Source organism: Dama dama, chromosome 24 (assembly GCF_033118175.1).
Source record: "Dama dama isolate Ldn47 chromosome 24, ASM3311817v1, whole genome shotgun sequence".
Classification (NCBI taxonomy): Eukaryota; Metazoa; Chordata; class Mammalia; order Artiodactyla; family Cervidae; genus Dama; species Dama dama.
This window is the reverse complement of record NC_083704.1, coordinates 55,774,764-55,835,141: the sequence shown is the minus strand read 5'-3', so window position 1 is coordinate 55,835,141 and position 60,378 is coordinate 55,774,764. Positions and strand designations below refer to the sequence as shown.

At 50.8% G+C, this 60,378-nt stretch overlaps 7 protein-coding genes across 7 annotated transcripts; 6 read left to right on the top strand and 1 right to left on the bottom strand.

Moving 5' to 3' along the window:
• The first annotated feature begins 6,985 nt into the window (after positions 1-6,985).
• Positions 6,986-18,596, top strand: LOC133045599 (cathelicidin-4-like). The gene is made up of 5 exons (XM_061127781.1): positions 6,986-7,088; positions 8,267-8,523; positions 9,138-9,245; positions 9,410-9,481; positions 18,494-18,596. The coding sequence occupies exons 1-5, from the start codon at positions 6,986-6,988 to the stop codon at positions 18,563-18,565; spliced, it is 612 nt and encodes a 203-aa protein (XP_060983764.1). The 3' UTR covers positions 18,566-18,596.
• Positions 18,597-19,899: 1,303 nt separating this feature from the next.
• LOC133046291 (cathelicidin-3-like) lies at positions 19,900-22,045 on the top strand. The gene is made up of 4 exons (XM_061129213.1): positions 19,900-20,097; positions 20,720-20,827; positions 20,989-21,060; positions 21,642-22,045. Exons 1-4 carry the CDS (start codon positions 19,900-19,902, stop codon positions 21,801-21,803), a joined length of 540 nt encoding a protein of 179 aa, XP_060985196.1. The 3' UTR covers positions 21,804-22,045.
• Positions 22,046-28,282: 6,237 nt separating this feature from the next.
• Positions 28,283-30,159, top strand: LOC133046292 (cathelicidin-3-like). Its single transcript, XM_061129214.1, has 4 exons — positions 28,283-28,480; positions 29,095-29,202; positions 29,358-29,422; positions 30,045-30,159. The coding sequence occupies exons 1-4, from the start codon at positions 28,283-28,285 to the stop codon at positions 30,157-30,159; spliced, it is 486 nt and encodes a 161-aa protein (XP_060985197.1).
• Positions 30,160-36,245: 6,086 nt separating this feature from the next.
• On the top strand, positions 36,246-37,633 carry LOC133046290 (cathelicidin-4-like). Its single transcript, XM_061129212.1, has 4 exons — positions 36,246-36,443; positions 36,549-36,656; positions 36,793-36,864; positions 37,464-37,633. The coding sequence occupies exons 1-4, from the start codon at positions 36,246-36,248 to the stop codon at positions 37,539-37,541; spliced, it is 456 nt and encodes a 151-aa protein (XP_060985195.1). The 3' UTR covers positions 37,542-37,633.
• A 4,959-nt stretch (positions 37,634-42,592) lies between these two features.
• On the top strand, positions 42,593-44,045 carry LOC133046289 (cathelicidin-1). The gene is made up of 4 exons (XM_061129210.1): positions 42,593-42,826; positions 42,940-43,047; positions 43,196-43,267; positions 43,853-44,045. Exons 1-4 carry the CDS (start codon positions 42,629-42,631, stop codon positions 43,940-43,942), a joined length of 468 nt encoding a protein of 155 aa, XP_060985193.1. The 5' UTR covers positions 42,593-42,628; the 3' UTR covers positions 43,943-44,045.
• A 2,904-nt stretch (positions 44,046-46,949) lies between these two features.
• Positions 46,950-49,937, top strand: LOC133045598 (cathelicidin-6-like). The gene is made up of 5 exons (XM_061127780.1): positions 46,950-47,150; positions 47,770-47,877; positions 48,029-48,100; positions 49,029-49,032; positions 49,786-49,937. The coding sequence occupies exons 1-5, from the start codon at positions 46,950-46,952 to the stop codon at positions 49,935-49,937; spliced, it is 537 nt and encodes a 178-aa protein (XP_060983763.1).
• A 3,306-nt stretch (positions 49,938-53,243) lies between these two features.
• LOC133045988 (myosin regulatory light polypeptide 9-like) lies at positions 53,244-54,126 on the bottom strand. The gene has a single exon (XM_061128702.1). The coding sequence runs from the start codon at positions 54,109-54,111 to the stop codon at positions 53,593-53,595; it is 519 nt and encodes a 172-aa protein (XP_060984685.1). The 5' UTR covers positions 54,112-54,126; the 3' UTR covers positions 53,244-53,592.
• Between the last annotated feature and the right edge of the window lie 6,252 nt (positions 54,127-60,378).

Genomic DNA, 60,378 nt, shown 5'->3' with positions numbered 1-60,378 from the left:
CCTCCCGGGCCCTTCACCCGCCCCGCCCTCCTCCTCCAGCACCCAGTAGGACGTAAGGAGACCTGCTGTGTGCGCAGTGCTGGTGGAACTCCTTCTCCTGCTCAGGTGGGGCTCACAGTCCACGAGGGGTCAGGCTGTTCACCTTGCTAAATACTCACAGAGATGCAGTTCAGTCTCAGGGTGAAGCCTGCATGTACCGTGCCCAGAACATTCCTCTTCCCCATGACAGTCTTAACTCTGGAAAGTCCACGCCTCCTGACTTTCCTGTGGCATCAGACACATCACTGTCTTTCTAGTTTTCTCCCACATTTTATGGTGGGTCTATATGATGGAATCCAATGATATAAAGCTCTCATTAAAAAGAAGCATTCTGCTCATCGGGGCGATGAGCTGAACACTGTGGGAGACGCGGAAAGTGACACACAGGTCACATCTCTCTTTCCCCGGGTGTTCAGACACTCTCCATGTCCTGCCCACTCCCCATGCTCTAGCTGACTTTTGCTCTGGGGCAGACTGGAAGCACTAGGAAGTTTGTATTCTGGTAGCAGCTTCAACCAACCATTGGAGGGACTTGGGGGAAAAACACCTCCTCTTCCTCCCTCTTGGGGTGGCCCACTCCCAGATATGTATATTCCCGTGTGAGGTCCCCACCAGGATTTAGCCCCAACCACCCCCATCAGTGACCTCTTCATTGACCCCTCCTCTTCTGACTCATGTCCTGCCCTGTCTCCCCTGAACACAATTTTGCTGGCTTTTTCTGGAATCTCCTTGCAGACAAACTCCTTCCACCAAAGGCTTGTCTTAGGTTCCCTGCTGGGTCCACCTGAACAAGACACAGATTGCCTTCTCTGAGAGGGACAGAGGGCACGATCTCCCAGAGCCTTTACTCTGCTACCTGTCAGGCCCGGCTCGTCTTGGTGAGCAGGTGGGGCTGATTTCAGGCAGGTTAGAGGAACCTCACGCTTCTCACTCTAGGGAACCTGGCCTGTGGTGGCAGTGGAACCGTGCAGTCTGTCCACTTGTTCCATATGGGTCAGGTGCGGGGCCTGATGTGGAGACAAGAGAGAAGGGCCCGAGGGGTCCAGGGTGGTGGTGCGGGAGGGGGCGTCCTGGGGACAGTGCTGAAAGCCAAGGGGCACTGAAGGTTTCACAACGTGGTGAGAGTGGACAGGAGGTCAAGAGGCCCAGGGAGATGCCTCCTCCCTGGAGTGTTTCTCAGTGTTTGTGTACGTGTGAAGGTCACTCCCTTCAGGGCAGGGGGCAGCTTCCTTGGTTGGGGGCACTGAAATCAAAGACAGAGTGGAGGAGATCAAGAGATCAGGAAGAGGGGAGCCAATCAGCGTGGACCAGCAGGGGCTTCTCCATCCCCCTACCCATGCTGTGTCAAGGAGGCACGCTGCGCCGTTACTAGGCGAGGACCTTGTGGATCTTGATTTTATCCATCCTTGCATGAATGAAGTTGTAAGATAAAACATGCAGCCCCTGTTCTCCCATGTGCCACTCTGGCTCTGTGTCATCCCCAGCTGGAGCAGGGTAGGATGCTGTCAGGGGAGGCAGGGAGCTACATTGCCTCTTTCATGGTCCCTAGGCACCTTCAACTGTGTGGACTCATTCATCCTCGAAAATGTATCTAATGGTATATTTTTCAACTCAGTTCAGTTCAATTCATTTGCTCAGTCGTGTGTGACTCTGTCTGATGTTCAGAGCCTCAAGGAGCAACACCCCTATCACAGGAAGTGTGAAAAATGAAAATCTCAACAAAATGATTCTTCCCTGGAAAAGAGGAAAACAGGCCACTTGGAGGGAAACACCTGGAGGCAAAGGTGGCTGATAACATTCCAGATGCAGCTCTCTCAGACATGGGGTCTGTGTCAGAGCTCCCTGGGGGCTTTGGTCCACCAGGGTCCTGAAGATGCCTGGTCCTTCATGGGTGGATGCGCTAGGTTAAGGAGGATGCGTGGGCTGTGCCGCTGATGCTGCTGAGCCTCAAAGACATTTTTTGACACCTGTGCCTGAACAAGGCCCCTCGTTCATGAAACCTTCCCAAATTTACCTGGTTGTGTTTCTCACTGTCTCATGGGCAGTACACCAGAGACTGGCAGTGTGATCCGGTGTCTGCCTATGAAATTGGATGGTCAAGCCTCAGTCTTTGAGGGTATCAAACCTTGTTGCTATAGAATGCTCTGTGCTCACTACCTCTTTTATGACTCACACTGATATGCAAGAAAAATGACCATTCACGGGCCATGTTATCAGAATCAACAAATGAATTAAACCTGCGCTGGCTAGGTAGGGTCTCTAGGAATGTGGATACACCATCACATGGGACATGGTGATCCATTTAAATCCACCATTAGACCTCAAAATATTGACAAAGCCTAGTGATGCCAGCACATGAGGCCAAGGAAGCCTGGCCAAAGTGGCTGACTGCCACCCTCATGACTGAGTGACAAAAGGAATTCCAGGGTGATAACAGGGGTGCCATCCCTGTTCACACAGCATACATGGGATATGATATTCAAAGACTCTCAGATGGTCTGTGTTTCATATCTGGATTCACAGAACACATCTGATCTGCAACAGCATTGCCTTATAGTAAGAAGCTGGGTATGAACAGCTACCCAGATGACTCTCAGGACCTTCAATGCCCCCAATCTCATCTCCAAGTCAGTACCATTGGAAGATGAAATGGACTCTGAGAGGAAACATTGAAAGGATAAGTATACACCCAAGGCTCACCTCCCAGTGGAGCACACACTTAGGGAAGGCAACTTGAATTCTAAATGAGCTGATTCCCTGGGAGGCTATCTTCTAGTTAAGTAGAATGTTTAATTTTGAGGCTTGGAAATGAGGGAAGAGGCCCATACTGATGGAAGACTCTCAAACCACATGAGTAATCTTTCTCACCCCACTTGTCTTTTTCCCAGGCACCTCTGGCAGCTCCTAGTATTGGAATTTGCAAGCTGCAAAGAAGACGCATGTGGTGGGTGACTCTCCCCTAGTGCTCGTTGCACTGCCAGCTCTGCTGCTGGAAGGATATTGATGACAACGATCATGAATATGAGGTGGAAACTCCTAAGGCGATCCTACTGGTGTTTCAGGACCTAGGGAGCTGTTCTATGATGGGTCATGGCATAAAAGGATGAAGCTGCTGAGCACGTAGGGAGGAGTCTGGGCACATGGTCTAAGACAAGGGGAGGACTGGGGACAGGAGCAGTGATTGCTGAGGGACTGGGTGTTTAGATCACTTGGTTGTGAAGAAAGTAACTACACTGATGATGGGAATAGCAGGCCTCCGACTCACAGAGTCTAGGGTGGGAAGACGCACCATTCATTGCTCTCTCAGCGTTTGTTTACAGGGCATCTGGTCACTTTCACCCAGACTCTACCTGATCAACAGCCAATGAAGAGTCTTTTTCTAAAATTTGTTTATTTATGACCGTGCTGAGTCTTCACTGCTGTGCTTGGGCATTCTCTAGCTGCGGCGAGGGGGGTTACTCTTCATTGCAGTGCACGGGCTTCTCATCTCGGTGGCTTCGCTTGTTGCAGAGTATGAGCTCTGGAAGTTGGGCTCAGTAGCATACAGGCTTACGGTGGGCTGGCGTGGCGGCTTAGTTGCCCCACAGCATGTGGAATCTTCCCAGACCAGGGATCGGACCCGTGTCCCGTGTATTGGCAGGCAGATTCTTAACCTCTAGACCACCAGGGAAAGTCCTGAAGAGTCTTAATCTAAGGGCTCTTGTTACCTTTCCAACAACTGCCACCTCCAGGAGTAGACAGCCTCCGCTAAACATGACATAACAAGGTTGACCTTCTAGATACTGATAAAATTTTCATAAGTCTCATCACGAAATTTTGAACTCTTTTACATGTGTTGCCCAGAATATGGTAGCTCTTCTAAGCTTAAAGACTTGGCAGATTCTGACATAACAAGAGCAACACCTCTTGCTGATCTTGCTGCTACTAAGTATGGAAAGTCTGGCCTGGACTTACCTACAACACCCAGATAGTCTAAACTCTCTCTTGTGGTGATAAAGAGTGTTTTGTGGGCAGGGGGCAAGGCTGGTATCAAGAGTGTCACCAGTACAGTCACACAGGCCCCCAAGCTTAGGTACTTGCTAATGACTTATCCTTGAGCGCTTGAAATTCTCATAATTTTGAACAAGGGGCCCCACATTTTCATTTTGCAAGTGATGGAGCCAGTGCTGGCCAGTGGTGACTCCATACTTGAAATAATACAGGAAGGAGGCCCCGTAAACCATTCTGAGAGCAACTTACTTCCCTCCACTCTTGCCCCAGATCTCCCTAGGGTCTTCCCCCCTACCCCAGCAACTTTAGCAGCCAGAGGGCAAGGGATAGCCCTGGAAGCAATGGAAGAGAGTGGGAGGTGGACCAGGGCAGAACAGGCTCCCAGTTCAGCCCTTCAGTGTCTAGAGTGCTGCGGGTTAAAAAGAAGAGTCTCCAGAACTTCTTTAAGTTCTGAGATTCATGAGAGATACAGGGCTCGCCAGAGTGGTCGGTAGTAGGGTGAGAGAGAGGGGTAAGGAGCTAGTCTAAGAAAGATGGAAGCCCTAGATTGGACCAGGGGGACTCCACACTGGACAAGAACTCTGGGTCCTTCTATCAACCCTGATTTGGCCAAGACCTCTCTCCCAAGGCCACATCTCACCCCACCCTGGGCCTCAGTTTCCTTCTTGGCTTAAAGAGACTGGTGGTGAGCCCTGCCCTGCCCTCCTGACAAGTGTGCTGTGAACTCAGAGGAGGTGGGTGCAGAGAAACCTGTTGTACCCTGAAGGACCACACACAGGTCACATTGTTGGACTCAGGTCTCCAGACTCCATAGGCAACGTGGTCATGCAAAGGCTATGAGTGGGGGAGGCAGGACAAAAGGGGCCTCAGGCTCCCCTCGCAGTGTTGTTACCATGACCCTCCCAGGGATTAGCGTCAGAGTTGTGTTGGTGACAGGATGGACCCCAGGGATCTCACTCAGCATCTCAGTGTTTTTGTTATTGGCAAATTACTTGGAAGAAAGCTCTTTCAATGAGATTGCCCAAGGGCACACTAGTGACCATCATGGCAGGAACTCTCAGCAAAATGGAGAGAGTTCCCAACGTAAGGAATGGCAGGGGTATCAGTCTTGTTTCCTATTCACAGCCAGAGTGTCACACCTACACAGAATAGTCTCCAGCAGCCCCAGCCCTCCCTTCCCTGGTCTCTGCCACCCATCAGCCTTCCCACTCTCCACCCTGCTGTAACCTGCAATTCCAGCTCCCCAAGCTCTTTCCTTTTCTGTTGATTTAAATCCTTATGGAGGGAGGTTGTTGCTGGAGACAGAATCGGTGGTTTTCCACATGTGGTGATTAGGTAGGAAGGTGTCTTACAATCTCCTGAATATCTTTACAAAAGAAATAAAGTCAGGTGCTTACCTGTAACTGTTGAGTTGGACCGGGGACCTGTGTTAGATTCCAAGCTGGAAAAAATGGAATCAGTGAGATGGTGTTTTGATCCCCAGTTGGCCTGTCTCTCTTACTAGGAGTTGGTCCCTTCTCTCTTTAATTCCCAAAGGGCATACTAGCTAGCTGGCCAGGGCTGGGTGAAGTCTCCAGATGGTTGGCTGTCTCTCCCTTCCCAGGGCACCCGTGAGCAGACATAAGACTCCACTAGGACAAGACAGCTGTGAGGACTAAATCAGAAAAGGCAGATGCTGGAGATATGGAAGGCTCGCTCCTCATTACAGGAGGTGCAGACTGAGGGCCTGGCAGAGGCCCCCTAACAGGATCCAGGGAGGATGGGGAAGGAAACTTTAGTCTGAAGTGTGAACAAATGCAATAGTGCAGAGGCGGGAAAGCACAGGGGAGGGCTTCCGTGGTGACTCAGCGGTAGAGAATCTGCCTGCAATGCAGGAGACCCAGGAGACGCAGGTTCGATCCCTGGGTTGAGATGATCCCCTAGAGGAGGACATGGCAACCCACTCCAGTATTCTTGCCTGAGAAATCCCATGGACAGAGGAGCCTGGTGGGCTATAGTCCATGGGGTCGCAAAGAGTTGAACATGACTTAGCGAATAGACCACCACGACCAGGAAAGCACAGGGAGATTTCCAGGTTACCAAACACCTGGTAAGCATGTGTTGCTAATTCTTTGACTTGGGGAAAAGATACAGCTTGACCAAAAGGCCTCTGGGGCAATATCTGGGTGGTGTAACGAGGTTGCACAAAACTCACTTTTCTTTCCTTCTCCAAGGCTGAGTGGTCACCCGGCATCTCCCATCCAGGCTGCCGCCTTCCAAGGTGCCCTGGCCCAGCCCTCAAGGGTCCCACAGGGCAACTGAGTCCACAAACCTCCCCAGGCCTCACAGGCACATGGTGCTTCCCTGGTGTTGATGGATTAGAATGTCCTTCTTGGCTTCAGCACTCCTCTGTCCCTTGGGCATAGTATTTCCCCCAGCTGTGCTCTCTTTTCCTCCCAGCGTCTTCCTCCCCAACCAGAGCACTGGGCAGGGAGTCCTGGAGGTCAAATCAGAAGGGATGTCTTAGACTTCCCTGGTGGTCCTGTGGGTAAGAATCTGCCTGCCAATGCAGGGGATGCGGGTTGGACCCCTCGTCCAGGAAGATCCCACATCAGGCAAGTAAGCCCTTGGGCCACAGCTACTGAGATCTCACACTCTAGAGCCTGTGCTCCACGACAAGAGAAGCCACTGCAAAGAGAAGCCTGAACACCGCAACTAGAGAATAGCTGTTGCTCTATGCAACCAGACTAGCTGGTGGGCATCAACGAAGACACAGTACAGCCAGAACTAACTAAATAAATAAAAAGCACATTTTGCTAAAAAAGCAAAAAAGAAGAAGGGATGTCCTGAAGGCTTTGGGAGTCAAGAGGAAGAGGTACAACTTTTGGTTAAGGTCAGGGAAAGCTTTGCAAGGTAGCATGTCAGGGCAAGCAGAGGCACCAGCTGCAGAGATGGGGGACAAGCAGGAGGCTCCGAGATGGCTTGTGGTTGGGATGGTCAAGGCAGCTTGAGACCTGACCTGCAGGGCTGGGGTGTGGACAGTGAGGAGTGTCAAGACCAGACCCTGCTGTCAGGCGCAGGTCTGTGTGCTCTGAAGGTGGAGGGTGAAATGGTCAAGTCAGCATTCTGCCTCTGCACTTAGAAATAGTGTGAAGTGTGGACATTGGCCTGGGGAGAGCCTGAAAATCAGGAAACATGGAGTCTGGAGGTTCTGGCTTCACTGAGAGGAGAGAAGATGGGGGTAGGACCAGGGCAGGGGTAGTGGGAGGTCAGGCGAGTGTCCTCAGGAGGAAGAAGGAGCAGGTGGGGCTCCCAGGCGTCCAGCTCAGAGCTCCTGCGGCAGCACCCCGCCAACAGCCCAGTGCAGACAACCAGGGCGTTCATGGGAGTCCTGAACCCAGAGGCACAGCCCAGTATGTGTGTGATGGGCACTGGTGTCTTGAGAAGGGCCGTCCCCAGGAACATGTGAGGACTGGGAGGAGAAGCAGCCTGGATGCACCTGAGCCAGCCTGCCTCCTAAGAGGAGAGTCCTTGGAGGAGAGTCAGCAGGAACCCCCAGGGAATTGGAGGGGACCCAGGAGAGCAGGGACAGGGGAGAATTGGTCAGGGGCAATTTTAGAAGGACAGAGTGTTTCCCTCAAGATAAATAGGTTGAGTGTAGCAACAGGCCACAACTGCTGGGGTCTTTGGATGTGACATCTTAGTCTGAGGAAGGCAGAGGAGAAGACTAGGAAAGGGGACAGGTGAAGCTGAGCCCCTGACTGTCTGAGGGTCATGAAGAGAGAAGAGGATGGTTTGGCCCAAACGGCTGCCTAGGGACAGGGTGGGTGGGTGAGGGGCTAGAAGGGGTCGGTCCTGTCATCCACTCATCAAACTTTAACTAAGTGCCTATCGGGTGCCAGGCAGTGCCTAAAGGAGAAGATCGAATAGCAAATACCCTCCTTTACTCTGAATCCTGAGGAGCCCATGGTGTGGAGGTAGAGGGGATGTAGACAGTGCCTGGCCCCTCCATCTCCTGGAGGACTCAATCCTCTTGAGCAAGCCCGCTGGTGACACTCCCCATGGGGTCCAGGAGAGGCCAAGGAGTTGTCAGGGAGATGGAGAAGCCCTTTCTTCATCTTGCTCAGGGGCCTCCCTGCCCACTGCCCAGAAATCCCATGAAGCAACAGCAGGGGCTGAGGCAAGTCAATCTCACACACTGGGAGGAGGGCAGGGATGGGGTGGGTCTGGAAGACTCCTGTTTGAGTCTTTGCATCAGGACCCAGGCTGAGCATAAAAGGAGGGTCCCTTGGGCTGGGAGGAGGCAGGCTGGGGACGGTGAAGACCCAGAGGGCCAGCCTCTCCCTGGGACGGTGGTCACTGTGGCTACTGCAGCTGAGACTAGTGCTGCCCTTCGCCTCTGCCCAGGCCCTCAGCTACAGGGAGGCCGTGCTTCACACTGGGGATTGCATCAATGATGGGTCCACAGAAGCTAATCTCTACTGCCTCCTGGAGCTAGACTCACCTCCCAAGGATGTGAGTTGGAGAGGGGGCTGAGCCATCTCCCCCCAGCCTTGGTCACATTATCCCTCCCTTCGCTCAGGCTGTACCTCCTGTCAGGAAGGCACTTTGCCCTCTAGGTGGGCTCCCACCTCTTCCAGGAAACCTTCCCAGACCTGGGTCCCCTGCCAGCCCCAGGCTTCCTGCCTTAGCATCTCTGCTGTGGGATCAGGCGCCCTGCACACCTGGCTCCCAGGACTTCCGGGAGCTCCAGGGATGGAGGGGGTCACAGGCTCTGTGAGGTGACGTCCCTGCTGAAGCCCCTCTGCACTGCGGTGTCTCCCTCCCAGGGAGGCCTCTGTCAGCCTGGAGGTTCCAGGTACAAGGGCTCTCCCTGCAGGCGGCCCTGACCTCCCTCACCCCTCTGTGGGGAGGCGCTGCCCTCAGCGCTGCTGTGCGGTCCGCTCCTGCTCTCTGTGAGCCCGTGAGGCCGGGGATGGGCTCTGCCCCTCCCCTGGGCTCCCAGCACCAAGCCCAGGGCCGGACACACAGGGGGCTGGAGAGGCTGCCATCTGGGTGGGGGCGGGGAGACAGATCAGAGAAGGAAACATGAGCCCGAGTCCAGTCCCCCCACTTTGATCTTTGACCAGGTGGAGGACCACAGTGCTCGAAAGCCTGTGAGCTTCAGGGTGAAGGAGACCGTGTGCCCCAGGACGAGCCAGCAGCCCCTGGAGCAGTGTGACTTCAAGGAGAATGGGGTGAGCCTGGGGGCTGGAGGCTGAGGGCTGGGATAAATGCTTCTCAGCACAAGCTGAGCAGGGGACTTCAGGGAAGATTTCCAGCCCCTGAAGGGTGAGGTTGGCTGAGCCTGGAAGGTTATGGCCCCAGGGGTTCCAGTTTGACCTGAAAACTCCCCTTCCAGCTGGTGAAACAGTGTGTGGGGACAGCCAGCCTGGACCAGTCTGATGACCAGTTTGACCTAAACTGTAATGAGGTGAGTGGCCCCTTCTGTGTTGTGCAGATGCTAACAGGGTAGGTTGTGGAACATCCTTTGGACCAATGACCCGATGCCCCATCCAGGGCAGAGAAAAGGCCCTCCTACCCAGGCCCACCCTCCCCAATCCCCAGGTCTCCAGCCCTGGCTCTGTATCCTTTAAGAAGTGGCTGTCTAAAGGGGTCCTCACCCAGGAACTGACAGTAAGGGAGATTCTCAGCCCTACTGAGATCTCCTGAATCAGACTTTGGGGTGGGGCCCAGGCATTTGTATTTTCACAAGGCCTCCAGGGGATCCTGACAGTGCTGAAGTTGTGACACCCTGACTCGAGTCATGGTCTTGAGGACATGCTCCAGTCCATCTTTGCCCGGATGGACTTCTGACACTTGGAAGCTCCTTGTCATCTCTGGGATCAGTTTCCCCATATGTTTTGGGTTTAAGGATTCAACCACATGCTCCAAAGATCACCGCCAGAGGATGAGCTGGGGCCAAAGTTCCTTTGGTGGCCCAGTTTGGGGGTTGTTCAGGTGGGGAGAGAGTGGTCTTCTCTTGACCCTTGCCCAGTCCCACAAGTAATCTCTTCCATTGTGGTTCACAGCTTCAGAGTGTCAGGGCTAAACGACCTCAGCCTCCCAAACCTCGGCCTCCTCACAGGCCAAGGCCAAGGCCACGGTCATGGTTCCTGCCAAGGTTCCCCGGAAAACGGTGAAGAACTGGCTATCACACCTATTAATGGCTTTTGGTGAATCCCAAGCCTGGGGAAGTGTTTTAAAGATCTGATTTGTTCTGTCTCAGACTTCTGGACGGTGAAAAATAAATTCTTGTGAAATCAGCTTCCTCCAGCTTCCTCCAGCTTCCTCCTCAATTTCAATTATTTCTCTTTCTCCCACTTACTGAGACTGAGTCCTTAACTCTGAGAGGCCTCCTCTGTGTGTGTGTGTGTGTGTGTGTGTGTGTGTGTGTGTGTGTGTAACTATGTGTATGTGTTTGTGTCTATGTGTGTCTATGTACGTGTGTGAGATCACTCCTGTGAACATAGAGAAGCATGAGGCCCCTGTTCCTTCCAGGAGGGCACAGGGGGAGGCAGCAGTGCCAGGAGCTCCAGGACAGCGTCTCCACCCTCGGGTCCCTCCCGAGCCCTTCCCCTGCCCCTGCCCTCCTCCTCCAACACCCAATAGGACGTAAGGAGACCTGCTGTGTGTGCAGTGCTGGTGGGAATGCTGTTCCTGCTGATGTGGAGCTGACAGTCCACGAGGGGCCAGGCTTCTCATCTTGTTAAACACTCACAGAGATGCAATTCAGTCTCAGGGTTGAGCATGCAAGTACAATGCCCTAAACATTCCTCTTGCCCTTGACAATCTTAATTCTGGACTAGCCTGCCTCTCCTGGCTTTTCCTGTGGTTTTGAGACACACTACCATTTCTTCAGCTGGGTCCCAGATTTCAGTGGTGGGCTTGTGTTTAGGGATCACATGACACAAAAATTTGCACCATTAAATACAACACCTCTTTGGGGTGAAGAGCACTGCATGAGGGTGAGAGACACACAGAGTGACACACAGGTCACATCACTGTTTGCCTGGGTGTTTCAGACACTGTCCACGCCCTGCCCACTCCTTATTCTCTAGCCGGTCTTTGCTCTGGGGCAGACTGGAAGCACTGGTTTGGGGCTGGGGGGCTGTTGGATCCAGGAAACAACTTCAATCAACCATTGCAGGGACTTGGTGGAAAAACACCTCCTCTTCCTCAAGCCTTGGGTGGCCGGTTTCCAGACCTGTCACATCACTCCCTGATGTCCACAGCTGGGTTGAGCCCCTGTCTCCCATTTTTGTAACCTCTTCATTGAAACACATCCTCTTTGACTTAAGTCCTGCCCTGTCTCCCCTTTCTACACTCCTGCTGGTGCTTTCTGGAATCATCTCCCAAACAAAATGCTGGGTTAGCCAAAAAGTAATATCTTACGCCAAATCCCGAACAACTTTTTGGCCAACACGATACTTCTACTAAATGCTTGTCTTAGGTCTGCCTTGGAGCCAACCTGAACCAAGACACAGATTCCCTTATCTGAGGGGGACAGAGGGCAGGATCTCACAGAGCCTTTACTCTGCTACCTGTCAGGCTTGGCTCCTCTTGGTGAGCACGCGGGGCTGATTTCAGGCAGGTTGGAGGAACCTCATGCTTCTCACGCTACATCACTCTACTTCATCCAGCATTCTGGGATGAATGCCACAGGGAAACTCGGGACTGTGCTGTGTCTGTGCCGGAGGATTCAGACTTGCCAGAGCTACAGGTTAAATGGTCAGAATTTCTCTTTTTGAGCTAGTTGTTAAACTCTTGGTCGCTTGAAGTTGGTGGCTATTCCTGCTGACAGGTTGATGCCTCCCAAGTTCCGTTCCATCCCCTCCTGCCTGTGCTGCTGAAGCAGTGAAGACTGCAGGGAAGAGAGGTGGTACTAGAACATATGGCTGGAGTCTGCTGTTGCCGATGAAACTGACCAGCATCTTGCGACAGGAGCAGTCCTTCCCCAATGTCTTTATGGTTGAGTTTGGTGACTGCTCCTCTTCCTGATCTCACTCCATTCTGTGATGTCATCATCGCTCTGAGAGGTTTCCTTGAGCCAGCATGCATTTCCTTTTAGGCACGTGAAGATAAATTTCACCCTGGTGGCTCAGCTCTGTAGGTCACAGGTGCTAGGAGCTATGATGGGTGTCTCTGCTTTGTGTTCACAGGGCCAGTCAAGATGCTGATAAGGCTGGATTCCTTTCAATAGCCTCCAGGGGAGAACTGCTTTCAAGCTCGTTCAGGTTGATGGCAGAATTTGGTCCTTTGTGCTTGTAGGACCAAGACCGTGAATCCCTTGCGTGCTGTTGGCTGAGGTTGGTCTCCATTCCTAGAAGCTGTAACAAGGCCTTTGCTCACCTTTCTCCATCTTCAAAGGCAGCAATGGCCAGTGGAGGCCTTCCCTTTCTCCTAATCTCTCTGACTTCTGGGAGTTTGAATTTCTTAATAATTTTTGATTCAAGGGACATGTATTTTCATCTTGCAAGTTATGTAGCTGGCCCTGGCCAGTGGTGTCTCCACACTTCCCACAGCACTTAAAGGAGACACTGGAAGTCATTCTCAGAGCAACTGGTTTCACTCCATCCTTGTGGGAAAACATCCAGATGTCTTTTTGAAGCCTTGAGAACACAACAAGAAATATAGTTAAAAACAACCAGAGTACCTGGGCTGATAAGCTGAGGTCAGTGAGTCCTGCATAAGCAGTGGGAAATTGAAAGGTGCAGACTTAGGAACACTGGGTCACCACAAGTTAGAACGCTGTTTGCACATGCACTGATGGTTTCTCTGATGTTCCTGGGATCTTTGCATCCAGCCATCTGGAGCCCTTTGTACAGAAAATAACACAGAAGTTCCAAAGAAAATCATTAACTGGAGACTTGACTGGGAACACGAGAAACTTATGTTATCTAAAAAACCAGACACTTTCTGCATACCAAGAGCTCAATAAAAGCAATATAGAATTGGTCAGCGGGGTTCTTGATCCTCGAGGTCTTGAGTCCCCTGGTCCCATGTTTAAAAATTTAATTCTGTCGGTAGTTTCTTTTTTCCAAACTGTGCGTCGACTCATTTTCGATCCCTACCCGCTGTGCTGGCCACAGCACATACTCACCCAACTTTTATGTGTTCTCTTCATCCATAGTCTTGAGCGTCCAGAGGACAGGGGACAGCCCAGGAAGGGAAGAAAGAGAGTGGGAGTTGGCACACGCAGAAAGGGACCCCCAGAGCAGCCTGTCAATGCTCATCGTGCTGCAAGTCAAAAAGCTGAGTCTCCAGGCCTCTTAAAGCAGTGGGCTGCAGGAGCGATGCAGGGCTGACCAGAGTAGTGATGGGGGCCAGGCAGAGGCGGCCTGCGGGTCATCTGAGAGAGAAGTAGGAGGCCTCATATCGGACCGGGAAAAACTTACTCAAGAGCCAGAGCTCTGAGTGCTGCCATCAGCACGGGCCAAGACCTCCCTCCCCAGACCACACCCCCACCCCACCCAGGGCCTCTGTTTCCTCCCTGGTCTGATGGTGGTAAGCCCTGCCCTACTCCTGACAAGAGTGCTGTGAGGACTTCCCTGGTGGTCCAGTGGTTAACAATGTGCTTGCCAATGCAGGGGATACCGGTTCGATTTCTGCTTCGGGAAGATTCCACATGCCACAGAGCAGCTAAGTCCATGCAGCACAACCACTGAGCCGCCTGCCCTAGAGCCTGTGGTCTGCAACAGGAAAAGCCACTGAGATCAGAAGCCTGCACACTGCAACTAGAGAGTGGGCCCCGCTCGCCACAACTAGAGAAAGCCCGTGCTCAGCAATGAAGACCCGGTGTACCAAAAAAAACAAACTCTTAGGTAGCCAACGCTGCTGCTGCTGTTTACTCACTACGTCATGTCTGACTCTTTAGGACCCCATGGACTGTAGTCCACGAGGTTCCTCTGTCCACGGGATTCTCCAGGTAAGGATACTGGAGTGGGTTGCCATTTCTTCCTCCAGGGGATCTTCCTGACCCAGGGATCAAACCCGAATCTTCTGCTTGTCAGGTGGATTCTTTACTACTGAGCCACCTGGGAAGCCCATATATCACACACAGCAGTGTTAATTATATTTTTTTACAAAAGAATGCTGTGAGCTTGGAGGAGGTGGATTCACAAAAGCCCTTTGTACCCTGAAGGACCACACACACAGGTCCCATTCTTGGACTCAGGTCTCCAGGTTCCATAGACAGCATGGCTGTGGGAGACTAGTTGGGGGGCAGGCCACAAGGGGCCCCACTCGCCTCTCACAAGTGTTTTCACCATGACCATCCCAGAGATTCATGTTAGGGTTGTTGCACTGGTGGATAGGATGGACCCCAGGCACCTCACTCACTGGAAGGAAACTGGTGCCACTGGAGGAAAACCCACTTCGATGAGCTCACCCATGGACAAACAGGTGACCATGGCCGCAAGGAGCCGTGGAGGGAGCCCCCTGCTTCCGCAGCTTCAGGAACAGTCAGGGGGATCTGTTCTGTGCCCACTGCAGAGCTTGGGTTTCACACCAACACAGCATGGCTCTCACCAAACACAGTTCTAGCCCACCCCATCCCTGCCACTCATCAGTCCTCCCAGTCTCCATCCCCATCCAACCCACAATCCCTCCTGCCCAGGCTCCTTCCTTGTGTGTTGTTTTTAATCAAGGTCAGTATCTGAAAAGAGGTTCCCCCTCGGGAGGCAGTTTGCTGCCAGAGACATGATCAGTGGTTCTTTGCTTGTGGTGAGCAGTCTGAAAAGTGCTTTTAAAATCTCCCAATTACTTTGTTCTGTTTTTTTCTTTTTCTTTCCTTTTAGAACACTTAATTATTTATTTATTTTGGCTGTGCCGGGTCTTCAGGGCTACAGCTTTGTCTAGTTGCAGCGAACGGGGGCTAATCTCTAGTTGTGGTATGCAGACTCCTCATTGCGGTGGCTTCTCTCGTTGCAGGGCACCGGCTCTAGGCATGCAGGCTTCACTAGTTGCAGCACGTGGGCTCTACAGCACAGGATCAGGAGTTGGGGCCCACAGGCTTAGTTGTCCCACGGCATGTGGGATTTCCCTGGACAAGGGATCAGAACCGTGTCTCCTGCATTGACCCGTGGATTATTTACCACTGCATCACTAGGGAAGTCCTGTCTTTTTCTTTCTTTTTTTTCTGGTTTAATTTCTGCTGGCTTCCAAATTGTTTTTTGGAAATAAGAAAAGCAAGTGCCACCTGGATCTATTGAGGTTGGACCTGGGATCAGAGGAAAGGTAGATTCATGAGAAATCGAGGAGATTACATTCTGATTTCCAGTCCATCATTCTCCCCAGGAGTTGGTCCCTTCTGTCTTTCCAAAGTGCATCAGTTCAGTTCAGTTCAGTTCAGTCGCTCAGTCATGTCCGACTCTTTGCGACCCCATGAATTGCAGCACGCTAGGCCTCCCTGTCCATCACCAACTCCCGGAGTTTACTCAAACTCATGCCCATCGAGTCGGTGATGCCATCCAGCCATCTCATCCTCTGTCGTCCCCTCCTTCTCCTGCCCCCAATCCCTCCCAGCATCAGGGTCTTTTCCAACGAGTCAACTCTTCGCATGAGGTGGCCAAAGTATTGGAGTTTCAGCTTCAGCATCAGTCCTTCCAATGAACACCCAGGACTGATCTCCTTTAGGATGGACGGACTGGATCTCCTTGCAGTCCAAGGGACTCACAAGAGTCTTCTCCAACACCACAGTTCAAAAGCATCAATTTTTCAGCGCTCAGCTTTCTTCACAGTCCAACTCTCACATCCATACATGACCACTGGAAAAACCATAGCCTTGACCCGATGGACCTTTGTTGGCAAAGTAATATCTCTGCTTTTTAATATGCTATCTAAGTTGGTCATAACTTTCCTTCCAAGGAGTAAGCGTCTTTTAATTTCATGGCTGCACTTACCATCTGCAGTGATTTTGGAGCCCAAAATAAAGTCTGACACTGTTTCCACTGTCTCCCCATCTATTTCCCATGAGATGATGGGACCAGATGCCATGATCTTAGTTTTCTGAATGTTAAGCTTTAAGCCAACTTTTTCACTCTCCTCTTTCACTTTCATCAAGAGGCTTTTTAGTTCCTCTTCACTCTCTGCCATAAGGGTGGTGTCATCTGCGTATCTGAGGTTATTGATATTTCTCCCGGCAATCTTGATTCCAGCTTGTGCTTCCTCCAGCCCAGCATTTCTCATGATGTACTCTGCATATAAGTTAAATAAGCAGGGTGACAATATACAGCCTTGACGTACTCTTTTTCCTATTTGGAACCAGTCTGTTGCTCCATGTCCAGTTCTAACTGCTGCTTCCTGACCTGCATACAGGTTTCTCAAGAGGCAGGTCAGGTGGTCTGATATTCCCATCTCTTTCAGAATTTTCCACAGTTTATTGTGGTACACACAGTAGAAGGCTTAGGCATAGTCAATAAAGCAGAAATAGATGTTTTTCTGGAACTCTCTTGCTTTTTCGATGATCCAGCGGATATTGGCAATTTGATCTCTGGTTCCTCTGCCTTTTCTAAAACCAGCTTGAACATCTGGAAGTTCTCGGTTCATGTATTGCTGAAGCCTGGCTTGGAGAATTTTGAGCTTTATTTTACTAGCGTGTGAGATGAGTGCAATTGTGCGATAGTTTGAGCATTCTTTGGGATTGCCTTTCTTAGGGATTGGAATGAAAACTGAGCTTTTCCAGTCCTGTGGCCACTGCTGAGTTCTCCAAATTTGCTGGCATATTGAGTGCAGCACTTTCACAGCATTATCTTTCAGGATTTGAAATAGCTCAACTGGAATTCCATCATATCCACTAGCTTTGTTCATACTGATGCTTGCTAAGGCCCACTTGACTTCACATTCCAGAATGTCTGGCTCTAGGTCAGTGATTACAGCATTGTGATTATCTGGTCTGACTCTAGGTCAGTGATTACAGCATTGTGATTATCTGGGTCGTGAAGATCTTTTTTGTACAGTTCTGTGTATTCTTCTGTGTATTCAAAGTGCATAGTAGATGGCAAAACCTGGGAGGGGCTGCTGGAGGAGTGTTTCTACCTTCCCAGGGCACTCATGGACAGATGGAAGATATCCACTAAACATGCCAGTCAGTGGGAAGGGAAGACAGAGGCACCCAGGAAAGGGGGAGGAGTGTGTGGGTTTCGTGTGAAGGGCCCTGTCTTCCTCCATCCTCCCAGAAGTTGATGTCTAGACAGGTTCAGCTCACTTCCTGCTTGAAGGTCGTAGTCTCCAGGAGGCTGAACCCTGAGATCCTGAGGGTATGCAAATCTTTGTCCTGGTATAAGAATGAGGGAGGATTTGCCTTCTTGATGTACCCAGGATATCCAGGGTCGAGTCTGGGGGAGAGAACATCCCCTCAGTCTATTTGCTGATGGGTCTGGACTGGGCCCCCAGCTGCGTTCTCTACACCCATGTCCCCAGTAAAAACCCACTCACAAGAATGGTACCCATGCCCCACAGTCTGTTCACTGCCTGGGGCTGGGCCTGAGCCTGGTTCTCTTCTGCAAAGCTCAGGCACCTTCCCGCTCAGCCCCAAGGTGGGCCCAGGTCACCTTGTCACATAGCCCCAGATCCTGCAGAGAGGAGCTGGTAGGATGTTTGCTGTGCTTGGTGGTGGTGAGATTTGGAGCCTGAGCTTGGCTCAGCTGCGGCCTTTGGAATGACTGGGCTCAAGGCTGACTCAGAGCAGTCACCTCGATGCTCACCAAGTACTCTGGCTATGGTGTGGCTGGTGCAGCCTCTGTTGGTTTTATGCACCCCACACCCCCAGTTCCTGGAGGTGGGATGGCACTGCCCCCCTGCCCGTTGGCCTGCTTCATCAAACCCCATGCCTGGGAAATCCCAGCCTGGATGAGGAGTTTCAAGGAGGACTTAGCCTCCCCATCTCTTGCTTCACCTGAAGTGGTCATTGGGAAGGAGGAAGTAGACCCTGAGCAGAGAGAGGGCCCTGATGCTCAGCCCTCACCCAAGTCCACCCTCACAGCTCATTGGAACCTTCCCTGTTTCCTGCAGAGGGCAGGAGGGAGGGCCAAATAGCCCTCCACTGGTCCCCGAGTGGTGGACAGCATGCTGGGTCAGTGGAGGGATTGGGTTCCCCACTGGGTCTGCCATTTCCTAGTGACTGGTGGTGTCCTTGATTGAAAGAGTTACCTGTGGGTCTCATTTTCCTTGTCAACTGATCTACACAGAGAGCTGGTGGGTGTTCCCAGAGTTCAGGGCACTGTTTAGAGCTGGGTTTGCATTCCACTTGCCCCAGAGTCTCAGGGACTGGAAGGGTGGCTGGTAGGAGAAAAGGAGGGGGTGATGCAGGATCAGGACTCCTATCCAGGTTTGTTGGGGGTGAAAAGTGTATGTGGATTTCCCAAAGACCGGCTGTGGAGTTGGGGGCAACCTGGCTGGGGACATGGGTGTGGTGTGTCTCCTGAGAAGAGCTCTGTTCTGACAGGCGGTGAGGACTAACCCAGGATCCTGGAGGCATGGAAGGCTCACACTCGGCATCCCAGGAGGTGCAGCCTGAACCTGGCAGAGGACACGCCCCTGCATCCAGAGAGGATGGGCAAGGGGACTTCAGTCTGAAGTCTGAGCAAAGGCAAAGGTGCACAGGCAGGAAGGCACAGGGAGGGTGTCAGGGTTTCCAGTCACCCAGTAACCCTGTGTATTGCTAGCTATTTTCTATTGCAATCATCTCCCTTTCCTCCTTTTACTTGGGAAAAGGATACAGCTTGACCAAGGTGCCTCTGAGGCAATATCTGGGCTGTGTAACCAGATTTCACAAAGCCCAACTTTCTTTCCTCCTCCAAGACTGAGTGGGCAACCAGCACCGTCCATCCAGGCTGCCACCTTCCAAGGCAGCCTGGCCAAGCCCCCAAGGGTCCCACAGGGCAACTGAGTGCACAAGTCACCCCAGGCCTCCTGGGCACATGAGGATTAGAATGGATTAATGATGCTGGTGATGGATTAGAATGGGCTTCATGGTCTCAGGACTCCTCTGTCTCTTGGGCACACTGTTTCTTCCAGCTGTGCTCTCTTGTCCTCCGAGTGGGCCCCGCCCCCCACCCCCATTGGTGTTCAACTGAAGCACTCAGCAGGGAGCCACTGAGGTCAAATCAGAAGGGATGTCCTGAAGTCTCTGCGAGCCAAGAGGAGTTTCCTTGTGTGGTTGCAGGTCAGGGAGGGCTTCTCAAGGTGAAAGGCAGGTCAAACAGAGGCATCAGGTGCAGAGATGGGAGGAGAGAAGGAGGCTCTGAGGTGGCCTGTGGCTGGGGTGGGTGGGGCACGCTGACACCTGAGAACCACAGGGCTGGGGTGTGGACAATGATGAGGATCAGTATCCAGACCCTGGTGCCCCTGCCTCAAGGCAGCTGGTCAGTGGCCACATCAGTGGCTGGCAGGAGCCCTAGACGATGGTGTGGAAGGTGGACAGTAGTTAGGGAAGAGCCTGGAACACAAAGAAGTTGAACTCTGGGGCTTGTGGCTTCACTAGAGGAAAGGAGACTGGGGGAGGAGCTGGGCAGGAGTGGAGGGAGGTCAGAGGGGATGTAGACACTGTCTACTCCTTCCCTCTTGGAGGGCACAACCCACGTGAGCAAGCCTTCCTGTGACACTTCCCATGTGCCCCAGAGAGGCCAAGGTATTAAGAGAGATGGAGAAACCATTTCTTCACCTTGCCCAGGGTCCTCCCTGCCCACTGCCCAGAAACCCCATGAGGCAACAACAAGGACTGTGGCAAGTCCAGCTCACACCCTGGGAGGAGGGCACAGATGGGGAAGGTTCCTGGTTGAACCTTTGCATCAGGCCCAGGCGGAAAATAAAAGGAGGGTCCCTCAGGTGGGAGGAGGCAGACTGGGGACAATGGAGACCCAGAGGGCCAGCCTCTCCCTGGGACGGTGGTCACTGTGGCTACTGCTGCTGGGACTGGTGCTGCCCTCGGCCAGTGCCCAGGCCTACAGCTACAGGGAGGCCGTGCTTCGTGCTGTGGATCAGCTCAATGAGATGTCCTCAGAGGCTAATCTCTACCGCCTCCTGGAGCTCGACCCGCCTCCCAAGGACGTGAGTTGGGGAGGGGACTGTGGTTGGGCCCTTCTCCTGCCTGCCTTGGCCACACGGTCGCCCCCTTCACTCAGGCTGTACCTCCTGTCAGGAAGGCACTTTGCCCTCTAGGTGGGCTCCCACCTCTTCCAGGAAACCTTCCCAGACCTGGGTCCCCTGCCAGCCCCAGGCTTCCTGCCTTAGCATCTCTGCTGTGGGATCAGGCGCCCTGCACACCTGGCTCCCAGGACTTCCGGGAGCTCCAGGGATGGAGGGGGTCACAGGCTCTGTGAGGTGATGTCCCTGCTGAAGCCCCTCTGCACTGCGGTGTCTCCCTGCCAGGGAGGCCTCTGTCAGCCTGGAGGTTCCAGGTACAAGGGCTCTCCCTGCAGGCGGCCCTGACCTCCCTCAGCCCCTCTGTGGGGAGGCGCTGCCCTCAGTGCTGCCGTGCAGTCCACTCCTGCTCTCTGGATGCCTGTGAGGCTGGGGACGGGCTCTGTCCCTCCCCTGGGCTCCCAGCACCAAGCCCAGGGCCGGATACACAGGGGGCTGGAGAGGCTGCCGTCTGGGTGGGGGCAGGGAGACAGATCAGAGAAGGAAACATGAGCCCGAGCCCAGTCTCCCCATTTTATTCCTGGATCAGGATGAGAACCCAAATGTCCCGAAGCCTGTGAGCTTCAGGGTGAAGGAGACCGTGTGCCCCAGGACAAGCCAGCAGTCCCCGGAGCAGTGTGACTTCAAGGAGAATGGGGTGAGCTTGGGGGCTGGAGGCTGAGGGCTGGGATAAATGCTTCTCAGGGAGCTAAGCAGGGGCCTTCAGGGATGATCTCCAGCCCTGGGCTGGGAGGAAGGGTGAGCCAGGGAGGTTATGACCTGGGGGGTTCCAGTTTGACCTGGAAACTCCCCTTCCAGCTGGTGAAGCAGTGTGTGGGGACAATTACCCTGGACCAGTCCAATGACCAGTTTGACCTAAACTGTAATGAGGTGAGTGGCCCCTTCTTGATTGGGGTATTCTAGGGGGTAGTGTGTGGAACATGCTTTGGACCAAGGACCCGCAGAAAAAAGCCCTCCTACCCCGGCCCCTCCCTCCCCCAAGCCCCAGGTCTCCAGCCCTGGCTCTGCATCCCTTAGAGCAGTGGTTCTCTAATGCGGTCACCACCTGGGAACTGACATGAGACAGATTCTCATGTCTGAGAGCTCCTGAATCAGACCTGGGGCGGGGGGGTCCAGCCATTTGTATTTTCACAAGGCCTCCAGGGGATTCTGACTGGGCTGAAGTTGAGAGGAACCGACTTAGTAATGAACTCTAATCCCCTGCTCTAATCCAGCTTTGCTAGGAGGGGCTTGTGAGCCTGGGAAGCCCCATGCTGTCTGTGGACCTCAGTTTCTCCACAAGTCTCTGTATATAGGGAATCAATCATATGCTTCAAAGATAATAGCCAGAGGGTGAACAGGGTCCAACACTAATGGTGTCCCACTTAGAAGGCTCTTCAGGTGTGAAGTGAGGGATCTTGTCTTGACCCTTGCACGGTCTCACAACAAATCTGTTTTGTCATGGTTTACAGCTTCAGAGTGTCAGGAGATTTCGCCGGGCCCGACGTTTGTCACGGCCAATTATAAGGCCATTGCCATTACCACGGCCAGGGCAAAGGCCAATTATAAGGCCATTGCCTTTTCCACTGCCACGGCCACGGCCACGGCCAAGGCCAGTTCCAGTGCTATTGTGATAATCACTGGGGAGGCCAACGTCAAGGTTAGCACTACAGCCAAGACCAATGCTGAGTCCAAGTCCATTCCTCCTGACAACTCCCATTCCAAGGTTTCCTGGAAAAGAGTGAAGGATTGGTCGACATCACACCCATTAAAGAATATTAATGAATCCTGAGTCCACGGAAGGATCCTAAGGGTCTGATTTGTTTGACTTAGACTTCTGGACGGTGAAAAATAAATTCTTGTGAAAACAACTTTCCCCCATGCTCAGTTTCAATTTTCTCACCTCTTAACACTTACCGAGACCGAGTCCTTAAGTCTGAGAGGCCTCCTTTGTGTGTGTGTGTCTGTGCGTGTCTGTGTATAGGTGTGTGTCTATGCGCATGTGTGTATCTGTGTGTGTGTGAGATCACTCCTGTGAACACAGAGAAGCGTGAGGCCCCTGTTCCTTCCAGGAGGACATGGGGGAAGGCAGCAGGCCCAGGAGCTCCAGGAGTGTCTCCATCCTTGGGTTCCTCCCGCTCCTGCCCTCCTTCAACACCCAGCAGGACGTACGGAGACCTGCTGTGTGTGCAGTGCTGGTGGGGCTGCTCCTCCAGCTCACATGGAGCTGACAGTCCATGAGGGGCCAGGCTTCTCACCTGATAAAACACTCACAGAGTCACAGTTCAGTCTCAGTGCTAAGCTGGAAAGTTCAATGTCCAGAATGTTCCACCTGCCCTTGACAAATTTAACTCTGGAAAAGCCCACTCCTTTTGCCTTTTCCTGTTGCATTGAGACACATCTGTTTCCTTACCTGGTCCCAGATTTCAGTGGTGGGTTTGTGCTTACGGATTACATGGTATAAAAATTTGCACCATTAAATACAAGCATCCTGCTCACTGGGGTGAAGAGCACTGCATGAGGGTGAGAGACACAGAGTGACACACAGATCACATGTGTTTGCCCCGGTGTTTCAGACACTGTTCATGTCCTGTCCACTCCCCATTCTCTAGCTGACCTTTGCCCTGGGGCATACTGGAAGCACTGGGGAGTTTGAATCCAGGGAGCAGCTTCAACTAACCATTGAGGGGACTTAATGGAAAAACACCTCCTCTTCCTTAGTCCTTAGGGTAGCCCACTCCCAGACATATCACCCCTCTGTCTGAGGTTCTGTGCACTTCAGTAACCTCTTCATTGAATGTACTCTTCTGACTCAGGCCCTGCCCTGTCTCCCGTCTCTACATCCCTGCTAGAGCTTTTTGGAATTGCCTCCCAAATAAACTACTTCCACTAATACTTGTCTTAGGTCTGTTTCTGGGTCAAGACACAGATTCCTTTCTCGAAGAGGGACAGTGGGCAGGATCTCACAGAGGGTGTGCTTTGTTACCTGTCAGGTTTGTCTCCTCTTGGTGAGTAGGCGGGGCTGATTTCAGGAACGTTCATGCATCTCACTCTACATCACTCCTCACTGTGGGAGGAAACCCTACAGGGAAGTTTAGGGCTCTGTTGTGTCTGTACCAGTGATACAGGCTTGCCAGAGCCAATTGTAAAATGGTCAGGATATTTTTTTAGCTGCTTGTTAAGCTCCTGGTAGCTTCAAAATGGCGAATGTTCCTGCCAGCGTGTTGATGCCTCCTAAGCTCCATGCCACCCGTCCTGTCTGTACTGCTGAGGCAATGAGAACTGCAGAGAGGAGAGTTGGTACCAGAACACTTGACTGGAGTCCACCATTGTTGATGAAACTGAGTAGCGATGTCTTTATTTTCCAAAGCACACACTAGATGTCAAAACCTGGGAAGAGACACGGGAAGGGCTGGTTTTTTTATTTTATTTTATTTAATTTATTTATTTTTATTTATTTTAATTGGAGGCTAATTACTTTACAATATTGTAGTGGTTTTTGCCATACATTCACATGATCAGCCATGGGTGTACATGTGTTCCCCATCCTGAACCTCCCTCCCACCTCGCTCCCCATCCCATCCCTCAGGGTCATCCTAGTGCACCAGCTCTGAGCACCCTGTCTCATGCATTGAACCTGGACTGGTGATCTATTTCACATATGATAATACATATGATTCAATGCTATTCTCTCAAATCAACCCACCCTCTCCTTCTCCCATAGAGTCCAAAAGTCTGTTCTTTACATCTCTTTCACTACCTTGCATATAGGGTCATCCTTACCATCTTTCTAAATTCCATATATATGTGTTAATATATTGTATTGGTGTTTTTTCTTTCTGACTTACTTCACTCTGTGTAATAGGCTCCAGTTTCATCCACCTCATTAAAACAGTTTCAAATGCATCCTTTTTAATAGCTGAGCAATATTCCTTTGTGTATATGTACCACAGCTTTCTTATCCATTTGTCTGCTGATGGACATCTAGGTTACTTCCATGTCCTGACTATTGTAAACAGTGCTGTGATGAACATTGGGGTACACGTGTCTCTTTCAATTCTGGTTTCCTCGGTGTATATGCCCAGCAGTGGGAATGCTGGGTCATATGGCAGTTCTATTTCCAGTTTTTTAAGGAATATCCACACTGTTCTCCATAGTGGCTGTCCTAGTTTGCATTCCCACCAACAGTGTAAGAGGGTTTCTTTTTCTCCGCACCCTCTCCAGCATTTACTGTTTGTAGACTTTTTGATAGCAGCCATTCTGACTGGTGTGAGAAGGTACTTCATTGTGGTTTTGATTTGCATTTCTCTGATAATGAGTGATATTGAGCATCTTTTCATGTGTTTGTTAGCCATCTGTATGTCTTCTTTGGAGAAATGTCTGTTTAGTTCTTTGGCCCATTTTTTGATTGGATCGCTTATTTTTCTGGAATTGAGCTGCAGGAGTTGCTTGTATATTTTTGAAATTAATTCTTTGTCAGTTGCTTCACTTGCTATTATTTTATCCCATTCTGAAGGCTGTCTTTTCACTTTGCCTATACTTTCCTTCGTTGTGCAAAAGCTTTTAAGTTTAATTAGGTCCCATTTGTTTATTTTTGCTTTTATTTCCATTAATCTGGGAGGTGGGTCATAGAGGATCTTGCTATGATTTACGTCAGAGAGTGTTTTGCCTATGTTTTCCTCTAGGATTTTTATAGTTTCTGGTCTTACATTCAGATCTTTAATCCATTTTGAGTTTATTTTTGTGTATGGTGTTCAAAAGTGTTCTAGTTTCATTCTTTTACAAGTGGTTGACCAGTTTTCCCAGCACCACTTGTTAAAGAGATTGTCTTTTCCCTATTGTATATTTTTGCCTTTTTTATCAAAGATAAGGTATCCATAGGTGCATGGATTTATCTCTGGACTTTCTATTTTGTTCCATTGATCTATGTTTCTGTCTTTGTGCCAGTATCATACTGTCTTGATGACTGTTACTTTGTAGTATAGCCTGAAGTCAGGGAGGTTGATTCCTCCAGTTCCATACTTCTTTTTCAATATTGCTTTGGCTATTTGAGGTTTTTTTGTATTTCCGTACAAATTGTGAAATTATTTGTTCTAGTTCTCTGAAAAATACCGTTGGTATCTTGATAGGGATTGCATTGAACCTATAGATTGCTTTGGGTAGTATACTCATTTTCACTATATTGGTTCTTCTGATCCATGAATGTGGTATATTTCTCCATCTATTTGTGTCATCTTTGATTTCTTTCATCGGTGTTTTATAGTTTTCCATATATAGGTCTTTTGTTTCTGGAAGGGCTGTTTCTACCTTCCCAGGGCACCCATGGACAGATGGAAGACCTCCACTAGGGCATGCCAGTCAGTTGAGAGGGAACACAGAGGCACCCAGGAAAAAGGGAGGAGTGTGTGGGCTTCATGTGAAGGGCCCTGTCTTCCTCCATCCTCCCAGAAGTTGATGTCTGGATGGGCTCAGCTCACTTCCTGTTTGAAGATCGTGATCTCAGGAGGCTGACCCGGAGATCTTAAGGGTTTGCAAGTCTTTGTCCTGGTAGAAGAATGAAAGAGGATTTGCTTTCCTGATGTACCTGAGGATTCCAGAGTCCTGTTTGAGGAGAGAACACCCACTCAGTCTCTCTGCTGACAGGTCTGGCCTGGGACCCAGATGCCCTCTCTACACCCATGTCCCCAGTAAAAACCCACTCACAAGAATGGTACCCATGCCCCACAGTCTGTTCACTGCCTGGGGCTGGGCCTGAGCCTGGTTCTCTTCTGCAAAGCTCAGGCACCTTCCTGCTCAGCCCCAAGGTGGGCCCAGGTCACCTTGTCACACAGCCCCAGATCCTGTGGAGAGGAGCTGGTAGGAGGTTTGCTGTGCTTGGTGGTGGTGAGATTTGGAGCCTGAGCTTGGCTCAGCTGCGGCCTTTGGAATGACTGGGCTCAAGGCTGACTCAGAGCATCATCCTGATGCCCTCCAAGTACTCTGGCTATGGTGTGGCTGGTGCAGCCTCTGTTGGTTTTATGCACCCCACACCCCCAGTTCCTGGAGGTGGGATGGCACTGCCCCCCTGCCCGTTGGCCTGCTTCATCAAACCCCATGCCTGGGAAATCCCAGCCTGGATGAGGAGTTTCAAGGAGGACTTAGCCTCCCCATCTCTTGCTTCACCTGAAGTGGTCATTGGGAAGGAGGAAGTAGACCCTGAGCAGAGAGAGGGCCCTGATGCTCAGCCCTCACCCAAGTCCACCCTCACAGCTCATTGGAACCTTCCCTGTTTCCTGCAGAGGGCAGGAGGGAGGGCCAAATAGCCCTCCACTGGTCCCCGAGTGGTGGACAGCATGCTGGGTCAGTGGAGGGATTGGGTCCCCCACTGGGTCTGCCATTTCCTAGTGACTGGTGGTGTCCTTGATTGAAAGAGTTACCTGTGGGTCTCATTTTCCTTGTCAACTGATCTACACAGAGAGCTGGTGGGTGTTCCCAGAGTTCAGGGCACTGTTTAGAGCTGGGTTTGCATTCCACTTGCCCCAGAGTCTCAGGGACTGGAAGGGTGGCTGGTAGGAGAAAAGGAGGGGGTGATGCAGGATCAGGACTCCTATCCAGGTTTGTTGGGGGTGAAAAGTGTATGTGGATTTCCCAAAGACCGGCTGTGGAGTTGGGGGCAACCTGGCTGGGGACATGGGTGTGGTGTGTCTCCTGAGAAGAGCTCTGTTCTGACAGGCGGTGAGGACTAACCCAGGATCCTGGAGGCATGGAAGGCTCACACTCGGCATCACAGGAGGTGCAGCCTGAACCTGGCAGAGGACACACCCCTGCATCCAGAGAGGATGGGCAAGGGGACTTCAGTCTGAAGTCTGAGCAAAGGCAAAGGTGCACAGGCAGGAAGGCACAGGGAGGGTGTCAGGGTTTCCAGTCACCCAGTAACCCTGTGTATTGCTAGCTATTTTCTATTGCAATCATCTCCCTTTCCTCCTTTTACTTGGGAAAAGGATACAGCTTGACCAAGGTGCCTCTGAGGCAATATCTGGGCTGTGTAACCAGATTTCACAAAGCCCAACTTTCTTTCCTCCTCCAAGACTGAGTGGGCAACCAGCACTGTCCATCCAGACTGCCACCTTCCAAGGCAGCCTGGCCAAGCCCCCAAGGGTCCCACAGGGCAACTGAGTGCACAAGTCACCCCAGGCCTCCTGGGCACATGGTGCTTCCCTGCTGGTCATGGTTTAGAATGGGCTTCATGGTCTCAGGACTCCTCTGTCTCTTGGGCACACTGTTTCTCCCAGCTGTGCTCTCTTGTCCTCCCTGTGGGCCCCGCCCCCCACCCCCATTGGTGTTCAACTGAAGCACTCAGCAGGGAGCCACTGAGGTCAAATCAGAAGGGATGTCCTGAAGTCTCTGGAACCAAGAGAAGTTTCGTTGTGTGGTTGCAGGTCAGGGAGGGCTTCTCAAGGTGAAAGGCAGGTCAAACAGAGGCATCAGGTGCAGAGATGGGAGGAGAGAAGGAGGCTCTGAGGTGGCCTGTGGTTGGGGTGGGTTGGGCACGCTGACACCTGAGAACCACAGGGCTGGGGTGTGGACAATGATGAGGATCAGTATCCAGACCCTGGTGCCCCTGCCTCAAGGCAGCTGGTCAGTGGCCACATCAGTGGCTGGCAGGAGCCCTAGACGATGGTGTGGAAGGTGGACAATAGTTAGGGAAGAGCCTGGAACACAAAGAAGTTGAACTCTGAGGCTTGTGGCTTCACTGAGAGGAAAGGAGACTGGGGGAGGAGCTGGGCAGGAGTGGAGGGAGGTCAGAGGGGATGTAGACACTGTCTACTCCTTCCCTCTTGGAGGGCACAACCCACGTGAGCAAGCCTTCCTGTGACACTTCCCATGTGCCCCAGAGAGGCCAAGGTATTAAGAGAGATGGAGAAACCATTTCTTCACCTTGCCCAGGGTCCTCCCTGCCCACTGCCCAGAAACCCCATGAGGCAACAACAAGGACTGTGACAAGTCCAGCTCACACCCTGGGAGGAGGGCAGAGATGGGGTGGGTCAGAAAGACTCCTGGTTTATCCTTTGTATCAGGTCCAGACTGGGCATAAAAGGATGTTCCTTCGGCTGTGAGGAGACTGACTAGGGACATGGAGACCCAGAGGGCCAGCCTCTCCCTGGGACGGTGGTCACTGTGGCTACTGCAGCTGAGACTAGTGCTGTCTTTGACCAGTGCCCATGCCCTCCGCTACAGGGAGGCCGTGCTTCGTGCTGTGGGTCAGCTTAATGAGCAGTCCTCAGAAGCTAATCTCTACCGCCTCCTGGAGCTGGACCTGCCTCCCAAGGATGTGAGTTGGGGAGGGGGCTGAGCCATCTCCCCCCAGCCTTGGTCACATTATCCCTCCCTTCACTCAGGCTGTACCTCCTGTCAGGAAGGCACTTTGCCCTCTAGGTGGCTCCCACTTCTACCAGAAATCCTTCCCAGACCTGGGTCCCCTCCCAGCCCTAGGTTTCCTGCCTTAGCGTCTCTGCTGTGGGAACAGGTGCCCTGCACACCTGGCTCCCAGGAGTTCCAGGAGCTCCAGGGATGGAGGGGGTCACAGGCTCTGTGAGGTGACATCCCTGCTGAAGCCCCTCTGCACTGCGGTGTCTCCCTGCCAGGGAGGCCTCTGTCAGCCTGGAGGTTCCAGGTACAAGGGCTCTCCCTGCAGGCAGCCCCGACCTCCCTCAACCCCTCTGTGGGGAGGCTCTGCCCTCAGCGCTGCTCTGCAGTCCGATCCTGCTCTCTTTGAGCACGTGAGGCCAGGGACGGGCTCTGTCCCTCCCCTGGGCTCCCAGCACCAAGCCCAGGGCTGGACACACAGGGGGCTGGAGAGACTGCTGTCTGGGTAGGGGCAGGGAGACAGATCAGAGAAGGAAAAATGAGCCTGAGCCCAGTCCCCCCACTTTGATCTTTGACCAGGTGGAGGACCACAGTGCTCGAAAGCCTGTGAGTTTCAGGGTGAAGGAGACCGTATGCCCCAGGTCGAGCCAGCAGTCCCCGGAGCAGTGTGACTTCAAGGAGAATGGGGTGAGCCTGGGGGCTGGAGGCTGAGGGCTGGGATAAATGCTTCTCAGTGCGAGTTGGACAGGAAACTTTGGGAAGGCTTCCAGCATGTAGGTGGTGAGGTGAGCCTGGGAGATTATGGCCCGGGGGTTCCAGTTTGACCTTGTGCTCCCTTCCAGCTGGTGAAAAAGTGTGTTGGGACAGTCAGCCTGGACAAGACTGATAACCAGTTTGACCTAAACTGGTCAAATGATGTGAGTGGCCCCTTCTGTGTTGTGCAGACGCTAACAAGGTGGGTTGTGGAACTTCCTTTGGACCAATGACCCGCTGCCCCATCCAGGGCAGAGACAGGCCCTCCTACCCTGGCCCCTCATTCCCCTGAACCCCAGGTCTCCAGCCCTGGCTCTGCATCCCTTAGAGCAGTGGTTCTTTACTGGGGTCCCCAACCAGGAACTGACATGAGATAGGTTCTCAGGTCCCACTGAGAGCTCCGGAAACAGACTCTGGGTTGAGGTCCAGCCATTTGTATTTTCACAAGGCCCCCAGGGAATTCTGACTGGGCTGAAGTTGAGAGGCATTGACTCAAGTCCGTAATGATCTTTCATCCCTGCTCTAATCCAGCTTTGCTAGGATGGGCTTGTGGCCCTGTGAAGCCCCATGTTGTCTGTGGACCTCAATTTCTCCACAAGTGTCTGTATATAGGGATTCAAACATATGCTTCAAAGATAACAGTCAGAAGGTGAAGAGGGTCCAACACTCGTGGTGTCCCACTTAGAGGGCTGTTCTGGTGTGAAGTGAGAGATCTTGTCTTGACCCTTGCCTGTTCCCACAACAAATCTGTTTTGTCATGGTTTATGGCTTCTGAGTGTCAGGAGACTTTTTCCCTGGTGTCAACATCTCCGAAGGGAAAGGCCATGGCCAAAGCCATTACCATTACCAGTGCCAAGGCCAGGGCCAAGGCCATGGACAAAACCATTGTGATAATCACTGTGAAGGCCAAGGTCAAGTTTAGCACTGTGGCCAAGACCAATGCTAAGTCCATATCCATTTCTGCTGACATCTCCCATTCCAAGGTTTCCTGGGAAATAGTGAAGGATTGGCTGCCATCACACCCGTTAAAGAATTTTGATGAATCCTGAGTCCACAGAAGAGTCCTAAGGGTCTGATTTGTTTTGGCTTAGACTTTTGGATGGTAAAAAATAAATTCTTGTGAAAACAACTTCCTCCAGGCTTCAATTTCTACTTTCTTGCCTCTTCCCACTTATTGAGACTGAGTCCTTAACTCTCAGAGGCCTACTCTGTGTGTGTGTGCCTCTGTGTGTGTGTGTCTATGTACGTGTGTGTCTATGTTTCTGTGTGTGTCTGTGTGTTTGTCTATGTGTGTGTGTATGTATGTGTGAACACAGAGAAACATGAGGCCCCTGTTCCTTCCAGGAGGGCACGGGGGAGGCAGCAGCCCCAGGAGCTCCAGGACAGCATCTCCACCCTCGGGTCCCTCCCAAGCCCTTCACCCGCCCCTGCCCTCCTCTTCCAACATCCAGTAGGACGAACAGAGACCTGCTCTGTGTGCAGTGTTGGTGGGAATGCTGGTCCAGCTCACACGGAGCTGACAGTCCACGAGGGGCCAGGCTTCCCACCTTGTTAAACACTCATAGAGACACAGTTCAGTCTCAGGGTTAAGCCTGAAGTTTCAGTGCCCAGAATGTTCCACCTGCTCTTGACAAACATAACTCTAGAGAATCCCACCCTTTTTTGGGTGCCTTTTCTTGCTGCGTTGAGACACATCTCTGTTTCTTTACCTGGTCCCAGATTTCAGTGGTAGGTTTGTGCTTATGGATCATATGGTATAAAAATTTGCACCATTAAACACAAGCATCCTGCTCATTGGGGTTGGAGATTTCTCCATGAGTGTGTGAGACACACAGAGTGACACACAGATCACATCACTGTTTGCCTCAGTGTTCAGACACTGCCCATGTCCTGCCCACTCCCCATTTTCTAGCTGACCTTTGCTCTGGGGCAGATGGAAGCCTTGGGAAGTTTGAATCCAGGGAGCATCTTCAACTAACCATTGGGGGAACTTGATGGAAAAACATCTCTTCTTTCTCCCTCCTTGGGTATCCCACTCCCAGATGTGTCACACCTCTGTCTGAGGCCCCCAGCTGGCTTTAGTCTCAGTCATGCACTTCAATGACCTCTTCATTGAATGTACTCTTCTTACTCAGGCCCTACCCTGTCTCATGTCTCTACATCCCTGCTCGAGATTTTTGGAATTGCCTCCCAAACAAACTACTTCTGCTAAATGCTTGTCTTAGGTCTGCTTCTGGGTCAACCTGAACCAAGACATAGATTCCTTTCTCTGAGAGGGATAGAGGGCAGGATCTCACAGAGCATGTACTCTGTTACCTGTCAGGCTTGTTTCCTCTTGGTGAACAGGTGGGGCTGAATCAGGAAGGTTAGAAGAAAATAATAGAATGGAAAAGACTAGAGATTTCTTCAAGAAAATTAGAGATACCAAGGGAACATTTCATGCAAAGATGGGCACCATAAAGGACAGAAATGGTATGGACTTAACAAGCAGAAGATTTTAAGAAGAGGTGGCAAGAATACACAGAAGAACTATACAAAAAAGATCTTCATCACCCAGATAATTAGGATGGTGTGATCACTCACCTAGAGCCAGACATCTTGGAATGCGAAGTCAAGTGGGCCTTAGGGAACATCACTACGAACAAAGCTAGTGGAGGTGATAGAAATCCAGTTGAGCTATTTCAAATCCTAAAAGATGATGATGTTAACATGCTGCACTCAATATGCCAGCAAATTTGGAAAACTCAGCAGTGGCCTCAGGACTGGAAAAGGTCAGTTTTTATTCCAATCCCAAAGAAAGGCAATGCCAAAGAATGTTTAAACTACCGCACAATTGCACTCATCTCACACGCTAGTAAAGTAATGCTCAAAATTCTCCAAGTGAGGCTTCAACAGTATGTGAACTGAGAACTTCCAGATGTTGAATCTGGATTTAGAAAAGGCAGAGGAATCAGAGATCAAATTGTCAGCCTCTGTTGGATCATAGAAAAAGCAGGAGAGTTCCAGAAAAACATTTACTTCTGCTTTATTGATTACGCCAAAGACTTTGACTGTGTGGACCACAACAAACTGTGGAAAATTCTTAAGGAGATGGGAATACCAGACCACCTTACCTGCCTCCTGAGAAATCTGTATGCAGGTCAAGAAGTAACAGTTAAAACCGGACATGGAATGATGGACTGGTTCCAAATTGGGAAAGGAGTGCATCAAGGATGTATATTGTCACCCTGTTTATTTAACTTATATGCATAGTACATCATGAGAAATGCTGGATTCAATGTTGGATGAGGCACAAGCTGGAATCAAGATTGCTGGGAGAAATATCAATAACATCAGATATGCAGATGACACCACGCTTATGGCAGGAAGTGAAGAGGAACTGAAAAGCCTCTTGATGAAAGTGAAAGAGGAGAGTGAAAAAGCTGGCTTAAAACTCACCATTTAAAAAACAGAGATCACGGCATCCAGTCCCATCACTTCCTGGCAAATAATTGGGGAAATAATGGAAATGGAGACAGACTTTATTTTCTTGGGCTCCAAAATCAATGCAGATGGTGACTGCAGCCATGAAATTAGAAGATGCTTGCTCCTTGGAAGAGATGTTATGACAAACCTAGACAGCATATTAAAAAGCAGAGACATTACTTTGCTGACAAAGGTCCGTCTTGTCAAAGCTACACTTTTTCCAGCAGTTATGTATGAATTTGAGATTGGACCATAAAGAAAGCTGAGCCCCAAAGAATTGATGCTTTTGCACTGTGGTGTTGAAGAAGACTCTTGAAAGTCCCTTGGACTGCAAGAAGATCCAACCAGTCCATCCTAAAGAAAATCAGTCCTGCATATTCATTGGAAGGACTGATGCTGAAGCTGAAGCTCAAATAATTTGGCCACCTGACGTGAAGAACTGAGTCATTGGAAAAGACTCTGATGCTGGGAAAGATTGAAGGCAGGAGGAGAAGGGGACAACAGAGGATGAGATGGTTGGATGTCATCACCGACTCAATGGACATGAGTTTGAGCAAGCTTCTGGAGTTGTTGATGGACAGAAAAGCCTGGCATTCTGCGGTCCGTGGGGTTGCAAAGAGTTGAACATGACCGAGCAACTGAACTGACTGAACTGAAAGGAACCTCATGTGTCTCACTCTACATGAGGAAACCCTACAGGGAAACTGAGGGCTCTGTTCTGTTTATGTCAGTAATACAGGCTTGCCAGAGCCAATTGTTCAATGGTCAGGATTTTTTTTTTAGCTGCTTGTTAAGAGCTTGTTAAGCTCTTAGTGGCTTCCTCGGAAGCTCAACTGGTAGAGAATCTTCCTGCAATGCAGGAGATCCCGGTTCAATCTATGGGTCAGGAAGATCCTCTGGAGAAGGGATATGCTACCCACTGCAGTATTCTTTGGCTTCTCTTGTGGCTCAGCTGGTAAAGAATCCACCTGCAATGTGGTTGATCTGGGTTCAATCCCTGGGTTGGGAAGATCCCTTGAAGAAGGGAAAGGCTACCCACTCCAGTATTCTTGCCTGGAGAATTCCAAGGACTGTACATCCATAGTGTTGGAAAGAGTCAGACATGACTGAATGACTTTCACTTTCATTTTAAGCTCTTGGTAGCTTCAAATCAGTAGACATTCCTGTCAGAGTATTGATGCCTCCCATGCTCTGTGCTGCCCCATCCTGCCTGTGCTGCTGAGGCAATGAGAACCGCAGGTAGGAGAGTTGGTACCTGAACACACAGCTGGAGTCTGCTGTTGGTGATATAACTGAGTAGCATGTGTCTTCACTTCCCAAAGCACATACAAGTTGTCAAAACCTGGGAGGAGCTGCTGGAAGGGCTGTTTCTACCTTCCCAATGCACCCGTGGGCAGATGGAATACCTCTGCTAGGACAAGCCAGTCAGTGGGGAGGGAACACAGAGGCACCCAGGAAAAAGGGGAAAGAATGTGTGGGCCTTGTGTGAAGGGCCCTGATTTCCTCCATACTCCTGGAAGTTGATGCCTGGATGGGCTCAGCTCACTTCTTGCTCAAATGTCGTGGTCTTCCAGGAGGCTCACCCTGAGATCCTGAGGGTTTGCAAAGATGGGAGAGGGGGCTTCAGTCTGAAATGTGAGCAAATATAAAGTTTCAGAGTCAAGAAGGCACAGGGAGGGTTTCAGGCTTACCTAGTAGCCAGTAATCATGTGTATTGCCAATTCTTTTCAACTGTGAACATCTCCTTTTCCTCATTTGAGTTGGGAAAAGGATACAGTTTGACCAAGAGGCCACAGGGGCAATACCTGGACTGTGAAACCAGGTTGCACAGGGGCCCACCTATACTTCCTTCTCCAAGGCTGATGTGTAACCAGCACCATCCACCCAGCTGCCACCTTCTGAGGGGTCCTGGCCAAGTCCCTAAGGGTCCCATAGGAAAACTGAGACCAATAGCAACCCCAGAACTCACAATTACATGATCATTCCTCCTGAAACTTGTACAAGAATTTCCTTCTTGGCCTGTGGCCCGTCTATTGCTTTGGTCCATTATCCTCTCAGCCAGCTGTGTTCTCAAAACCCAGCACACTGGCCACCCCAGTGTAGTGTCCCTACCAGGGCACAGGACAGGACGTCACTTGAGGTCAGATCAGAAGAGACTTCCTGAAGGTTGTGGGACCCAAGATGAGGAGGTGCTGAATCTCCTTGGACATCAGTGAAGGCTTCCTAAGGAAGAAGGTCAGGGCAAGCAGAGGGATCAGGGGAAGAGATGGGAGACGAGCAGGTGGCTCTGAGGTACCTGAGTGTTTGGGATGGACAGGGGAGCCTGACACCCGAGGCCTGCAGGCAGGGGGAAATGACAACACGGAGCATCAAGCTCCAAGCCCTGTTGCCCCTGACTCAAGGCAGCAAGTGAAATAGTCAAATCAGTGGTTTGCAGGATCCCTAGACAATGGTGTGGAGGGTGGACAGTGGTCAGGGAAGAGCTGGGAACATGCTCCCTAGAAACTGGGTAAAGAAAAGGCTTTAACCCAACCTGAGTATTTAGTGAGGACTGTCCATCCTGTGGTTGCCTTCACTGTGAGAGAGAACAAAGAACTGTGGTCATGATACAGATGACACTTCCTCATACTTAGTTGGGGAGGTACCAGAGTAACAGCTCAGGCATCTGGCCATAGGAAATATATGACTGAGAAAGTAATCAGAAGACTCCAGAACAGGGGACAGATGGAGCTGAGCTCCTGACTGACTGAGAACTGTGCCCAGAGGACAGGATGGTGTGGCCTTGATGCCTGCCTCGGTACTGGCTTGCGGGGAAGTTAGGCTCTAGACCTGACGATACTGTCAATCATTCATGACAGTTGTTGAGTGCCTACTGGCCAAGAGCGTTGAGCTGGACATTTATTATTGAATATACTCCTTTAAGGGCTTCCCACGTGAAGCTTGTGGTAAAGAACTCGCCTGCCATTTTAGGAGATGTAAGACGTATGGGTTTGATCCCTGGATGGGGAAGATCTCCTGGAGAAGGGCACAGCAACCCACTCCAGTATTCTTGCCTGGAGACTCCCATGGACAGAGGAGCCTGGTGGGCTACAATCCATGGGGTCACAACGAGTTGGACATGCTAAAGTGACTTAGCATTCATGCATGCAAAGTCCTTTAAACTGTTGTCAAGTGTGCAGGTGTAAGACAGATTTCTGACTCCCTCCCTCTCCTAAGGACTCAACTCTTTTGAGCAAACCTGCCGGTGACACTCCCCAGGGTGTCCAGAAGAGACAAAGAGGTTGTCAGGGAGATGGAGAAAACATTTCTTCACCTTGCACAGGGGCCTCCCTGCCCACTTCCCAGAAATCCCATGAAGCAACAGCGGGGGCTGAGGCAAGTCCAGCTCACACCCTGGGAGGAGGGCAGGGATGGAGTGGGTCAGGAAGACTCCTGGTTGAACCTTTGCATCAGGGCCCAGGCCAAGTGTAAAAGGAGGGTCCCTCGGGCTGAGAGGAGGCAGATTGGGGACCATGGAGACCCAGAGGGCCAGCCTCTCCCTGGGAAGGTGGTCACTGTGGCTACTGCTGCTAGGACTAGTGCTGCCCTCGTCCAGCGCCCAGGCCCTCAGCTACAGGGAGGCCGTGCTTCGTGCTGTGGATCAGCTCAATGAGAGGTCCTCAGAAGCTAATCTCTACCGACTCCTGGAGCTAGACCCGCCTCCGAGTGACGTGAGTTGGGGAGGGGGCTGTCTAGGTGAGGGGCAGGGAGACAGATCAGAGGAAGAAGAATGAGCCCGAACCCAGTCCCCACCCCCCAATTTAATCCGCCACCAGGATGAAGATCTGGGCACTCGAAAGCCTGTGAGCTTCACGGTGAAGGAGACTGTGTGCCCCAGGACAACTCAGCAGTCCCTGGAGCAGTGTGACTTCAAGGAGAATGGGGTGAGGCTGGGGTTTGGGGTCAATGTTTCCCAGGGAGCTGAACAAGGGGCTTCTGGCAAGGTTTCCTGTCCCTGGGGTGACGCTGGGAGGTTATGGCCAAGGGGATTCCAGTTTGACCTTGAGCCTCTCCTTCCAGCTGGTGAAACAGTGTGTGGGGACAGTCACCCTGGACCCGTCCAATGACCAATTTGACCTGAACTGTAATGAGGTGAGTGGTCCCTACTGGACTGGGGGGTTTCTAGGGAAGGTAGTGTGTGGAACATCCTTTGTACCAATGACCCGCTGCCCCATCCAGGGTAGAGAGAGGCCCTCCTGCCTGGCGCCTCCTTCCCTAAGCCCCAGGTCTCCAGCCCTGGGGCTGCCTCCCTTAGAGCAGTGGTTCTCCAATGGGGTTCCCATCTGGGAACTGACATGAGATGGATTCTCAAGTCCCACTCAGACTTCCTGACTCTGACAGTGGGGTGGGGCCCAGCCATTTGTATTTTCACAAGGCTTGCAAGGAATTGTGACTGAGCTCAGTCTGTGACACATTGACTGCAGTCATGGGTTTTCAGCCTCTGCTCATCCAGCTTTGCTGGAATGTGCTCGTGACCCTGGGAAGCCCCATGTCATCCATGGGCCAGTTTCCTCTCGGTCTGTGGTGTGGAGATTCAACAAACATGCTCCAAGGGTCACAGCCAGAGTGTGACCTAGGGTCCCAAGGCTCCTTGGGCAGCCCGGGAAGATTGAGGTGTGTGTGTGTGGCGGGGTGTCAAGTGTTAATCTTGAGTCAGTCCCAAAAGAAGCCTGTGTCTTCTTGTTTCACAGCTCCAGAGTGTCAGGAGACGCTGGCGACGGCCAAGAATCCGACTACCCAGGCTTTTCTTTCCCATAATCCGAGGTTGATGGAGAAGGACTGTCGGATCTTGAGTCTGGGGAAGAGTCCTAAGGGTCTGATTTGTTCTGGCTCAGGGGTCTGGACAGTGAAAATAAATTCTTATGAAAACAGCTTCCTCCAGGCTTTAATTTCACTTGTTTCCCCTTCTCCCACTTATCAGGACCATATCCCTAACTCTGGGAGGCCCCCCACTAATGTGTGGGTGTCTATGTGTGTGTGTGTGTGTGTGTCTATGTGTGTGTGTGTGTGAGATCACTCCTGTGAACACAGAGAAGCGTGAGGCCCCTGTTCCTTCCAGGAGGGCACGGGGGAGGCAGCAGCCCCAGGAGCTCCAGGAGAGCGTCCCCACCCTCGGGTCCCTCCTGAACCCTTCACCCGCCCCTGCCCTCCTCCTCCAACACCCAGTAGGATGTAAGGAGACCTGCTGTGTGTGCAGTACTGGCGGGTCTGCTGTCCCTGCTCACGTGGGGCTGACAGTCCATGCGGGGCCAGGCTTCCCACCTTGCTAAACACTCACAGAGACGAAGTTCAGTCTCAGGGATGAGCCTGCAGGTGCAGCGCCCAGGACATATCTCTTGCCCTCGACAATGTTAATTCTGAAATAGCCCATCCCTCTTGGCTTTTCCTGTGACATTTAGACTCAATACTGTTTCTTCGGCTGGGTCTCAGATGTCAGTGGTGGATTTGTGCTTAGCGAACACATAGTATAAAAATTTGCACCATTAAAAAGAAGTATCCTGCTCATCGGGGTGAAGATTTCTCCATGAGGGTGTGAGAGACAGAGTGACCCAGAGGTCACATGTCTACTTGCCTGTGTGTTTCAGACACTGCCCATGTCCTGCCCGCTCCCCATTCTCTAGCTGACCTTTGCTCTGAGGCAGACAGGAAGCACTAGGGAGTTTGTATCAGGGAGCAGCTTCAACTAACCATTGGGGGAACTTGCTGTAAAAACATCTTCTCTTTCTCATTCCCTCGGGGGCCCACCTCCAGAGGCATCGCACCTCTGCCTGAGGTCCCCAGCTGGGTTGAGCTCCTGTCATCCACTTTAGTACCTGTTTATTGACACGTCTTCTTCTCACTCAAGTCCTGCCCTGACTCCTCCGTTGACACTTTTGCTGGCTTTTTCTGGAATTACCTCGCAAACAAACTCCTTCCACTAAATGCTTGCCTTCAGTCTCCTTCTGGGCCAATGTGCACCAAGACATATTCCCCTGTCCGAGAGGGACAGAGGGTAGGATCTCACAGAGCATTTACTTTTTTACCTGTCAGGCTTGTCTCCTCTTGGTGAGCAGGTGGGTTGATTGCAGACAGGTTAGAGGAACCTTGTGCATCTTCTCTACATCATCGTATGCTATGGGAGGAAACCCTACAAAGGGAACTCAGAGCTGTGTTGTGTCTGTGCCTGAGGATGCAGGCTTGGTAGAGTCAAGTGTTAAATGGTCAGTTTTGTTTGTTTGTTTGTTTGTTTTTGAGCTAGATGTTACACTCTTGGTAGCTTGAAATCAGCCATGGTGGAAATATTTACACCATGGAAATTGGCAAATGCTCCACATTAGGCCTGTCACCGCTGGCACATCCCAGCCCCACCAGAGAGAGGGACCACTCATCAGGATGACATGCATCTGTGCAGTCACATCTGTTTTCAGTTGTTCTCCATGATTGCCCATCCAGCTTCCATGGTCACCCACCTATAGCCTCGGGCCAGTCTCGTCCTTTCATATTCTACATTGGCATTGACCAGACGTTCCTTGCTGTGGAGGAGGCTCTCAGCAAGCGTAGGTAACCACTGATAGCAGAAAGGGGTGGATGCTTATATTGGTTTCATCTAAATCCTAGCGCAGGGAGCTGAAGTGGTCCCTGGCAGGGAGGTCTGCAGGCCTTCTCAGTACCTTCTATGGGGATTGGCTTCTGAGTTTTGGCTGTTTGATCCCTAGACCTCTTACTCCCGAGAGAACAAATATCAGATCCTTCCATTAATGGGTTTGCGCATCAGGCCAAGGCAGTGGCCATGAGAGGAGGGAAGAGCCTCTAGAGGCTGAGAGAGTGTGGGCTGCCTGGGATGAGGTACTGAAGACTCAATGAGGCAGGTTGGTTCCCTGACAGGTTGGACCATGCGGGCGTGGGTTGTGAGAGCATGGTCCTGGGCTGCTCGGCGTCCGGGTGTAGGTATGAGATGTGTGTGGGGGGAGATGACAGTTCAGTTTTGACCCCTTTGGTTTGGGGGGGCCAGAGGGATGCTGGTCTGTGGGCGGGGCGCTGGGCAGTAGGCATTGTTAGTGTCCTGCTCAGATCCTGTGGCAGGTAGATGGTAAGGGCTCACAGGTCCCCCTTCACAGCTGCCTTCACAGCCTCCCCCTCCCCAGGAGATGCCTGGGGTATTATGTCTCCTCTGCACTTGGCCTGTGTAAGTGACCGCCTGTGAAGGGACATGAAAGCCCAGCTCCCTCCTCAGTGAGTCCTAAAGCAGGGGTGCAGTACCAGTTCCAGGGCTTTTGTGGGTGAGGTTTAAGCTCGTCTCAGTGTACAGCGCCTTCCTGACGGAGGGTTTGGGTCACCCTGCTGAGTTTGCCATTTCCTGGTGATTGAGTGGTTTACCTGTGGGTCTCATTTTCCTCATCAACTGACCTACACAGAGAGCTGGTGGGTGTTCCCAGAGGTCTGGGGGCACTGTTAGGGACTGGATTCTGGTTCTCCTTGCCCCAGAGTCTCATGGACAGGAAGGATGGCTGGGAGGAGCAAAGGGGGGGGGCGATGCAGGGTCAGGGCTCCTACCTGAGTCTGTTGGGGTGAAAGATGCATGCGGATTTCTCAAGGATCAGATGTGGAGTCGGGAACAAGCTGGCTGGGGACAGGGGCTGTGCTGTCTTTCCCGAGAAGACCTCAGCCCTAACAGTCTGTGAGGACTAAACCAGAAAAGCTGGTTGCTCAGGGCATGGAAGACATGCTCCTCACCATGGGAGGCGCCATCAAGGACCTTGCTGAGGACCGTACACAGAATTAGGGAGGATGGGGGAGGGGACTTCAGTCTGAAGTGTGAGCCAATGCAAAGGCCCAGAGGCAAGAAAGCATGGGAGGGTTTCAGGCTTACCTAATAGCCAGTAACCACGCGTATTGCTAGTTATTTTCTATTGTAATCACCCCCCTTTCCTTCTTTGACTTGGGAAAAGGACACAGCTTGACCAAGAGGCCATTGGGGCAAGACCTGAGCTGTGAAACCAGGTTGCACAGAGGACCACCTCTCCTACTCTCTCCAAAGCTGATGTGTAACCAGCACCATCCATCCAGCTGCCACTTTCCGAGGGACCCCAGCCAATTGTCCAGAGTCCCACAGGCCAAAAGAGGCCAAGAGCTACCCCTGGCCTCCAGTCACATGGCCATCCCAAGGGAAGCTGTATTAGAATTAGCTTCATGCTCTCTGAGCCCCTCTAACACTTTGGCTGCTTATATCTCCCATCTGTGCTCTCTCTACCACCCAGCACCAACCCTCAAGCCTGGTGTCTCACCCACAGGCCTGGACATGGAGTCAAATAAGAAGAAACTTTCTGAGGACTGTGAGAGCCAAGAGGAGGAGATGCTGAGTGTTCTCAGATGTCAGGGAAGCCTTTGAAGGAGGAAGAGCAGGGCAAGCAGAGGGATCAGGGGCAGAGATGGGAGACAAGCTGGAGGCTCTGACGGGCCTGAGTGATTGGGGTGGCCTGGGACCTGATACCTGAGGCCTGTAGGGTGGGGAGTGAGGACAATAAAAATATCCAACCATCCAGACCCTAATGCCCCTGGCTCAAGGAAGCGGATGAAATGCCCAAATCAGTGATTTGCAGGAGCCCCCTAGACAATGGTATGGAGGGTGAACAGTGGTCAGGGGGGAGCCAGCAACACGGAGGAGGACTTTGGGCATTCCGGTTCCCTGTTAGAGAAGAGAAGACAGGGGTAGGACCAGGGCGGGGTGGTGGGAGGTCAGGGGAGTGTCCTCAGGAAGAAGAAGGAGCAGGTGGGACCCCCAGGCTTCCAGCTCAGAGCTCCTGCAGCAACACCCAGCCAACAGTCCAGTGCGGACAACCAGGGTGTTCACGGGAGTCTTGAACCCAGAGACAAAGAGCAGTGACGTGTGTACATGAGAACTGGTGTCTTGAAAAGGGAAGGGACAGCCCCCTGGAGCATGTGAGGACCGGGAAGAAAAGCAGCCCAGATGCACCTGAGCCAGTCCCACCTCCTAAGAGGAGACTCCCTGGAGGAGACTCAGCAGGAGAACCCATGGAGGAGGAGGGGACCCAGGAGAGCAACAACAGGGGAGAATCAGTTTTTGGAGGACAGACAGACTCCACAGCCTGTGAAGATGAAGATGAGGCTTGAGTGAGGCCCCTGTACGTAGGGAGGGCTGTCCAGCCTGCGATGGCCTGAGTGTGAAACAGAGCAAAGAAGTGTGCAGATGACCATTTCTCAGGCCAGATGAGAAGCAGCCAAAGCAATAGGCCAGGGTTGGTGGGTTCTGGGGACAGGACATTTTTAGACTGAGAAAAGCAATGCAGAGGAATCCAGGAGAGGGGATCAACGGAGCTCACTGTCTGAGGCCTGGGCACTGAGAAGAGGGTGGTGTGGGGCTTGTGTCTGCCAAGGGACTGGCTGGTGTGGACATCTTTAGATGTGGTACTGTATCCCCTCATCAAATGTTAAGTGACTCTCTACTGGGTTCCAGGCAGTGCCAAAAGGTGGAGGTTGACTCCTGAATACACTCCTTTACCCCGAATCCTGAGGAGACCATGTTGTGGAGGCAGAGGGGATGTAGACTGTGCCTGGTCCCTCCCTGTCCTGGAGGACTCAACCCCTTTGAGCAACCCTGCCTGTAACACTTCCCATGGACCCCAGGAGAGGCCGAGATATTGTCAGGGAGATGGAGAAACCATTTCTTCACCTTGCACAGGGGCCTCCCTGCCCACTTCCCAGAAATCCCATGAAGCAACAGCGGGGGCTGAGCAAAGTACACCTTGCATCCTGGGAGGAGGGCAGGGATGACATGGGTCTCGTTGAGTCTTTGCATCAGGCCCAGGCTGAGCATAAAAGTGGGTCCCTCGGGCTGGGAGGAGGCAGATTGGGGATCATGGAGACCCAGAGGGCCAGCCTCTCGCTGAGACACTGGGCACTGTGGCTACCGCTCCTGGGACTAGTGCTGCCCTCGGCCAGCGCCCAGGCCCTCAGCTACAGGGAGGCCGTGCTTCGTGCTGTGGATCAGCTCAATGAGCAATCCTCAGAACCTAATATTTACCGTCTTCTCGAGCTGGACCAGCCTCGTCAGGATGTGAGTCAGGGAGGGGCCTGGGTAACGGACCCTCTAGGTGGGGGAGCAGGGACACAGAGCAGAGAGGGAAGCCTGAGCCCGAGCCCAGTCTCCCCACTCTGATCCTTGACCAGGATGAAGACCCAGATACCCCGAAGCGGGTGAGCTTCAGGGTGAAGGAGACCGTGTGTTCCAGGACCACCCAGCAGCCCCCGGAGCAGTGTGACTTCAAGGAGAATGGGGTGAGCCTGGGGGCTGGGGGCAAGGAGGATGCTTCCCAGATGGCTGAACAGGGCACTTCCAGCAAGATTCCCAGCCCCTGGTGTGAGGTTGGGAGGTTATGGCCTGGGGGTGGGTGGTTCCACTCTGACCTTGAGCCTCCCTTTCCAGCTGCTGAAACGGTGTGAGGGGACAGTCACCCTGGACCAGGTCAGGGGTAACTTCGACATCACCTGTAATAATGTAAGTGTCCTCTTCAGTACTGTGAGAACTGCCGTGGGGGTGGGTTGTGGAACTTCCTTTGGACCAATGACCCGCTGGCCCATCCAGGGCAGAGAAAGGCCCTCTTACCCTGCCCCCTCCCTCCCTGAGCCCCAGGTCTCCAGTCCTGGCTGTGTGTCCCTAAGAGCAGTGGTTCTCTACTGGGGTCTCCACCCAGAGAACTTGTCAGAAAGGCAGATTCTCAGCCCCACTCAGACCACCTGAACTGGACTCCAGGGCAGGGTCCAGCCATTTGTCTTTTCCCAAGACTTTCAGGGACTCTGACCGTCCTAAAGTTTTGAGAGTCACAAACTCTCAATTAATGCTCCCTTCCAGCTTTGCTGGGATGGGCTTGTGACTCTGGGAAGCCCTTGTCTTCCCTCAGTGTCCTCATCTATCTCTGAGTGTGGGGATTCCACCTCATGCTCCACATATCACAGCCAGAGGTGAACTGGTGCCCGAGGAGCTTGGTGTGACCCTGGAAATGGGAGGTCCAGGTAGGGAAGGATGTTGGGTTGATGGTGATGCAGTACCAACAAGCAGCCTGTGTTCCTTTCTGTTTCACAGCACCAGAGCATCAGGATAACAAAGCAACCATGGGCGCCTCCACAAGCAGCCCGAGTATGTCGCATCGTCGTGTTAAGGGTTTGCAGATAATCAGCGCTTGAGGATTTCCATCATAAGGCAGAGAAGAGTCCCAAGGGTTTTCTTGCTCTGCCTCAGGCTACTGGATCTGAAAAATAAATTCTTGTGATATGAATATCCTGCAGGCCTCAATTTCATTGTCTCCTCTCCTCACATTTATCAAGAAGGAATCTTTAACTATTTCATATCTTGTGAGGGTGTGTGTGTGTATGTGTGCGTCTATTTGTCTATGTGTGTGTACATGAGTGTATGTGTGTCTGTGATCACTCCTGTGAACAGAGAGGAGGGTGAGGCCCCTGTTCCTTCCAGGAGGGCACGCGGGAGACAGCAGCCCCAGGAGGCCCAGGACACAGTCTCCACCCTCGGGTCTCTCCTGAGCCCTTCATCTGCCCCTGCCCTCCTCCTCCAACACCCAGTCGGACCTAAGGAGACCTGCTGTGTGTGCAGTGCTGGTGGGAATGCTGACCCTGCTCACACGGAGCTGACAGTCCACGAGGGGCCAGGCTTCTGACCTTTGAAGCACTCAGAGACGCAGTTGATTCTCAGGGCTAAGCCTGCAGGTGCAATGCCCATGAGTCTCATGGACATGACGCTGGCTGGGAGGAGCAGAGGAGGGGGCGATGCAGGATCCGGGCTCACACCTGAGTTTGCTGGGGAAATGGTGCATGTGGATTGCTCAAGGACCAGGTGTGGCGGCGGGGGCAAGCAATCTAAGATGAGGACTGTGATGTCTCTCCTGAGCAGACCTCACTTCTGACCTGCTGTGAGGACTAAGCCAGGAAAGCTGGATGCTGGTGGCATGGAAGGTTCACCCTTCGCATCACAGGAAGTGCAGCCTGAGAACCCGGATGTGGGACCCTCCTAAGTATCGGGGCTGGATGGGGGAAGAGGACTTCAGTCTCAAGAGTGTAAGAGTGAAAGGCCCAGAGGCAGGAAAGCACAGAGAGATTTTTCAGGGTTACCAGACACCAGACATTAAGTGTATTGCTAACTATGTTTTATATAATCACGCCCTTTCTGTCTTTGATGTGGGAAAAGGATACAGCATGACCAAGAAGCCACTTGACCACAGTCCAGCGTCAAACCTGGACAAGGAAACCAGGTTTCATGGAAGCCCACCTCTCCTTCCTTCTTCAAGATTGAGTGTGTAACCACCAGCATCTATCCAGCTGCCATCTTCTGTGGTGTCCCAGATAATTATCCGAGTCCCAGAGGCCCACAGAGGCCAAGAGCTACCCCCAAACTGCAGTCCCGTGGCCATCCCAAGGGAAACTGGATTAGAATTTGCCTCATGGCCTCTGGGACCCTCTAACATTTTGGCTTGTTATCTCTCCCAGTTGCAGTCCTTCTACTCCCCAGCACTGGCCACTCTGGTTGATGGTTAGACTGGACACGGAGTCACTTTTGGGTCAGACTAGAAGGGATGTCCTGAAGACTGTGTCAGAGAAGAGGAGGAGGTGCCTTCTGTGCCTGAAGATCCCTGAAGCCTTCCCAAGGAGGAAGATTAGGGCAAGCAAAGGGATCAGGGGCAGAATGGGAGACAAACTGGAGGCTCTGAGTGGACTGAGGGGTTGGGTGGACAGGGCAGCCTGACACCTGAGGCCTACAGGCATGGGGTGATGACAAGTAAGAACAGCAACCGTTTAGGCCCTGATGCCAGATGGGGGTGGTGTGGGCTCTGGAGGCAGGGGGTGACATGTTCAAATGGGCGATGTGTCAGAGGCCTAGAGAATAGCGTGGAGGGTGGGCAATGGTCAGGGAGAAACCGGTGTTCTCCAGCTTCTGGAACGTGGAATCTGGAGGTTGTGGCTTCGCTAAAAGGGGAGAAGACAGCAGTAGGACTAGGGCAGGGTTGGCGGCAGGTAAGGGGAGTGTCCTCAGCAGGAAGAAGGAGCAAGTGGGGCTCCCAGGCTTCCAGTTCAGGGCTCCTGTGATAGCACCCCGCCAACAGTCCAGTGCAGACAACCAGGGTGTTCTTGGGAGTCTTCAACCCAGAGGCACAGAGCAGTGATGATGTGCATGAGAACTGGTTTCTTCAGGAGGGCCGTCCCAGGAACATTTGAGGACTGGGAGGTGAAGCAGCCCGGATGCACCTGAGCCAGCCCTGTCTCCGAAGAGGAGAGTCCTTGGAGGAGAGTCAGCAGGAACACGCAGGGAGGAGGGGACCCAGGAGAGCAGGGACAGGGGACTATTGGTCAGGGGCAATTTCAGGAGGACAGAGTGTCCCCAGAACCTGTGCTGATAAGACAAGGCTTGAGTGTGGCCTCTGGATCTAGGGAGGGTAGGTCAGCCTGCGATGGGCTTGATGTAAGCCAGCAAAGAATTGTTGGAGGTGGTGTAGGGAACACTTCCTCAGGCTCTGCTGGGGAGGGGCCAGGACAATAGGCCATGTTCTGTGGGGTCTGAGGACAAGACATTAGTAGACTGAGAAAAGGAATGAAGAGGAATCCAGGAGAGAGGAGAAATGGAACTCACTCCCTGGGCCTGGGCACAGAGAAAAAGATGGTGTGGGCGTGTGTCTGCCTAGGGACAAGCTGTGTGTATACGTCTTAAGGTGTGAGTAGTACTGTTAGACATCATTAAATGACGCCCTATTGGGTCCTAGGCAGTACTGAGAGCTGAAGGTTGAGTGGGCAATACACTCCTTTACCCTGAATCTTGAGAGACCTTAGAGGGGAAGCCGAGGAGGTGTAGACAGTGCGTGGTCCCTCCCTCTCCTGGAGGACTCAATCTTCTTGAGCAAGCCTCCCTGTGACACTTCCCATGGACCCCAGCACAGGCCAAGACATTGTCCGGGAGATGGAGAAACCATTTCTTCACCTTGCTCAGGGGCCTCCCTGCCCACTGCCCAGCAATCCCATGAAGCAACAGCAGGGGCTGAGGCAAGTCCAGCTCACACCCTGGGAGGAGGGCAGGGGTGGGGCAGGTCAGGAAGACTCCTGGTTGAGCCTTTGCATCAAAGCTCAGGCTGAACATGAAAGAAAGGTCCCTCAGGCTGCGAGGAGGCAGTTTGGGGATCATGGAGACCCAGAGGGCCAGCCTCTCCCTGGGACGGTGGTCACTGTGGCTACTGCTGCTGGGACTGGTGCGACCCTCGGCCAGTGCCCAGGCCCTCAGCTACAGGAGAGCTGTGCTTCGCGCTGTGGATCAGTTCAATGAGCAGTCCTCAGAAGCTAATCTCTACCGCCTCCTGGAGCTAGACCCGCCTCCAGAGCAGGACTTGAGTTGGGGAGGGGGCTGGGAAGGGGATCTGTCTCCTGACATCCTTGGCCACACTGTCTCCCCCTTCACTCAGGCTGTACCTCCTGTCAGGAAGGCACTTCTCCCTCTAGGTGGCTCCCACTTCTACCAGAAAACCTTCCCAGACCTGGGACCCTCCCAGCCCCAGGCTTCCTGCCTTAGCATCTCTGCTGCGGGAACAGGCGCCCTGCACACCTGGCTTCCAGGACTTCCGGGAGCTCCAGGGATGGAGGGGGTCACAGGCTCTGTGAGGTGACGTCCCTGCTGAAGCCCCTCTGCACCACGGTGTCTCCCTGCCAGGGAGGCCTCGGTCAGCCTGGAGATTCCAGGTACAAGGGCTCTCCCTGCAGGCGGCCCTGACCTCCCTCAGCCCCTCTGCGGGGAGGCTCTGCCCTCAGCGCTGCTCTCAGTTCGATCCTGCTCTCTGTGAGCCCGTGAGGCCGCGACGGGCTCTATCCCTCCCCTGGGCTCCCAGCACCAAGCCCAGGGCCGGACACACAGGGGGCTATAGAGGCTGCCATCCAGGTGGGGGCGGGGAGACAGATCAGAGAAGGAAACATGAGCCCGAGCCCAGTCTCCCCACTTTGATCTTTGACCAGGTGGAGGACCACAGTGCTCGAAAGCCTGTGAGCTTCCGGGTGAAGGAGACCATATGCCCCAGGACGAGCCAGCAGCCCCTGGAGCAGTGTGACTTCAAGGAGAATGGGGTGAGCCTGGGGGCTGGAGGAGCAGGAGAATGCTTCTCAGGGAGCTGAACAGGGGCTTTTGGGACAGAATTGCAGTTCCTGGGGTGAGGTGGGGTGTGGCTGGGAGATGTGGCCTGGGGTTTCTAGTTTGACCTCAAGCCTTCTTTTCCAGCTGGTGAAACAGTGTGTGGGGACAGTCACCCTGTACCAGAGCAGGGGTGACTCCGACATCACCTGTAATGATGTAAGTGGCCCCTTCTCTACTGCAAGGACTGCTAGAGGGGTGGGTTGTGGAACTTCGTATGGACCAATGACCCGCTGCCCCATCCAGGGCAGAGAAAGGTCCTCCTACCCTGGCCCCTCCCACCCCCAAGCCCCAGGTCTCCAGTCCTGGCTCTGTGCCCCTTAGAGCAGTGGTTCCCTACTGGAGTCCCTACCTGGGAACTGATATAGAGGCAGATTTGCAGGCCTCCTCAAACCTCCTGAATCAGATTCCTGGATGGGGGGCAGCCTTTTGTATTTTCACAAAGCCTCCAGGCGTTTCTGTCGATGCTGAAGTTTGAGAGGCATTGACTTGAGTCATGAGCCCTCAACCCTGGTTCTCTTCCAGCTTTTTTGGGATGAGCTTGTGACCCTGGGAAGCCCCCTGTCCCCTAAGCGACCTTGGTTTGCTTATCTGTCTGTGGTGTGGCGATTTAATCACAGGCTCCAAACATCACATGGGAGGTAACCTGGGGCTCCAAGCTTCCTGATTTGGCCCAGGAATCGGAGTGTTCAAGTGGCAAGGGGTCTGGTTTTAATGCTAAGCCAATCCCCCAAAGCAACTATTTCCTCCTGGTTCACTGATTCAGAATGTGTGGCTCCCGCATATTGGGCGGAGAATCCTCGACGGAGCAAGGAGAATTGGTCAGAGAATCAGAGATTTCTTCAGGGGATGAAGTCCTGAGGATCAGGTTATCCTGGTTCAGACTTTTGGTTCCTGAAAAATAAATTCTTCTGAAAACAACTTCCTTAACATTGAAATTCACTTCTCTTCCCTCTCAGTCTTACTAGGACCAGGTCCTTAACTCTGAGAGTCCTCCTGAGTGTATGTGTGTGTGTGTGAGAGACAGACAGACAGACAGAGATCACTCCTATTAACTCCCGGATGGGTGAGGCCGTTGTCCTTTCAGGAGGGTATGCGGGTACAAGGATGTAATGACGACCATAGCTAACACGGATATATTTGAAAGTGGTTAAGAGAGTCGGATATATTTGAAAGTTGTTAAGAGAGCAGAGCCTAAGTGTTCTCATCACAAGGAGAAGACCTCATTTGTTTTTTTGCATCTCTAAGAGACGATGGAAGTTAAGGAAACTTACTGCAGTACTCATTTCACAGTATAGGTAAGTCAACTCGGTATGCTATACACTTGAAATTTATAGTGCTGTATGTCAATTATATCTCAAATGAAACTGGAAAAAATATTTATAGAGTGTGAAAGAATTATTACAGCAAAAAGTTTGTGAACCGCTACTTAGAGAAACTCTCCATGGGTGTGCAAGGAGTATTGGAGTATTGGAGTATTGGTCTGTTTCTACAATAGATAGCAAACAGCAGTGAACACAAATAAATGGATTACCGTGTATCATTAAAAAACAAAAAACAAAAACAAAAAAACTGTGCAAAATCATCTGGTAAATATGTTATAAGGATACTTATATAATGCTTAAAAGCGTGGAAACAACACTATGTTTTGCTTATGGGTACTGGTGTAAAAACAAAAAACGTGCTAGAGGAGAACTGAGCAGGTCAACGCGCTAGGACAATGTTCATCCGTTCCACTAGAGTCGCATTCTGGCCCCAAACTACGCTTCCCGGCAGGCTGCGCGCCGCGCCGTGACGCACTCCCTGCTGACGCACTGCCTTGCCTTTGCGTTGTTGGTTGCTAGCGGAGGGCTCCACTACCTATTGGCCACTGGACGCGACTGCAGGTGACTTTGCTGCTGCCGCGTCGCCCAGCCGGTGGCAGACGTGGACCTCGCGGGAGCAGTTCCTGGGCTCGCCCGCGGACTGTGAGGTGGACCGGCTGGCCAACTGCTAAGGCAGGAAGAGAGCGACCGCCCCCCCGCACCTCCTCCCCGGGCGTTCGGACCTCAGGCGCAGGCCTGGCGTGGGCCTGGGTGTCGCGGGGCTGGTTCCCTAAGGAGTTGTGGAGACGCGCGCTGAGGATGCGACACCCCTCCCAACTGCTTGCCTTCCTTGTGGGTGGGGCGGCGTTCCCTCCCTCATTGTCCAGTACCCTGTTCTTGTGGTTTATAGCTACCTCCCCAGATTCCCCGGCCTCGCCTTACGCCGGGTGCTGTCTGGGCTGTCCACTCTGGCGGCAGATCCGCTGCGGGCGAAAATTGAGCGCTTGAATTGTGGCGAGTGCTACTGAAGAACTACATCCTTACGTCCTGTTCATTAACATCTAACTGAAGAATGAAGAAGTCTAGAACTTGTTTTTCATCGGACACGAGTTTGTTGTTCAGTCGCTAAGTCGCGTCCGACTCTTGCGACCCCATGGACTCTACCCCATCAGGCTCCTCTCTCCATGAGATCTCCCAGCAAGAGTATTGGAGTGGGTTACCATTTCCTTCTCCAGGGAATCTCCCTACTCAGGGGTCAAACCTGTGAGTCCTGCATTGGAGGCAGGTTCTTTACAACTGAACCACTGGGAAAGCTCCCGACACAAAGTGATTATTTTGCTGAGGCTACATTTCGCTTTAACTGTCTTTTTAACGTCTTTTGAAATGTGCTGTAGGTGTGCAAAACACCTCTGATATCAAGGAGATTACTGGGGTCGGGGGGAAGAATCCAAACTCTTGATAACCTTTTAACATTGCATATGTGTTGAAATGATAATATCTTAGATATGTTGGGTTGAAGAAGTGAATTAGTCACTAAGTGTTGTCCGACTCTTTGGGACCCGATGGACTGTAGTGCCCCAGGCTTCTCTGTCCACGGAATTTCTCCAGGCAAGAATACTGGAGTAGGTTGTCATTCCATTCTTCAGGGGATCTTCCCAACCCAGGGATCCAACTGGAGTCTCCCGCATTGCAGGCAGATTCTTTACCATCTGAGCTACTAGGGACGCCCATAAAATTAATTTCATCTTTTAAAAAACTCTTCAGATGGCTGCTATGGAATTTTTTTTTCCTCGGTGGTGCCGTGTGGCATGCGTGCGTCCAGGATCTTAGTTCCCTGACCAGGGATGGAACCCATGTCCCCTGCAGTGGAAGCAAGGAGTCTTACGCCTGGGACCACGAGGGAAGTCCAGGAAATTTTAAATTATATATGTGGTTGGGCTGTAGCTCCTATATTGCTCTTGGATAGCACTGCCCTTGGAGAAGGGATATTTCTGCATCAGACAGAGCCTTTCTGGGCTCTTGGGGACACTTCCTAGAGGAGCTGATGTGTCTGGAGGGCATTCTTACCCTGTCTTGTCTGAGGGGTCTGTATCTACCACATTTAATATTTCTGTTGGAGGTTCCTGCAGAATGGCTTTTTCAGCCCCTCTTCCCTTGCCACCAGGCACCTTCCTGGGTCGGATTGTGCTGTAGAGAAAAAACTAAGGACCTGATGGTGACCTGAGAACATGAGATGGCAGAAGGATGCATCTGTTACAACCAAATGCCTGTTGGTACTCAGGTTTTCTTTTCTACCTAGGTGAAGAAGATTCTAATTGTTTTAGAAGTCACGTTTGCAATTTTAATATATGCTGAACTACCATGTAGTTAGTAGTTTGGGCCCACCAATTATTGAAGAGGCATTGTTTCCTCATTGACTTGAAATGCCATATATGCCATATACCACGATTAGGTTGTCCTTCATTCCACCCACCCATCCAGCCAGCCATTCATCCTTCTTCCTCTGCATTAAGAATTGTAGATATGACCAACCTATGAGTGACCTGGATCATGAGGGAGGGGGGAAATTATACTAAGTATCATATGTACAAATATATAAGTAGAGCAGAATAAGGGGGATCCAGAGTGCTAGGGTGTAGGGGCAGAGTTGGGCGATCAGGGTTGGCTTCTGTGAGGAACTATGTGTGAGCAGAAGATTGCAAGAGGTAAGGAAGGTAGATATGTGGGTGTGGTGGGAGACTCTTCCGGGCAGGGAAACAACCAGTCGGAGACCCCGAGACAGCAGAGTAAGGAGGCCAGTGTGATCGGAGTACAGAGAGCAAGGAGGAGAGGAAAGTATTAAAAGAGGCCCCTCTGAGCCCTGCAAGTTAAAAATCTTAAAGTATAATTAAATCTATCAGTTTCGTGTATTTTTATTTTTATTTTTTTTTAGTTTCGTGTATTTTTTTAACAGATTCTTTTTATTATCATTATTTTACTTCGACTGTGCTGAGTTTTTGTTGCGGCAGACAGGCGTAGTTGGTCCATGGCAGGTGAGATCTTAGTTCCCTGACCAGGAAGGGAACCTTCCCTGAACCTGAGTCCCCTGCATTGCAAGGTGGATTCTTAACCACTGGACCACCAAGGAAGTCACCAGTTTTGTGGTTTATAAGTTCTACAGTCTACAGGGTCACAAAAGAGTCAGACACCACTTAACGACTAAACAACAAACTTATTTGATATCATAAATTATATTTTTATTCATTTACTGAAAACTTGAAACCGATTGTTTGTCTCCATTGGTAGATACAAAATTATTCTGGATATTCCTGAGTTCTTAAGACTGCTATTTTGGAGTTGCACATCAGTTTCTGTCAGAAGCTTTTTTAAGGTTTTTCTCTATTTGGCATAACTATGAATTAAATAGTTCTGATTTGATCTATTCTTTTTGGCTTGTATCTCTTTTGAACTGCTTCCGTCAGTTTAAATGGCTGCACTTCACTCCATTTGGCTTCTCACCTAGTTTCTCCATGTGTCTCAGTGAGGACTCACCCGTTTAATTTGCCTTCAGCTAGCCAGTGTCACTTGGTCTTGTTTTTATCTCAGTGCATGTGGATTGTAAATCTCAGAGTCAATGCATTTCATTAATTCTGAGAAGTATATTAGACCTCAAGGTGTTAGTAAATTAATCTTTTACATGGAAACTTTGGATCATATTGGATCCATTTCAGGCTTTATACTGTTTTGCTACACTTGATTTATCCTTCCTTTTCTCTGTATATCTTTTTTTCTTTTATTGCTGGATTATTTAAAACAAATCCCGAATAATGTGACGTGTCACTCCTAAATAAATCACAAATGTAGCTAACGAATAAGGACTTTATTGAAAATATATAACCACATTATCAGTAGTGCCTTAGTTTTTTCTAATAGTTGGTCTGTGTTCAAATTTACCTGATCATCTCAAAGTGTTTTGCAAATTTGAATCAGGATCTAGACAAGATCCACATACTGCTTTTTTTTTTTTTTTTTAAGTTTTTATCATAAAGTTTAATTATGGTTCAGAAAAAATTGAGTGAATAACCTTCTCTGAAAAAATATATTGACTCTGTAGACTGCAGTTACTGGGGGCAGGGAGGGTAGACGGCAGCTGGTAAGTTAAATTACCCTATTTTCTATTCTTAAAATGACAAGAAGTCCCACATCCAGTCTGATTATAGAGATGCATGTGCCCCAAATGGCTGAGAATAAATACAACAAGAAAGGCAGAAGCTGTAAAGCTAAGGGCATGCAACAGGCTCTAAGAGAAAGTCTCAGAAATACCCAGAGTGGCAACAAGGAACGTTTGGCTGGAGTTTGAAGTTCTTTTTAGTCGTCTTTGTCTTTCGCTCCATGCTTAAGGATGTGCGTGAACTCGATGTAATTGAAATTCCCCTTTTTGTCAATAGGTGCTTCTCTGTACAGCTCGTCCACTTCCTCATCTGTAAACCGGTCTCCCATTGTGGTCAGCAGTTCTCTCAGGTAATCCTCCTGAATGGTGCCAGTTGCTTCTTCATCAAAGCAAGCAAAAGCATTTCTGATGACATCTTCTGGATCTGTTCCATTTAACTTTTCGCCAAACATCGTGAGAAACATGGTAAAATTTATGGGACCTGGAGCCTCATTCATCATGGCATCCAGATACTCATCAGTTGGATTTTTTCCCAGGGAAGCAAGCATGTCATGCAAGTCTTCCTTGTGGATGAACCCGTCCCTGTTCTGGTCGATCATGTTGAAGGCCTCCTTGAACTCCTGAATCTGGGACTGGTCAAACATGGCGAACACGTTGGAGGTCGAGCGCTGGGGGCGCTTCTTGGTGGTCTTGGTCTTTGCTCTTTTGCTCGACATGGTGGCAGTTAAATCCCTAACTCTGCCGCGAGAATCCGAGAGTTTCTGGAACCTCCTCACTGCTCCAGCTGCCGCTACCAACTCCCTTCCACTCCCAGAGACTGTCACATACTGCTTTTTAAAAAAATGTTTCTTAAGCCTGTATCAATTCATCAGCCCTCTTCTGTTTTTTTTTTCCCTCTCCAGGCCATGAATCTGTTTATAATGCTTTGAATCTAGAATATAAATCTACTTTAGATAATATTGTAAAGTAGTTTTCACATAGTAGATTGCAAATCAAGGGGAAAATAGTTTTGAACTTTATCAAGAAGTATTCATCAATATGAAAAGCATGGCAGTTCCCTGGTGGTCTGGTGCTTAGGGCTGGGTGCTTTTACTGCCATGGCCCTTACTCAGTCCCTGATTGGGAACTAAGACCCCACACACTGCTTGGTATACCTGGGGAAAAAAAAAAAAAAAAGAAAAACATTATATCACCAGTGGCATTGCTGGTTGTAGTGTTTGAGTTACCAGCCATATAGCACACCTGTGTTTGTCATCTGTAGAATGCACACGTCATCAGTAAGGCACGTCCATGTCTGTCTCCGTTTGTAACTGTGACCTGCCTATAGCTATAAGCATCTGATTGGTTCATTGTCTCCTGGTGTAGTCCTTCCAAGAAATTCATATTGAAAAGCATAGTATTTTGTTGTCAATTACTTTCCTTTATTTCTCGTTTATATTTTGGTTAGGGCACTATTTTTAAAATTTTGTGTATGGGGACATTTTATTCAATATGAATCTCATTTCAAGACAGTAAATGAGATGTTACAAAACATAGACTATGACAAGGAGCCTTTGATTCTAACAGTGTTGAGAACAGAACATGTGTCTGTCTTCTGTCTAACCTTTCATGTTCGTTCTTAGTTAACTCTGCTCCTATCACTCGTTCACTCAAAAGTGTTTATTAAGTATTAAATGTTAAGTCCAGTTCTGTGTCCTTGGGATACACCAGTAGTATATCTGGGAGAAGGGTGTTCCAGACATAGGACCCAGTCTGCACAGCAGCAGGACAGAGGTCAATGCAGCTCAGACTGGAGTGAATGAAGGGCAGAGTACAGATGGAGTCAGAAAGCCAGTAGGTTATGAAAGAATGTAGAACCTAGTGGGCCACTTAGGGCTTGGCTTTTACTCTGAACATTGCGAATATATATATTAATTTATGTTTGGTTGCACTAGGTCTTCATTGCTGCGTGGGATTTCTCCAGTGGCAGTGAGCGGGGGCTACTCTCTAGTTGCGGTGCACGGACTTCTCATTGCGGTGGTTTCTCTTACTGTGGAGCACAGGCACACGGGTTAGGGTCAGGGCTTCAGTAGTTGGAGCTCCCAGGCTCTAGAGCACGGGCTCAGTGGCTGTGGCACATGGGCTTAGTTGCCTCACAGCATGGGGAATCTTCCCACCGAGGATCAGACCCGTGTCCCTGCATCGTCAAGTGGATTCTTTACCACTGGACCACCAGGGAAGTCCTGGCTACGTATACATTCTTGAATAAAGTGAACAGTTTTGTTAGAAATGTGCAATAAAGAAGGAAGAGACTGGAATTAGCTTTAGTCACCTGCTCCCAATCCATTCTATTCCTGATCCCAGAACAGAACTCTCATGGCTGCAGAGAGTACTTCCTTGGGATCAGGGCGGGTCCTGACTTGATTGGGCTCAGTAGACCCTCTAGAGCAACATGTCTTAGTCATGCTTCATTCTGTCCTGTGAGAGTCAGTGAAGTTGGACAGATAATGAATGGGGAAATTCAAATGAGGTTTCACATGTGCTCTGGTTAGCCACTATTCTCTACTGTCTTCTGTATTAGAGACATCCAGACTGAGTGACTCCTGTGTATATCCACTGTTTCTCTTCAGCGGAAAAGTCACAAAGAACATTCCCATATTCGTCATGAAGATTGTTCTCTCTTGTTGGAAACAAATCGTTGTAACTTATGTGTCAGTGTAACTGGTTATGGCCTGGAAGGTAATTTTAGTATAAGTGGTGCTGCTGCTCCTCCTGCTGCTAAGTTGCTTCAGTCGTGTCCAACTCTGTGCGACCCCATAGATGGCAGCCCACTAGGCTCCTCTGTCCCTGGGATTCTCCAGGCAAGAATACTGGAGAATACTTTCCTTCTCCAATGCATGAAAGTGAAAAGTGAAAGTGAAGTCGCTCAGTTATGCCAGTTTAAGTGCAGATACTTACAAAGCTGATGATGCCTCTGATGTATACTTGGAAGATTGCTTATTGGGATAATATATAGAATAATAGGTTCAACTGTGGGTTTTTTTTTTTTTTTGCTTGATTCAAATAAAAGATATAATAAGTAAAAATTGACAAAAGGGTGCTCCAGTGATTAAGAATCCTCCTTGTGATGCAAGGGACACTGGTTCAATCCCGGGTCCAAGAAGATCCCACATGTCGCAGAGCAGGTAAGCCTGTGTGTCACAACTACTGAGCCTGTGTTCTAGAGCCCACAAGCTGCAACTGCTGAGCCCATGCACCGCAACTCCTGAAGACTGCATGCCGAGAGGCCATGCTCTGCAACAGAGAAGCCGCCACAATGAGAAGCCCACCACCCGGCAATGAAGAGTAGCCCCTGTTTATGACCACTAGAGAAAGCCTGTGTGCAGCAACAAAAGCAGCAACAAAGACCAGCCACAGCCTAAGAATAAAATAAGTAAATCTTAAAAAAAAAAAAATTTGACTGTGGTACATAATCTGAACCTAGTCATCGGAAAATGTCAGGAATGTTCTATACATATTCTAAACATGAGAAAGATTCTCTGAAAAAAGAACTGTATTCTTCAGAAATGCCAACCTTATGAAAGAGACACTAACGGAAACCAGGGAAACATAACTAATTTTAATATGATTGTAGACTATTCTGTACTGTAGGGAAAATGCTATAAAGGATATTATTGGATCAGCTGACAACTGGAATACATATGATAGTCATTACGTTAAAGTGAAAGTTGCTCAGTCATGTCCAACTTTTTGCAACCCCATGGACTAGTCATGGAATTCTCTAGGCCAGAATGGGTAGCCTGGAGTGGGTAGCCTATGCCTTCTCCAGGGGATCTTCCTGACCCAGGAATTGAACCGGGGTCTCCTGCATTGCAGGCAGATTCTTTATTATCATGGAAGCCCTGATAGTTGTTAAAGTATTATATAAATGTTAAATTTACTGGAGTTGATAACTGTATTGTGGTTATGAAAAAGAATATCTTTACTTTTGTCAGGCACACAATGAATTATTTATAGGTAAAGAGTATTGATGTATGTATTGATTTAAAAAATGTATGTACATATATGTGTACATACACATATATAACAGAAATTTTAGCAATAGGTAGGTTGGGTAAAGGGTACAGGGCTGTTCTGTGTACTGTCCTTATTCTTGCAACTTTTCTGTACGTTTGAAATTATTTCCAAATAAAAAGTCAAAAGGGGTTGAATGGAAATATAGGTCTGGTGAAACTTGCCTTGCAGAGACAGACATTAATGGTTGTGAATGATGAATGGACTATAAGACATTATGACAAAGAGGAAAAGCCTAGCTAACCCTTCCTGTGACTACTTTGAACTCTTTCTTCAGATTTAAAGCCAGAAATCCATCCCTGGCCTCTCTGTCCTCTGGCAGGGAGCAGATTCTCAGCCAGCGTGATCTCTGCAGTCATCCTATTTCCAGTTTCATATGAAGGAAATCAACACCAACCAGGACATGCTTGCCCAGTTGAGCAGCAGCAGTAGCAGCAACAACATTCTGATGAAAACGACTGTGCGGAGGGGTGGTGGTGCGCAAAGCAGAACATCAAAGAGGGAGGGGCTCTACCCTTTGCTTTTTTTTTCTTTTTTTCAAAGTACCAATGTACCAATTTGGACCAATGGTTCCAAATAGGAAAAGGAGTACGTCAAGGCTATATATTGTCACCCTGCTTATTTAACTTATATGCAGAGTACATCATAAGAAACGCTGAACTGGAGGAAGCACAAGCTGGAATCAATATTGCCAGGAGAAATATCAATAAACTCAGATATGCAGATGACACCACCCTTATGGCAGAAAGCGAAGAAGAACTAAAGAGCCTCTTGGTGAAAGTGAAAGAAGACAAAGAAAACGTTGGCTTAAAGCTCAGCATTCAGAAAACTAAGATCATGGCATCCAGTCCCATTTCTTCATGGCAAATAGATGGGGAAACAGTGGAAACAGTGGCTGACTTTATTTTTCTGGGCTCCAAAATCACTGCGGATGGTGACTGCTGCCATGAAATTAAAAGACACTTACTCCTTGGGAGGAAAGTTATGACCAACCTAGACAGCATATTGAAAAGCAGAGACATTACTTTGCCAACAAAGGTCCATCTAGTCAAGGCTATGGTTTTTCCAGAAGTCATGTATGGATGTGAGAGTTGGACTGTGAAGAAAGCTGAGTGCCGAAAAATTGATGCTTTTGAACTGTGGTGTTGGAGAAGACTCTTGAGAGTCCCTTGGACTGCAAGGAGATCCAGCCAGTCCATCCTAAAGGAGATCAGTCCTGGGTGTTCATTGGAGGGACTGATGTTGAAGCTGAAACTCCAATACTTTGGCTACCTGATATGGAGAGCTGACTCATTTGAAAAGACCCAGATGCTGGGAAAGATTGAGGGTAGGAGAAGGGGACGACAGAGGATGAGATGGTTGGATGGCATCACCGACACAATGGACATGGGTTTGCGTGGACTCAGGGAGTTCGTGATGGACAGGGAGGCCTGGTGTATTGTGGTTCATGGGGTCGCAGAGTCAGACATGACTGAGCAACTGAACTGAACAGAACTGACCCAATGACAGCAGATCTTCAGTGCTTTTCTCTAGCCCACCCCAGGGACCACCAGTAAACTCTCAGGGAGGCAACTGCATTGAAGGTGCAGCGCAGTCCAGCCCAGAAGGTAAGCTCTGGGGAAACAGACAATGTTCCGGAGAGGGTAGAATCTCAGGATCTGGAGCAGTCCGGTGTGGAGAGTGTGGACTGGATTTTAGCCAGAAGTCAAACTTCTTCAGATGCAGGCTGTCATGGGGAGGGAACATCTGTGTGCAAAGTGTTGGTGAAGCTTTAGTCAGAAGTCACATACATCAGACATCAGAGGACACACAGGGAAAAGCCTTAAATACGTAGGGAGCATGGGCCAGGCTTTTTAGATGTCACCCCTTAAAACCACCAGAGTACACACTCCGGGGAGAAGGTTTATGTGTGCTTTTAGCTTCAAGTCACTCTGCATCAGAGGACACACACAAGGGAGAAGCCTTTTGTGTGCGTGCTGTGTGGGTGAGCTATTAGTGAAAAGTCAGCCCTCATTAAGCACCAGAGGATTCACACAGGGCATAAACCCTAGGTGTGCAGGAACTGTGGCCAAGACGTTAGGGAGAAATCACACCTGAGGACACCTTCAGATGAGAAGCCTTTTGTTCACAGGGAGTGTGGGTGGGGCCTAGTCCCAAGACAATCCTCAACACACACCAGAGGACACACTCAGGAGAGGAGCCTGATGAGTGCAAGTATGTGGGCAAGGCTTCAGCCGTCCTTCTCTGGCTATTTCTGTCTTTTCCTGGCTTGTGCAAATATTTGTTTCCATAAGTTCTCTATATAAATTCAAGCCTGTTCACTTTCAGATTGTAGATTGTCATGTTAACACTCCCTCGTGATTCACACCTCCCTGCATTTGTGCCCTGTGCAGTTGCTACCTACATGGACTCTGGGCTTGGCCATGTGACTTGCCTTTCACAGTGGGGTACCAGCAAACATGACCCAAGCAGAAGCTCGATAAGCTCATGAATGGAGGCCTGCTTTCTTGGAACCCTGAGATAACCATGCAAAGCAGCAGCTCAGGAGGAAAGACCACACTGGACCCAACTGCTGAACGCAGCCATGTGCGTCCAGATGAGCACAGCAGAATCACCCAGCTGATCCACAGACATATAGACAAGTTCAGTCATTATGGTTTTAAGCCATGAAATCTTGAGGTGGTTTGGCATAGTAGGTAACTGTCATCCTCAGCTACAGCAGAGACATGGCTGCCTTTAGTGGCTCTGTGCATATCAGAAAAAAAAAAAGTCATAACAATATGCCACTACTGGGCAGACATACTTTTGCTCAATCCAAAGGTGCCCCTTCTTCCAGGATGCAGGCTTATGCCAGGGGCCTTCGTGCTCTACATAAGCTGTATGCCACGTGAACCTCCTGGGAGTTTTGACTCTCTCTTCACTTAGCATAG

What these genes read in the sequence shown, in the direction of transcription:
- LOC133045599 (XM_061127781.1), top strand. Translation starts at nt 6,986, where the DNA reads ATGGCTTGTGGTTGGGATGGTCAAGGCAGCTTGAGACCTGACCTGCAG. An exon ending in GACCCTGCTGTCAGGCGCAG is followed by an intron (nt 7,089 to 8,266) that starts GTCTGTGTGCTC and finishes TCTTTGCATCAG; the next exon opens with GACCCAGGCTGAGCATAAAA. An exon ending in GTGACTTCAAGGAGAATGGG is followed by an intron (nt 9,246 to 9,409) that starts GTGAGCCTGGGG and finishes CTCCCCTTCCAG; the next exon opens with CTGGTGAAACAGTGTGTGGG.
- LOC133046291 (XM_061129213.1), top strand. Translation starts at nt 19,900, where the DNA reads ATGGAGACCCAGAGGGCCAGCCTCTCCCTGGGACGGTGGTCACTGTGG. An exon ending in TCGACCCGCCTCCCAAGGAC is followed by an intron (nt 20,098 to 20,719) that starts GTGAGTTGGGGA and finishes TTCCTGGATCAG; the next exon opens with GATGAGAACCCAAATGTCCC. An exon ending in TTGACCTAAACTGTAATGAG is followed by an intron (nt 21,061 to 21,641) that starts GTGAGTGGCCCC and finishes CATGGTTTACAG; the next exon opens with CTTCAGAGTGTCAGGAGATT.
- LOC133046292 (XM_061129214.1), top strand. Translation starts at nt 28,283, where the DNA reads ATGGAGACCCAGAGGGCCAGCCTCTCCCTGGGACGGTGGTCACTGTGG. An exon ending in TGGACCTGCCTCCCAAGGAT is followed by an intron (nt 28,481 to 29,094) that starts GTGAGTTGGGGA and finishes ATCTTTGACCAG; the next exon opens with GTGGAGGACCACAGTGCTCG. An exon ending in GTGACTTCAAGGAGAATGGG is followed by an intron (nt 29,203 to 29,357) that starts GTGAGCCTGGGG and finishes GCTCCCTTCCAG; the next exon opens with CTGGTGAAAAAGTGTGTTGG.
- LOC133046290 (XM_061129212.1), top strand. Translation starts at nt 36,246, where the DNA reads ATGGAGACCCAGAGGGCCAGCCTCTCCCTGGGAAGGTGGTCACTGTGG. An exon ending in TAGACCCGCCTCCGAGTGAC is followed by an intron (nt 36,444 to 36,548) that starts GTGAGTTGGGGA and finishes ATCCGCCACCAG; the next exon opens with GATGAAGATCTGGGCACTCG. An exon ending in TTGACCTGAACTGTAATGAG is followed by an intron (nt 36,865 to 37,463) that starts GTGAGTGGTCCC and finishes CTTGTTTCACAG; the next exon opens with CTCCAGAGTGTCAGGAGACG.
- LOC133046289 (XM_061129210.1), top strand. Translation starts at nt 42,629, where the DNA reads ATGGAGACCCAGAGGGCCAGCCTCTCGCTGAGACACTGGGCACTGTGG. An exon ending in GTGACTTCAAGGAGAATGGG is followed by an intron (nt 43,048 to 43,195) that starts GTGAGCCTGGGG and finishes CTCCCTTTCCAG; the next exon opens with CTGCTGAAACGGTGTGAGGG. An exon ending in TCGACATCACCTGTAATAAT is followed by an intron (nt 43,268 to 43,852) that starts GTAAGTGTCCTC and finishes TCTGTTTCACAG; the next exon opens with CACCAGAGCATCAGGATAAC.
- LOC133045598 (XM_061127780.1), top strand. Translation starts at nt 46,950, where the DNA reads ATGGAGACCCAGAGGGCCAGCCTCTCCCTGGGACGGTGGTCACTGTGG. An exon ending in ACCCGCCTCCAGAGCAGGAC is followed by an intron (nt 47,151 to 47,769) that starts TTGAGTTGGGGA and finishes ATCTTTGACCAG; the next exon opens with GTGGAGGACCACAGTGCTCG. An exon ending in GTGACTTCAAGGAGAATGGG is followed by an intron (nt 47,878 to 48,028) that starts GTGAGCCTGGGG and finishes CTTCTTTTCCAG; the next exon opens with CTGGTGAAACAGTGTGTGGG.
- LOC133045988 (XM_061128702.1), bottom strand. Translation starts at nt 54,111, where the DNA reads ATGTCGAGCAAAAGAGCAAAGACCAAGACCACCAAGAAGCGCCCCCAG.